At 40.4% G+C, this 72,089-nt stretch overlaps 1 pseudogene; it reads left to right on the forward strand.

Moving 5' to 3' along the window:
• The first annotated feature begins 3,028 nt into the window (after positions 1–3,028).
• Positions 3,029–34,844, forward strand: LOC128573099 (cell cycle checkpoint protein RAD17-like; annotated as a pseudogene).
• The last annotated feature ends 37,245 nt before the right edge of the window (positions 34,845–72,089 follow it).

Here is a 72,089-nt window from a genome sequence, read left to right on the forward strand (position 1 = left end):
CAGTCAAAAAACATTCTGCACAGGAACATAACCAGAAATACTCAAGAACCTTTTCCACACTGTGTCATGACAGCCAAAGCCATCATCAAGGGCAGGGAAATAAACCGTGCCCCTTGCAGGGAGGACCCTTAAAGCCACATGTTAAAAGGCACAAATACAGAAAGACAAAGAATGAAACCCATCATTACAATCTTGTCTATCTTGTGCTATTATGGAGATATTTAATAATATTTGTAAGTGTGTCTGCTCTGCCAGCCCAAACTCTTCTGAGTGTGGGCTGTCCATTTGTCCATACTCTCCCATCAGTTTTCTTAATAACAAAGCTACTGTTGTGACTGCAAGGTGATTTGTGTCTTAGTTTAAATTGGTTCCAAAGATAAAAGGAGAATAAAAAGGTGCTATTTTTTGTTCTTCTTGCTATAAAAGTAGATACTCTGTCATCCACCTTAGTGATCCCTGTGGAGCTAAAACGGTGTCAGACACACAGTGGATGCTCAAAAAATGTTGTTCAGTGAATGAGAACAGGAATTATTTAACATCAAAATCTAGTCTACTCTTTGATCTTAGATCTCCTGGTTTCCTTTAGAGAAAAGTAGAGTTGCTCTTAGAGTCACTAGTCAACATTTTTCTTCTCAGATTTGTTCAATTTCTCAAATGTTAATGGTCCGTGCAACTCTTTCATCTTCCCATTGGACACTCCGCAGAGTGGTGACCACAAAGACTTTGTCAAGTGCTTTGCCATCCTTTGTAATGACAAGGTCTGTATGGATTTAAAATACCACCATCTGTGCTCAGGTTGGGGATTTCACAAAGATAACCAGGACCCATTTCAGTGAAATACTACATCTTTATTACTCTAACTGTTGTCACTTGTGGCTTAATGGAAGTTTCCTGAATGCTACACCTCCCTCAAAAAAAATAAAAAAAAAAAGAAAGAAAGAAAAAGATATTGCACCCTTATGATTTCTCCAGCTCTCCATAGAATTTCAGGTTATTCTCAATCAAGAAAATGATAGCCTCAAAACAATCCAATGATTCTCAAGCCTTTACCAGCGTTTTTCTATTGTATCTACAACATAGTACGTTGAAGAAGGCCCTTTGTGGTAAAGATCAAGGCTGACTTGACATAAAATAGAAAGCTGGGAAAGCCACGCGGTGTTTAGATTAGACAGAGTTGTAAAGAGGAAGCTGTTGAAGGATTTGTAGTCAGGAAAAAGAGGATAAGTAGAAGGGGAGATTGTCACATAAGCATGATACCCATGTGTTCCCTACCAAAGTGTAGATTCAGATTGAGCCTTACTGAGAAATTCTACATGAAGAGATTGTAGGTTCTGTGCAGCCCATTCACTGCCACTGACTCACTGTAAGGATTAGTCTGTCCAAAGCATGGACATTTGAATTAAAAAAAAGTATTAACATTTAGGGAAATGTCAAAAACTGTTTCTTCTTTATTAAACCAAGTAAGCCTAATAAATATTCATGTAAAAACTCAGGAATCAATCAGTTAATACATATTGAGTAAGAATTCTATTGGCTATCCTGATGAATGACACACAGTTATCTTCCCTCAAATTGCACAGTCTGGTGGGGAAATAAAAATGTGCTATCAAGCAAGTTCATGACTGTATGCAACCTTACCTAAAACATCCAGATAATAGATTGCAGGTATCCTTTTCCTGGGTTATCTGCAAAGGATTCTTATTTTTCAATATAACATTGTCAGAGCCATTTAAAAGTATTTCTTTCAAAGTATGTCAAGTAGTAACCACCAAAACTCTCGTGGTTACTGGGCTAAAAGTAATCAGTCATAGGCACATAGAATGTTTGACCTGAAAGGAACTTCGAAGATACTCTCACCCAAATTCTTCATCTTTTCCAATTAAGAAACAAAGATTGGTCATAACGGAATGAGAGGAAGAGAGGGAGGGAGGGAGAGAGGAAGGACTTTGAGAAATGAGATCACACACCAACATATGAAACTAAAACTATGATCTTCTGTTCACAGGACCAAGGGAATTTACAACCTGCTACAAATCAACTGATAGACAAACAAGTTTGTTTTCTTTATAAATTCTTAATATACCCTTCTATGAAGACATCTGTAATCTCTATTTTATAGATAAGAAAACAGATTCAGAAAGGTTAGTTCACTTTCCCAAGGTCACACAGCTGGTGAGTGGCACAGTCAGGACTGGAACCCAAGGCTTACCAACCGCACCCCAGGCTACCCCACTCTTCCGGATGCAGTAAGTTAACCCCATGGTGTGCAGTTTTACCTTGAGGCAGGACACCAATATAAATCTCTGTCTTCTCCCTGGAGTCTGAAAAGGCAAACAATTCTCAAAATTTAAATTGAAACATAAAAGCTTCTTTTCATACCCATGGGACTAAGAAGCCAGATTTCTTTTTAGGTGTCTTATTTGATCTTCTAAAAAAGTCCGTTCCTTCAGGCCATTAAAATAAGTGCTGTCTGCAGGGCAGGAGCGCTCGAGGGCTCCAGCAGCAGTCTGATCAAGTGGAGGGTCTTTGTAAACACTGCTCTTCAATTTGTTTCACAGGGACTATAAAAGGGAGGCTTTGATCACCATGCTTCTGTGATAAAACAATGGAGAAACACAGGTGTTACCTGCACTGGCCAGTGGAAATGGCCAGAGTGTAGACCTGGAGGGGCCATCACATCAGCTGTTTGCTTGTGGGCTGCGGTTCCTGTGAGGGGCTCACACAATGAGCCTACCAGCTGCAAAGGGGACCCCTAAGTTCTCTGCAAAGTCTGACAGTGGTTTGCTCAAGCAGGTGGATCTGGGAGTCAGAGTAACTCTGATTCAAGTACGAACTCTTTTTTTCTTCACAGGTAGCTTTGTGGTCAGTAATATAACTTGACGCTAAAATTCTACATCTGTTAAAGTGAAATAAGGACATCTACTTTCTAAGGTTGTTGTAAGAGGCACCTGAGGGAAGGGAGCTCAGTAGGAGGAGGCCCTGGCTGAGCTAGCTTGCTTCTCTTCCCCTCACCCTAATGAATAATATCATGGGGTTTCGGAATAATTTCCTATTGGAGTTCACAAAGTCTTCTCCTGTGCATTATGATACCAAGGAGTCATGCTTCTACGCTGACCTTGTAAGGGGCCAGGGAAGCAGCAGCAGCATCCGCATTTGTCAGACGGTGAGGGGACCCCAAATGGTGAGCAGAGGTGAGGCCCGGAGTCACAGAGCAGCAAGTGACACAGCCAGGATTTCACCCACCTATTTTCTTTCCTAATGTAGTGCTCGTTCCTCTGACGTGTGCCAATGTGATACACACACTGGTTAGCACAGATCAATATGACATTTTACTGTCAGTAAATTAAATCAAGACTCGGTCCGTTTAGACTGCTGATCTAAAGAGGCAACATTTCCCCTTCAGGCTATTACAGTGTCATAGCAAAGTGAGTAGCTATGTAGCTGTCTCTTTTATGACTAATCATGAGCTTCAAGAATAAAATACCTTCCTGTAAAACCTTTCTGGTTACTGACCAGAAAGACTTTCTCACAGACCCACCTGGCAGTTTTTCAATTTGTTGCCATTGATGTACTGTTAAATAAGACACTTGATTTCCTGCTGCGTCTTATGTTACCTGTCCAAGGTGGGAGACTTCAAGGTGACTTGTAGAGGATCTTGCATGTGGAGACAAGACCTTTTATTCCAGCCCTAACTTTGTCTCTAACCAGAATTCTAGCCTTGGATTCTCAACTATCCTTTCCAGACCTGATAAAATGCCTGTAATCCCAGCACTCTGGGAGGCTGAGGCAGGTGGATCACCTGAGCTCAGGAGTTCAAGACCAGCCAGAGCCAGATCCAGGCCCCCATCTCTAAAAATATCTGGGCATTGTGGTGGGCTCCTGTGTCCCAGCTACTTGGGAGGCTGAAGCAAGAGAATCACTTAAGGCCAAGAGTTTGAAGTCGCTGTGAGCTATGACTCCATGACACTCTACTGAGGGTGACAAAGGGAGACTCTGTCTAAAAAAAAAAAAAAAAAAAAGTCACTTGAAAGGTAATGACCCCGTATGTCAAACTCTGCTAGAACACAGTAATACCGACACTCAGACTTTCTCTCCCCACATTTAAAAAGCTTGTATTTCACTTTCATTTTCAGGTCCGTGTGGTGGGGAAAGACCCTGACCTGTGAGCTGTGATCCCACGGCACTCTACCCAGGGTGACAGAGTGAGACTCTGTCTCAAAAAAATAAATAAATAAATAAACAAAAAGTCACATGGAGCCACTCTCATCAGGAAACTTTGTGAAAATTTGAACCATACCAGAAGAGATTTATATATCCCAGATTTTTTTAAGCCTGAAATTTTGCTTTAAATTGGCATATTTCCATTCTGGGCATTGTCAGCTAAATCTGTTTTTCCCCGACAATAATTTGGCAGAATGTGTCTGGGCCACGCTTAGAGCCCCACTGTCAGACCCTCACGGAGCCCCTCTGTCTGGCCTGCCCTTCTCATGGCCATGTTAAGGACCATGACAAGATACCAGATGTTTGCAATTACAGCCAAAGCTCAATTACCCTGGCCAGTGCCTTGATCTCCTGACTCACAGTGAGCCCGGGCAGCCCCCTTTAGTTTTGCCTTGCTGTGTGTTGGCAGGACGTGCACACAGCCCACCCTCGTTAGAAGCCGATGGTTTCTCCAGTGCATGCACAGAGACCTGAAAAGCTTCCAGCCCTCTTCACTCTGACAAACAGCCTCGTGTGCCAGGCTGACAGGGATGCGCTGCTGGTTTGTCAGGAAAAGACCTGAACACCAAACCAGCCGTCAGCTGTGCTGGATGAAAGTGGATCGACACCCACAGGGCAGAAATGGAATTTTTTTTAAATCTAAAGAAATATCCCAAGATATATTCTAGAGACTTTGCGCTTCTTGAGCTCTGCCTCCAAAATGGGCTTAAAGAGTCCTGCGTTGCTTTCTCAGCCTTAGCACATGCCTGGTCCTCCTGCAGGGTTGCTGCCACTCTGTGAATGATGCAGAGATTAAGCCTCATGGAAGTGAGACCCAGCAGATGCGGGTTCGGCCCTTCTGCACTGGATCACGACAGACCCCCCTGGACTGAGGCTGTGAGCTCCCATGCTCCTCTGTCCCTCTTTCCACCCCACAGTAGGTTCACTCCCAGGCGAATCTGAAGTCAGGGATGCCAACGGTAAGGAGCATCCCCAGAAGGGAATGTGAGGCAGGGTAGGAGTGCCTGGTAAGGACTCCAGACGTGCAAACAGCTGGGAGCCAGGAGGGCACATGTTCAATGACCTTCCAGAAGGAGCTGCCACCCTGATTGCAGAAAAGCACAAAGTTATAGAATGCTTTAAGGATGGAGTTTGTAGACTACTTCACTCTCTCGGCACACACAACAGAAAGTCCCCAAATTCCAGACTGTCAGACAGCATAGCCTAACTCTTCCCCACGTGACACAGCAGAGTGGTCAAGGCTCACACAGCCACACTGTGTGTGATGGACCAACCGACCAGACAATTCATTCCACTGTCTCATCTGACAGCCCAAGCAATTGGAAATTATCTCATCAAATTTGCAAATTAATACAACTCATGCATATTCGGCTGTCCTGTTAACAGTCAAAGGTGTAATCATGAAATACACACTGCAGAGAGGATCTGTAACGTCAAGATCACAATTGACAAATGTGTTAAGTACGACATTGAATTTGCATTGTCTTTAAAATCCTTTCTAAAAACTCATGTATTTGTAGGAGAAAAGAAGCAATCATTTCAATACCTGTGTGTGAAATTGCATATCGTACTGTTTAGAAAGCACGGTGGGAAGTGTAGAAACATCAAGGGTTTTCACAGGGTGTGATAATTTATACACCTTACTCACTTACTTGCAGCACTGCAATGGCTCCCCATTGTCTAAGGACAAAACACTTCTTCAAGTCTCTTCCCAGTGTGGCACCCTTGGCTCTTCTAACTTCATCTCTTACAACTCCCGCTACGCTGCAGAGGCAGCACCACCACTGACTCACAGGACCGCCTTCCCCCTCCTCTCAGGCTGTCATCCAGTCTCGCGCACCTCTCCAGCTGGGCCAAGCCACTTTTTTCTTTTCTTTTTTTTTTTTTTTAAGACAGAGTCCCAGTCTGTCACCTTAGATAGAGCACCATAGCACCATAGCTCACAGCAATCTCAAACCCTTGGGATCAGCCCATCCTCTTGCTTCAGCATCCTGAATAGCTGGGACTACTAGTGCCTGCCACAATACCCGGCTAGTTTTTATACTTTTAGTAGAAATGGGGTCATACTCTTGCTCAGGCTGGTCTCAAACTCCTGAGCTCAAGCAATCCACCTGCCTCGGCCTCCCAGAGTGCTGGGATTACAGGGGTGAGCCACAGCATCACCCACTCTTCACTCCCCAAATGAGCCCTATCACTTCATCCTTGGATCAGCAATTTTAACCTTTCTCAAGCTGAGAAACATATTTAGAAGGTAAATGCTGGGTTATATTCAGAGAGATAATAGTTGAATAGATCTGGAATGGGACAAAGAATCTGATTTAGAAGCATGCCAGTAGATTCTGACAGAGGTGGTCCAAAATTCACACTTTTTTTTTTCCAGTTTTTCGCCAGGGCTGGGTTTGAACCCACCACCTCCAGTATATGGGGCCAGCGCCCTACTCCTTTGAGCCACAGGCGGCACCCCAAAATTCACATTTTAAAAAACACTGGCTTAGACAATGAGCTCACGATCTTTCCTCTCTCTGAAATGCCATTCTTTCTCTTGTCGCCCACAAAATTCCTATTTTTTACTCAAGGCTGTTCAAATTTAATCTTCTTCCCTTCTAGTCAGAACAAATTGCTTCCATCCCTGTGCTCCTGGCACACCCCACTTTTACCAAATTCATCCTAATCCATTTCATTTATTAGGTAAGTGTCTATATTCTCAGATAGATTGGAAATTACTTGTGGATTGCAACTATGTGCCACTCGTGCTTAAAAAATGTTTGATTAATAAATGAACAAATGGTCTTTGATGATAAAGTTTGCTCTGCCCTGCATCGTGTTCACTTTCATTTCTAACTGTCTAAACTCTAAAGATTCTCAATTTCCAAGTCAATATTACCTCTTTCATAAATCCTTCTCGGAGAAGCATAGGAATATATATCGTCTCCTCTGTGTGAGAACGGGACTTGTTTTATACTCTCCAAGCATTTATCTTGTTGTCTTGCTTTGCAGTTACCTGTGCACATTCTTCATTTCCCCGTCTCGTTCATCTTTGTGCTCCCAGAGAACATGGCAGAGCTCCTTGCTCGTAAGAGGTCACCAAAAAGTATTTGAGAATTGGATCGGACATGGTTAACTTGGCTGATAAAAGTGTGACCCCCAAGGACAGTTGAAAGATGCCATTTCCTTTCCTAGTCAGAGTAGAACAAAAATCACAATATGAAAATCATAAAGACACCAAGAACAATGCTTTGCTCTGTGGACATATCCTAAGTAAGAACTGTGAAGTTTGCAACCGATGGGCAAGTAACAACTTCACCTTTCTCAATGCAGTTGTTTGCAGCTCTGAAAAACAAAATGTTCACTGTGCAGGTCTCTGGTTAGCGAGGCTATTTATACCACTTATTATTCCTTCTGTAATTACTACTGTTGTAATGATTTTTTATTCCATGAATAAACTTAGATAAGGATATAATGTATAAGCTGCTTCCATCCTACATAGAAGTTCTGATCTGCTTATTCTAAAGTAGTGTATGAATATTTCCTCTTTCTTAATATTTAAGATGCCAATTGCCAGAAAGAACAAGAGGACAGAGTTATTCATTCCTTCATTAATGTATTTATTTGATAAAATTATGTACAATTACATGCAAGGACCATGTCTTTTTGCTACTTCCTCTTTGTAGGCTGAGACTGGCAGTTTCTGCCTACTGCATTCCACCTACACAGTGGTTCTCAACCTGTGGGTCATGACCCATTTGTAACAATGAAAATACATCCTGCGTATCAGATATTTACATTATGATTCATAACTAGCAAAATTACAGTTATGAAGTAGCAACAAAAATCATTTTATAGTGGGGGTCACCACAACGTGAGGAACTGTATTAAAGGGTCGTGGCATTAGAAACATTGAGAACCACTGACCTAGAACTTATTGACTTGAATGAAGGAACGAACAGATGACTGAACAATGAAAAGGAAGGTTTCATCCTTTCCCTAACCAAAGGAATGTACTGGCAGAGTCTTCCCAGGTTGTTAGAATAAACTAAAATTGAGTGAGTTACTATCAATCATGTCAGCAAGGTAAACCATATTCCTTAAAATTCTAACTAGATCTTTATTCCCATCACTGCACCTTAGTTTGTAAGGAGAAGAAATAGACTTTGTTGGTCAAGGAGCCCCTGTTCTATACAAAGGATACAGTTAATGTTACAACCTTACCTCCATGCATGAGCTTAAATAGGAAAAACCATTCTTACATTTCCTGTACCTTCAACAACTGAGAGATTTTCAAATAAAGAGGCAGTAGGTAAATAGATTTCTAAAACAGTGCCTGAAATACAGTCAGTTGGCACTAAAGTGTAGTCAAACCTTCAGTAGAAAGAAGGCATAAATACTAAAATAATCACCAAAAAGTCACTTACTGTCAAAATAGTATTGGGGGGACTATACTGAATGCTGGACGGGTAGGAGTCCATCACTATGGCTGTCCCTGGATTCAGTAGCGAAAGCAGCCGCTCCATTGTGCAGTGTTCAGTGATGACTGCGGATTGCTGGGTAAAGACTTCATGCAGCTCTCTAAACGAATGAGCTCCAAAGAGTGAAACTGTGTTAACTACGGGCAGCATGGCCACTGCAGCTAAGCAGAGGGCTGTGTCTCCACAGGAAGCCTAGGTACTGATTGAGAAGACTTCCTGTTCCCCCATGGTATGTCAGCCAGTCTCACTGGCAGAAAGAGAGACTGCCCCAGCTGCAGGCCTATAGTCACAGCCGTGACAAAGCACACTCCAGGAACCAGATAAACCAGGACTGCTGCGCTATTTTCTTTTGGGCTTTTATTCTAAGGCATTGACTGTAGGAAATTAAACATGCAGGTGAGCATTTACAAGAACTGTCCAGAGCCCTTTTAAATTCTATGAAAAGAGGCTGCATTATCATCCTATTCCTGAAAGCACAGGCAATGGTCAGGAATTAAATGATGGTGCCAAATACAAGCTGTAACCAAAAGACACAAAACTTTCTAAAATAATGTGGAAAACCTCATGACATTACAGAGTTTTCCTGAGTCCCCTGCATGGCAGCAGGATTGAAGAGATTGTGCTAGTAAAAATGTCAGCTGTAGAGTTTGTCTTGTACCTCATTACCTGGAAAATCCGGTGGGGTTTTACACTCTTCTGAATTACTATTTCCAGCCACACACCCAGACCTTGAACATCACTATTGCATTAATAAAAGCCATTTGGGGAAACAGGAAAAACAAAATATGAAGTTATAATGAGCATGATACGCTTTGGAGTCCCAAAGAAGAAAGACATGTGGGAAACTATGTGTGTGCATCCAGTATGTTTTTTTAAACATAAAAAAGTTATGTTTAAAACTGAAGATGAACTATGTATTTACATTAAACTGGGATCCTATTCCCAGAGACAGCAATAATAGTTTTACTTATCAGGGTATTTCATTATCACCTAATCTTTCCAAAGTATTTTAAAAATACCTTAAGAAATACATGAAAATTCTAAAAATGCAAAGTCACTCCTGAATAAATATTGGAATTAAATAGAAAGCAAAACTCTGCAGAGCTAACTAATGAAGAAATATAAGGTACTTGGACCAAGAAAGGAGCATGAACAAAAAGCAAGGTCAAAGGGACAAGTTTAGCATGTTTTTTAAACTAGCTGAGTGCCAAGAAAGTCTTCTGGAGCAAACCACTGACTAAAGAAATGTAAGTTTGGATTTCAGATGTATTTCAGTTTAAATTCCACCTTCAGCCCTCTGAACTTTGCAAGTTTTAGTCTCTTTATGCCTCACTTTCCACATCTGTATGCAGGGCTATAGTGAAAATATTTCTATGTTTCAGCTGAGTTACAGATTTTTGAGCAAATTTTGTTAAACTGGAACTCAATTAGAAGCAAATACAGGAAAGTAATTTATGATAGATTAGACAAAGAGAACTTCAGAGAGATTTACCTCTCCAGAGGTTATATGTTTACATTTCAAGAGATGCAAAGAGCTAGAACGAGAAAGACACCCCTGGTTGTAAACATGGAAACAATAGTTAAATTTTGCTAATAGAGATTTATATTAGGGGCCAAGATAGTGAACTAGAAGCAGCCTATACACAACAATATCACTGGGAGGGCTGGACATAATGAGTGGATTTCCACTTTCATATTGATCATCTAAGAGAGAACATCATGAATCAGAAGAGAGGTAACAGGAGGTTCTAAGAGAGGGAAGAGAGGTAATGTGCTTTGCAGGTTTGAGGGACATGGGGATAATGACTTCATCATCTTGATACCAAAGCCAGGAAAGGGCATAACAAAAAAAAGAAAACTACAGACCACTACTTCTTATGAACATAGATGAAAAAAATTATCAGTGAAATACTAGAAAACCAAACTCAACAGCATAGCAAAAAGAAAATTCACCATAATCAATGGGTTTCATTCCAGGGATGCAAGGATGATTCAACATATGTAAGTCAATAAATATGACTCACCACGTAAACAGAAGCAAAAACAAAGGACATATAATCATCTTAATAGACACAGAAAGCATTTAGGAAAATCTAGCATCCTTTCATGATAAAAAAAAAAAAAAAAAGCAACAAATCAGGCATAGAAAGGACATACCTCAAAATTATAAAATTCTTATATGACAAGCCCATAGTCAACATCATACTGAATGGGGGAAAATTGAAAACTGGAACAAGACAAAGGTTCCCACTGTTACTACTTCTATTCAACATAGTACTGAAAGTTCTAGCCAAAGTAATCAAACAAGAGAAAGAAATGAAGGACATCCAAAAAGTGAAAGAGAAAGCCAAACAATCTCAGTTGGCTCATTGTATAATCTTATATCTAGAAAATCCTAGAAGCCCAGTCAAAAGGCTCCTGGAATTGATAGGTAAATTCAACAAAGTCTCAGGTTACAAAATAAATGCTCATTAATAAGTAACATTTCTGTATAACAGTCAAGCCAAGAGGCAAATCAAAGACCCAATGCCATTTACAATAGCTCCAAAAAAAAAAAAAAAAATTCTTATGGATACACTTAACCAAGGAGGTGAAAGACCTCTGTAAGAACAACGAAACACTGATGAAAGAAATTGTAAATGATACAAACTAAAAAACAAACAAACAAACAAAAAAAACTCATGGATTTGTAGAATCAACATCATTAAATGTCCAAACTTCCAAAAATGATTCATAGATTCAATGTAATTTTCATCAAAATACCAACATCTTATTTTAAAGATCTAGGAAATATAACCCCAAGATTCATTTAGAGCTTTAAAAAAGAGCCTGAATAGCTTTTTTTACATATAAAGGACAAATCTGGAGACATCACAATGCCTAACTTCAAAATATGTCATGGTACAGGTAAAGATATTCAAAGGAAGAAAATAGAGAATGCAGAGAAAAAATTATATAACTACAACCAACTATCTTTCACAAAGCAGACAAAAACATACATTGGGGAAAGGACACTTTATTCAACAAATGATGCTAGAGAAATTAGCCATATGCAGAAGAATGAAACAGAACCCCTATCTCTCACCATATACAAAAATTAATTCAAGATGTACTAAAGACTTAAATTCAAGATGTAAAACCATAATAATTCTAAGAGAAAACTCTTCTAGATTCTTGGCTAGGCAATGAATTTATAACTAAGACCCCACAGGCAAATACAACAAAAATAAATAAATGGGACTTAATTAAATTAAGAAGTTTCTATACAGCAAAGGAAATAATCAACAGAGCAAACACACAATGCACAGAAAGGGAGGAAATATTCACAAAACATACATTTGACAAAGGACGAATATCCAAAATATACAAAGAACTCAAACAAAACAGCAAATAAAAACAACCCCATCGGAAAGTGACATCAAAAGACCTGAACAAATCTTTTTCAAAAAAAGATAGACAAATAGCCAACAAATAAATTTCCAAAAAAAAATGTTCAACATCACTAATCATTAGGGAAATGCAAATTAAAACCACAATGAGATATTCCCTTATGCCTATTAGAATGGCCATTATTAAAAAATTAAAAAAAAAAAAGTGTATATGGAGAGGAGGGAATTGTATGTATTGTTGGTACAACTGTAAACTGGTACAACTCCTATGGAAAATAGCTTAGAGAATCCACAAAGCGCTAAAAGTGGACCTACCATTTGATTTAGAATTCCCATTACTGGGCAATGTATATTCACACACATAGACACTATGGAGTTCTATGAAAGTCTATTTGGTCATGCCATAAAAGGAATGAAATAATGTTTTTCACAGCAACATGGGTGAAACTAGAGGTCACTATCCTATGTGAAGGATCTCAGGAATGGAAAAACAAATGCTACATGCTTTCACCAGTAAGTAGGAACTAAACAATGGGTACATGCAGGCACAGAGATGTAAAGGCCATTGGTAACTAAGACGGAAGGGGAGGAAGAAGGGATAAAAACTACCCACTGGGCACAGTGAACACTGTCCTGGTGATGGGCACATTAAATACCCTGACTTCAACATTATTCAGTGTATCTATGTAATAAAAACATTCATACTCTCTTAATATTTTCACATTTAAAAAAATTAAAAAGAAAAGATTAAAGTAGGGAGGGGAAAGTAACTTTTTGGAACAAAAAATTATAGAGAAAGATATTTACATTTCAAAAGATTAGAGCAAGAAGCCGTAATGATTCTCAAAAATCAAAGAGGTTTTGTTGTCTCTTTTCAGTATGGAGAGAGCACCTGGATTCATTTTTTTCAGGATTCCTTTCATATAATACAGATCCTGTACGTGTAAGCTTGCTACCCAACTCTTATCATGTCCCTTTGGAAATAAGAGTTGGGGCACAGGGGAATCACGGGGTGGTTATTTGTCATAAAGAATAATCAATCTTCTCTGCACCAGAAAACTTGTGTGTGCATCCAGTATTTGTATTAATAAAGATAAATATTAAAAACTTACTACTTTCATGTTGGAGTTGGTGGCTATTAGGTAAGCAAAAGGAATAGACTAAAACAATTCATGCGGTACTGCATTAGTGTTGTAGACAGCAGTGAGAACTCAAGGTTAATGTAACACAGATATAGATGGATACTTATAGACATATTATTAGATACATGTATGTATACTAGTTAGTATACACACAAATGTTTTTTTGCTTTGTTATCTGAGAGGACCTAAAGCAAAAAACAGCCCAGTAACAATGAGCATGCCTAACAACCAGGTCTTGTTTTCTAATATCATTCTCCATTAAATAGGACCAGGGCTCCTTGGAGAAAGGATTGATTTTACAACTGAGGCAGAAAATTCATAAGATAAGCCTGGAGCATTTCATAGCAATAAAAATTCCTCCAACAAAAAACTCTTAGACCAGATGGTTTCACACCTGAATTTTGACCTACAAAGAAAAATTGATACCTGTTCTGCAGAAATTATTTCATAACTTCAAGAAGGAAGGAATCCCCCCTGCCCCAGTATATGTTACAAGGCCAATATCTCTTTGATACCAAAGCCAGGAAAGGACTCAACAATAATAGAAAACTATAGACCAATATGCCTAATGAATATAGATTCAAAAATTCTGAATGAAATCCTAGCAAACCAAATACAGTTGCACATCAAAAAGAAATTCACCATGACCAAGTGGGCTTCATCCAAGAGATGTAAGAATGGTTCAAACTATACAAATCTATAAATGTAATTCACCACATGAATAGAAATAAAAACAAAGACCATATTATCTTCTCTACAAATGCAAAAAAAGCATTTGACAAAATTCAGGACCTTTTTCTGATAAGAAAGCTTAACAAAATAAGCACAGATAAGACTTACCTCAAAATTATAAAAGCCATATATGGCAAACCCACAGCTAACATCATACTAAACAAGGAAAAACTGAAAACATTCTCACTTAGAACTGGAGCCAGATAACATTTCCCACTATTACCACTTCTATTCAACATGGTGCTAGAAGTTCTAGCCACAGCAATCAAATAAGAAAAAGAAATTAAGGGTATTCAAATGGAGAAAGGGTATTCAAGGGTATTCAATGGAGAAAGAAAAGGACTAATTATTACTCTTTGCTAATGATATGATCTTATACCTAAAAAATCCCAAATTCTGCCAAGGGACTCCTGGAATTGATAAACAAATTCTGCAAAGCCTCAGATTACAAAATCAATATACACAAACCGGTAGTATTTGTATACCCCAACAGCAGTCAAGCTAAGAATCAAATCCAAGTTTCAATACCCTTCATAATAGCAACAAAGAAAATAAAATGCCTAGGAATATATTTAACCAAGAAGATGAAAGACCTCTATAAGGAGAACCACAAATACTGAGGAAGGGCCTAAAACAAAAAAATTGCAGAGGTTGTAAAGAGATGGAAAAACATATCATGCTCACAAATTGGCATAATCAACATTGTTTAAATGTCTATACTATCCAAAGTGATTTAGAGATTCAATGTAATCCTCCATTAAAATACCAACATCATTTGTTTTTTGAAGATCTAGAAAAAATACCTTTACCCTTCATATGAAATGAGGAAGAAAAAAAAAAACCTTAAGCAAAAAGAACAAATCAAGAGGCACCATTTCACCAGGCTTCAAGCTATACTAAAAGGTAATAGTAACCAAAATAGCATGATACTGGCACAGGAACAGACATATAGACCAATGGGATCAGAATAGGAAAATCAGATATAAAACCATTTTCATATTGTCATCTGATCTTTGATAAAGCAAACAAAATCATACACCACAGAGAAAAACTCAAGTAAATCAGCAAGAAAAACTCAACCAACCTCATTACAAAGTGGGCAGAAGACATGAAACTTTCCAAATGAAGGTACACTCGTGGCCAATAAACAATGAAAAAATATTCAATGTCTATAATCATCAGGGAAATGCGATCTAAATCCACTGAGAATGCTCCTGTTAAGAATCCCAAAATGACAAGTGCTGGAGAGGATGAAGAGATAAAGAAACTATTATACACTGTTGGTGGGACTGCAAACTAGTACCTCTATAGAAAGTAATATGAAGATAACCTCAAAGAACTAAAAAGAGACCTACCATTTCACCCAGAGACCTACTACTTGGTATTTACCCAAACAGGGAAAAAAAAGACATTTAATCAAAAAGGCACTTGAACTAGAATGTTTATTGCAGCACAATTCACAATTGCAAAGATGTGGAAACAATCCAAGTGCCCACCAATACATGCGTAGATTAACAAAATGTGCTGTATGTATGCCATGGAGTACTACTGAGTCATAAAAAATTAATGGTGATCTAGTAATTTTTGTAATAACCTAGATGGAACTGGAAACCACTCTTCTAAGTGAAGTATCACAAGAATGGAAAAACAAACACCATATGTGCTTATACTCAAATAGAACTTTTCAATCAACACGTATGTGAACTATATGGAAGTGAAACCCAATGGATATCAAGCAGAAGGGGGGGTGGTCTGGGTAAATTCACACTCGACAATTACAATGCACAAAAAATATTTATACCCCTGTAATATTCTGAAATAATTGTTTTTAAATAATTAATACTGACTCTACTTACATTATTCAAAAATTCAAGGAAAAGGGATTACTTTCAAACGTATTCTACAAGACCTATATTACCTTGACACCAAAACCAGACAAAGACACAATAACAACCAAAAAAAGAAAACTATTGGCCAATATCTAAGATGAACATATAGAGGCGGAGCATGATGGCAGCCGGGAAAGACATTTAGCCCAGCTCTCCCAGAACTACAGGTGAGAGTGAGTGGGCCAGATCATTCCCAATATGGAATATTGGTGTGGAATGGCAGTTCGGGAAGTGCAGCGAGGTGGCAGATTACAGGACTTGGAGTGTAATCCTGCACTGCAAGACTGCCAGGAAGGTTTTTGCACCCAGCAGCAGCAACGGCACCCAGGTCCCTCACGGAGGATTACAATTCCAACTTCATGGGGAAACTAGGTATAGTGTGGAAAGACTGGTGAAGTATGGACTCCTGAGTGGAATTTGGCAGAGAGGCGCCACTGTGGTTAGGCATGGGAGAGACACTCAGACGGGAAAGATCCCAGATTGGAAGCCACCAATGTTTTAAAATTTGGGAGGTGGCAGTCGCAGCAGGCACATTTCCACATGGGCCAGGAGCTGTGATTTGAGTCTCACCTGCAGGCAGTCATCCTGCACTCAGAGCAGGCCCAGTATATCCCACACTTCACAGGAACTGTTGCAAGGAGAATTTGTGAGACCTGCCTGTGAAGATTTTTTGAGATTGGTGGAATAAACGGTTCGGAAGGTTCTAGGCACTAGGTAGGTAACCAGGCAACCACCAAGAACAGTCTAAGCTGGGAAACAGGTATAAGCCTAGGAACTACTCACAGCGCCACCTGGTGTCCAGAAAGTATATTGCAAAATAAATATATTCCTACTAAAGTTGATCCCTATGGCATACATATAGTCATATGTTTTTATATATACATATAAATAATTGTTTTATTGTTGGTGCCTTTCTTTCTTTGCTCATTCTTTTTGATTTTTTTGCATTTTTTCCTTTTTCATTTCTTGAAGTAGTTATTGTTAATTTTTTTAATTATTATTAATATTATCATTTTTTTATCTTCTTCCCTTCCTCTTATGGTTGCTGAGAGTACTTACATCAGGCTATTTGAGTTTTTTGTTTGTTGGTTTGTTTGTTGTAGATTGTCTGTCTGTTTGTGTGTCTGGTTGCTTTTTTGTTTGTTTGTTCATTTTGTTCCAATGTGTCTTATGGTTTTGCTAAATCATCAGGTTGGCTATTTTCCCTAACTCCAATTTTTATGTTCAATAAGAGCAAAGAGGTGTAGGGGATGCTGGATGACTAAAGCCAGCATTCAACAGAAGCTCCCATCCAGAAGGAGAGATAATGGCCAGAAAGAAGTCAACAAAGCTAAAGGTGGGAGCCCAGCTGATTGCACATCTCTGCTGAGGCAAGCTGTGACAAGGAATAAAATTTCAGGTACAGAACCCATCCCAAAGAGGACATGTGTCCGTCCCCTCCCCCAAGAGAGTTGCTTGCTTGCTGTGGGATCTCTACTAGTGAGCAGTGAACTAAGGTTCTCTTCTCTCACCCCAGGGGAGCAAGTTGCTGGAAGCTGGGACTCCTTCTCCAGAGAGTTCCTGCTGTGATCCCAGGCATTCTCTTGTCTGGCAGAAAGGTTGAACAAATATTTTCCCTGCCACTTTGAACTTCCAGTCCACCCTTCCCCCCACCTGGCAGTCTAGAAGCCCGACCCCTGAAGAGATCAGAGTGTCCAAAGTTCTTTGTTAGTACTGGGCATTGCATGGACTGCAGTAGTGCAGCTACGCTGTAACTGTGAATCTGGTAACAGTGCAGAAAGGCACAGGAGGGAAGGTGTCTGGTCTGGCTCTGAGAAAGTGCAACTCAGCAGTGGATGGAGACTTAGGTCTCCATTCAACGGGAGACTCAGGAACCACAGTGGCACAGGAACCCAAGTAGAGACACCTACCACCCAGCATCAGCATTAATAGATGATCCTGCCAGTATCAAATTTCAGAGAGACACCTCCCTAATTATGTGGACTGCCAGAGGGAGCTGGAACTCGCATTGCAGGGATACCAGAGGAGCAGAGTGGCTGGGGCAGAGGAACATTTTCTGAGGATAAAAAACATTTGCTGCTTTTTTAACCTCTGGTTTGGAACAAGCTCAGGTGGAAGACCCCCCATTTTCCATTGAGCACCTGAAATAGACCTCAGCTCCCCCAGCCAGCTGGTGGCAGAGTGTGATCACCTGGCTGAGGCATTGACTTCCCTCTGACTCTGGCAGGCCGAAATCCTTGGTTCATTTGCTCATTGGAGGAAACTGGGCCACAGCCCAGTGGGACTACCAGTGCCTGGGTGTGATGGAGGTGCAAAGTGGGGAAGGAGGCACCAGCCCCCCCCCAGACTATTTTGCTGGGTGGGCCATTCTGACTCCACAAAGCACCTGAGTGAGTTACACTTGAGCTGCCAGTGGACTCCCGCTGTCTAGTTGCTGGAGACCTTTTGAACTCTCCCACTTGATTTGTGTTTGTGTTGACCAGAACAATTGGTTTGGAACTCTTGACCTGGGCCAATACCCCAGGAACCACCAAGATTGTATCCTGGTTGTGTTGTTGTGGGAGGGTGGGATTCCCCTCTTCCAGCTGTTGCCTTTGGGGAGCAGGGTGTCATAATTGCTTATATATCTCCACAGCTGAGATTTCAACCCAAAGCCACTGATTCGCTAGGATGGGACATAGACTAGCTGAATACAGGACAGAGGCATCTAGCCCCATCACATCAAGCAGGGCCCCAGAGTTTCAAGTTGTAGTACTGAATGGGACTTTGTAAAGCTCTAGGGGAAAAGCCACAATCACCAGTCCCAGTTCTTTGGTAGGAGTCCTCAATTCAATTTCACCTCACCAGCTTCTCTAGCCAAACAGCAAACAATAATCATGGGGCAGAATCAGCAGAAAAACTCTGGCAATGTGAATAATCAGAGTAGATCAATTCCCCCAAGGAATGGCAAAGGAGACACAACAGAAGATCCCATTCATAAACAAATGGCTGAGATGTCAGAAATCAAATTCAGAATTTGGATTACAAATAAGAATAACAGAATGGACCTAAGGTTGGTATTAGAAATTCAGAAAGTAATTCAAAAGTTGTCTCGAGAATTCAATAAATTCAAAGACAAAATCACCAAAGATAGTGACACATTGAGACAAGAGCTTGCAGCCCTCAAAGATCTGAGAAATACAGTAGAATCCCTCAATAACAGAATGGAGCAGGCAGAAGACAGCATCTCTGACATTGAAGACTAAGCTTGTGAATGCTCCCAAACATTCGAAGTGGAAGAGCAGTGGAGAACAAAAATAAATCATTCCCTGAGAGAATTGTGGGACCACTCCAAAAAAGCAAACAGTTGCCTCATAGGAATTCCTGAAGGAGAAGAGGATGATCTGAAAGGCACAGATATTCTACTCCAAGAAATAATTGAGGAGAACTTCCCAGGCATGGTAAGAGATACTGAAATTCAGATAGCAGACAATTTCAGAACCCCAGCATGACTCAATCCAAAAAAATCATCTCCTAGACCAGGGGTCCTCAAACTGGGGCCCACAGGCCACATGAGGAGGTGTGATTGTATTTATTCCCATTTTGTTTTTTTACTTCAAAATAAGATATGTGCAGTGTGCATAGGAATTTGTTCATAGTTTTTATATTTAACTATAGTCCAGCCCTCCAATGGTATGAGAACTGGCCGCCTGTTTAAAAAGTTTGAGAACCCCTGTCCTAGACACATTGTAATTAACTTCACCAAAGTTAATGTCAAGGAGAAAATCCTGCAAGCAGCCAGACATAAGGAAATCATAACCTACAAGGGGAAGAATATTAGAATGACTGTAGATCTCTCTGCTGAAAGTTTTCAAGCTAGAAGAGGATGGTCATCAACCTTCAATCTCCAAAAACAAAACAACTTTCAGCCCAGGATCCTGTATCCAGCTAAATTGAGTCTCATTTCTGACAGGGAAGTTAAATACTTCAATGGCATACACAGGTTGAAGAAATTTGCCATAACTAAACAAGCTATTCAGAATATCCTCAGACCCATCTTCCATAATGACCAGCACAATGCTCTACCACCAAAGTAAACTGACTCTGAAATTCTTCATCAAAACCCAATTTCCACAGTTGCAAAAGGATTAAAAATGTCCACTGGACTTTCAAAAAACTCTCAATCAATACTCTCTTATCAATACTCTCAATTAATGTGAATGGTTTAAATTGTCCTGTTCAGAAACACAGGTTGCCTGACTGTATACAAAAACTCAGGCCAGATATCTGCAGCATACAAGAATCTCATCTTACCTTAAAGGATAAATATAGATTCAGGGTGAGGGGATGGGTATCTATGATCCAGGCAAACTGAAATCAGAGAAAAAGCAGGAATTGTAATTTTATTTGCAGATACATTAGACTTAAAGCCAACAAAAGTAAGGAACAACAAGGATGGTCACTTTATATTTCTTAAGAGAAACACTCAACATGATGATACTTTAATTATTAACATTTAGCACCCAACCAGAATGCTCCTCAATTTATAAGGGAGTCCCTAACAGACATGAACAATTTAATACCTTCCAGCACCATAATAGTTGGAGATTTCAATACCCCTTTGGCAGTGTTGGATATATCCTCCATTAAGAAACTAAGCAAATAAATTTTGGGGTAGTCTTCTCTTCACTGTGGCATGTCTAGTGGCACCCAGAAACCAGGAATACAGAGCAATCTGGATCTCATCTAGAATCTGCACACATGACCTGGCCTCCACCTGCAATTCAGAAGATAAGGCCGGACTTTGAGACAATCTTACCTGAAAAGAAATCACAGACTAGGAAAAAGAGAAGAAGACATGGCTGGTTCTCAGATACATATATCAAAGGACTTGCTGCCTCTAAGCCAGACCTGATCACATGTCTGGAACAAAGGAAAGAGCCCTGGAATGTGAAGAGAGAAGAGGCAACAGCTAAACAGCCAGTACAACTAGGAAGTCGGACAGTGGAATGAATTCTGAGAGAAAGAGGATTTAAAATTAGCTATCCTGAGGGAGACAAGATGGCTGACTGAAGCCAGCTTTCCACAAAGGCTCCTGTCCAGAAGGAGAGTTAAGGGACAAAAATTTAGTAAGCAACCTGGTGGATTTGAGCTGCACCAAGAGAGAAGGTTGAAGAACACGCATCAAACCTGCTGAGGTGAGCTGCAACCACAAGGACACAAACAAAAGGTACAAGAATCCATCACCAAGCAGACAGGATTCCCCCCTTCCCCATGAGACTGGGTCAAGAGCCCCACAAACAAACGGGCAAAATCAAAGGCCCTCCCACTTAAGTCCATGGGAGAGAACTTCTAAAAACTGGACCTACCTCCCCTACTAGGGTGCCATGGCGTTCTCCTCCCAGGCATAAAACTGCATAAAACTGTAAATATCCTTTTCCTGCAACTCTGAACACCCAGCACTCCCCTCCACTCACACTGAGGTCTAGAGGCCTGTCCTCCAGAAGTTCGGATAATTGGGTGATTTCTCAAGGGGTGTGGACAGTGCCCAAGCTGCAGCTGGTCAGCGCTGACTCTGGGGCACGGGAGCGAGGAGAGAACAGTTGGCTGAGGGGGAGCCATTCCAGGGTGGCGCTTCCCTGAGGTGTGGTGCAGCAGCCCTCCTTGGGCAGCAATACAGCCAGGCATAAAACTGTGTGAAACTATGTATCCTCCCCGCTTGCAATGCTCAGCTCCCAGCACTCCCCTCCACTCTCACTCTGGGGTCTGGGGGCCTGTCCCCCAAGGAGTCTGGAATTTTGGGTCATCTCTCGAGGGGTGTGGACAGAGCATAAACTGCGGCTGGTCAGTGCTGACTCTGGGGCACGGGAGAGAGGAGAGAAGGGTCAGCTGGGGGCGAGCCACACCAAAGCTGCAGTTCCTGGAGGCAGATCAACAGCCGTTCTTTTTTAATAGCAAAACGCCTCACTCCTGGATATTCTGAAGCCACACACCCTGTCACCCTGGGCAACCAGAGGAGGCCACCCAGGAGTAAAGGATTTATCTGAGGTGACTCACAAACCTGGGAAGTTTCCAGGGCGGGGCCAACTCAGAGAGGTAACCAAATATGAACTTCCATCAGCAAAGACAGGACGTTGGAATTCAGAACAGCTTCTCTTCTGCAGGTGAATTTAGCAGGAACAGAGACACAATCCCGCAAAGTTGTTCTGTTCTGTTCTGTCAGTTACATCAATCAGAGGCAGAGCTTGGCCTGAGTGAACATACCCAACCTTCATTAAGTGCCCAAGGATGTCAGACCTCACCTATCCTGCTGGATAGTGGCAGAGTGCAGAGGCCTGGCAGATTTCCTCGTGATTCAGGCAGGTGCAAACCCCTGGAGTATCTGTTCACTACAGGCAACTGGGTCAGCCATGTGCAGGGATATCAGTGACTGGGTCCGACAGAGGGGCAAGGTGGGGAAGGAGGCATCAACCTTCCCAGACCGATCTATTTGCGGGGTGGCTCCTCCTGACTCCAGGCAGCACTGGAGCAAGCCAAATCAGAGTAGTCACCAGACCCCTGTGATCCAGTTCCCAGAAACCTCTTGAACTCTCCCACCCAAGACAGGTGCCAAATGAGACAATTGATTTGGACCTTTTGAACAGAACCAATAGCCTGAGGACTTTTCAGGTGGTGCCATGGGTGTGCAGTTGTAGGAAGGTTTGATTTTCCTTTTACAATTGTTGCCAGTGGTGGTCAGGGGGAATTAATTGCTGGTTTTTCTCCACAGCTAAGACTTCAACCCAGAGCAAATGTTTCACTAAGGTTGAACAGAAACCAGCTGAAAACAAGACAGAACCACTAAGCCCCCCCACACCACACAGGGCCCCAGTTTCTCAGGCCACAACAAAGCCCCTCAACAAAACCCCAGGGGAAAAATCAAAGGGAATAAAACAAACATGGGGTGGAATCAGTGGGAAAACTCTGGTAACATGAATAACCAGAATAGATCAACCCCCCAAAGGAAAGATATGGCAGATGTAACTGAAGATCCAATTCATAAACAACAGGCTGAGATGTCAGAAATCGAATTCAGAATTTGGATTGCAGACAAGATTAATAAAGTGGAATTAGGAATTCGAGGAGAAATTCAAATGTTGTCTCAAGAATGTAACGAATTTAAAGCCAAAACCACCAAAGACTTAGACACACTGAAGCAAGAATTTGCAGCCTTCAAACATATGAAAAATACAGTAGAATCCCTCAGCAACAGAATGGAGCAAGCAGAAGAAAGGATTTCTGACATTGAAGATAAAGTCTTTGAATGCTCCCAAACTCTCAGAGGAAGAAAAATGGAGAGCAAAAATGGATCATTCTCTCCGAGATCTCTGAAATAATTTCAAGAAGTTCAATATCCGAATCATTGGAATTCCTGAAACTGATGAAATGGCCTCTCTGGGCACAGAGGCCCTTATGCATGAAATTATGAAAGAGAATTTTCCAGACATGCCTAGAGATTCTGAAATTCAGATAGCAGACAGCTTCAGAACCCCAGCACGACTCAACCCCAATAAGACATCCCCCAGGTATATCATAATTAACTTCACTAAGGTTAATATGAAGGAGAAAATTCTCAAAGCTTCCAGGCGAAAGAAAGCCATTACTTACAAAGGGAAGAATATTAGAATGACTGCAGATCTCTCTGCTGAAACTTTTCAAGCCAGAAGAGGATGGTCATCGACTTTTAATCTCCTAAAGCAAAATAACTTTCAACCCAGGATCTTGTATCCAGCTAAACTGAGTTTCATTTATGATGGAGAAACTAAATAATTTAATGACACTCATATGTTGAAGAAATTTGCCATAACCAAACCAGCTCTTCAGGATATTCTCAGACCTATCCTCCATAATGACCAACCCAATCCTATACCACAAAAGTAAACCAACTCAGAAACTTTGGATGAAACTCCAATTTCCACACTGGTGACAGGATTAAAAATGTGCACTGGACTTTTGAAAAACACAATACCCAGAATTTTACGAGACTTATCAATATTCTCCATTAATGTGAACGGCTTAAACAGTCCTCTAAAGAGGCATAGTTTAGCAGATTGGATACAAAAACTCAGGCCAGATATTTGTTGCATACAAGAGTCACATCATAACTTAAAAGACAAATACAGACTCAGGGTGAAAGGATGGTCATCCATATTTCAGGCAAATGGTAATCAGAAAAAAGCATGTGTTGCAATTTTATTTGCAGATACAATAGGCTTTAAACCAACAAAAGGAAGGACAGATTGGTCACTTCATGTTTGTTAAGCGTAACACTCAATATGATGAGATTTCAATTATTAATATCTATGCACCCAACAAGAATGCACCTCAATTTATAAGAGAAACTCTAACTGACATGAGCAACTTGATTTCCTCCAGCTCCATAATAGTCGGAGATTTCAACACTCCTTTGGCAGTGTTGGATCAATCCTCCAACAAGAAGCTGCGCAAAGAAATTTTAGATTTACACGTAACCATCCAACATTTGGATTTAGCAGACATCTACAGAACATTTCATCCTAACAAAACTGAATACACATACTTCTCATCAGCCCACGGAACTTACTCCAAAATCGATCACATCTTAGTTCACAAGTCTAACCTCAGTAAATTTAAAGGAATAGAAATTATTCCTTGCATCTTCTCGGACAACCATGGACTAAAACTTGAGCTATGTAACAAGAGGAATCTGCGTACTCATACAAAAACATCAAAGTTAAATAACCTTATGCTGAATGATAGCTAGGTCAGAGATGAGATTAAGACACGGTTGCCCTCTGTCACCTTTACTATTCAACATAGTGCTGGAAGTTCTAGCCAATACAATTTGGCAAGACAAGGAAATAAAGGGAATCCAAATGGGAGCAGAGGAGGTCAAACTCTCCCTCTTTGCTGACAACATGACCTTATACTTAGAGAACCCCAAAGACTCAACCACAAGTCTCCTAGAAGTCATCAAAAATTACAATAATGCTTCAGGATATAAAATCAATGTCCACAAGTCAGTAGCCTTTGTATACACCAATAATAGTCAAGATGAGAAGCTAATTAAGGACACAACTCCCTTCACCATAGTTTCAAAGAAAATGAAATACCTAGGAATATACCTAACGAAGGCTGTGAAGGACCTCTATAAAGAAAACTATGAAATCCTGAGAAAGGAAATAGCAGAGGATATTAACAAATGGAAGAACATACCATGCTCATGGACGGGAAGAATCAACATTGTAAAATGTCTATACTTCCCAAAGCAATCTACCTATTCAATGCCATTCCTATCAAAATACCAACATCGTACTTTCAAGATTTGGAAAAAATGATTCTGCGTTTTGTATAGAACCAGAAAAAACCTTGTATAGCTAAGGCAGTTCTTAGTAATAAAAATAAAGCTGGGGGCATCAGCATACCAGATTTTAGTCTGTACTACAAAGCCATTGTGGTCAAGACAGCATGGTACTGGCACAAAAACAGAAACATAGACACTTGGAATTGAATTGAAAACCAAGAAATGAAACTAACATCTTACAACTACCTAATCTTCGATAAACCAAACAAGAACATACCCTGGGTGAAAGACTCCCTATTCAATAAATGGTGTTGGGAGAACTGGATATCTACATGTAAAAGACTGAAACTGGACACACACCTTTCCCCACTCACAAAAATCGATTCAAGATGGATAAAGGACTTAAATTTAAGGCATGAAACAATAAAAATCCTCAAAGAAAGCATAGGAAAAACACTGGAAGATATTGGCCTGGGAAAAGACTTCATGAAGAAGACTGCCACGGCAATTGCAACAACAACAAAAATAAACAAATGGGACTTCATTAAACTGAAAAGCTTCTGTACAGCTAAGGAGACAATAACCAAAGCAAAGAGACAACCTTCACAATGGGAAAGGATATTTGCATATTTTCAATCAGACAAAAGCTTGATAACTAGGATCTATAGAGAACTCAAATTAATCCACATGAAAAAAGCCAACAATCCCATATATCAATGGGCAAGAGACATGAATAGAACTTTCTCTAAAGATGACAGACAAATGGCTAACAAACACATGAAAAAATGTTCATCATCTCTATATATTAGAGAAATGCAAATCAAAACAACCCCGAGATATCATCTAACCCCAGTGAGAATGGCCCACATCACAAAATCTCAAAACTGCAGATGCTGGCGTGGATGTGGAGAGAAGGGAACACTTTTACACTGCTGGTGGGACTGCAAACTAATACAACCTTTCTGGAAGGAAGTATGGAGAAATCTCAAAGCACTCAAGCTAGACCTCCCATTTGATCCTGCAATCCCATTACTGGGCATCTACCCAGAAGGAAAAAAATCCTTTTATCATAAGGACACTGTACTAGACTGTTTATTGCAGATCAATTTACAATCACCAAAATGTGGAAACAGCCTAAATGCCCACCAACCCAGAAATGGATTAACAAGCTGTGGTATATGTACACCATGGAATACTATTCAGCCATTAAAAAAAATGGAGACTTTACATCCTTCGTATTAACCTGGATGGCAGTGGAAGACATATTCTTAGTAAAGCATCACAAGAATGGAGAAGCATGAATCCTATGTACACAATTTTGATATGAGGACAATTAATGACAATTAAGGTTATGAGGGGGGGAAAGTAGAAAGAGGGATGGAGGGAGTTGGGTGGGGCCTTGGTGTGTGTCATACTTTATGGGGCAAGACATGATTGCAAGAGGGACTTTACCTAACTATTGCAATCAGTGTCACCTGGCTTATTGTACCCTCAATGAATCCCCAACAATAAAAAAAATAAATAAATACTAAAGGAGATTGCAGGGAAAACCCTTGAAGAAATTGGTCTGGGTGAGTATTTTATGAGGAGGACCCCCCGGGCAATTGAAGCAGCTTCAAAAATACACTACTAGGACTTGATCAAAATAAAAACTTCTGCACAGCCAAGAACACAGTAAGTAAAGCAAGCAAACAGCCCTCAGAATGGGAGAAGATATTTGCAGGTTATGTCTCCACAAAGGTTTAATAACCAGAATCCACAGAAAACTCAAACGCATTAGCAAGAATAGAACAAGGGATCCCATCGCAGGCTGGGAAAGGGATTTGAAGAGAAACTTCTCTGAAGAAGACAGGCACATGGCCTTCAGACATATGAAAAAATGCTCATCATCTTTAATCATCAGAGAAATGCAAATCAAAACTACTTTGAATTATCATCTAACTCCAGTGAGACTAGCCTATCTCACAAAATCCCAAGACCAGAGATGTTGGTGTGGATGTGGAGAAAAGGGAACACTTTTGCACTGCTGGTGGGAATGCAAATTAATACATTCCTTTTGGAAAGATATATGGAGAACACTTAGAGGTCTAAAAATAGAGCTGCCATTCAATCCTGTAATTCCTCTACTTGGCATATACCCAGAAGACCAAAAATCACATCATAACAAAGATATTTGTACCAGAATGTTTATTGCAGCCCTATTCATAATTGCTAAGTCATGGAAAAAGCCCAAGTGCCCATCGATCCACGAATGGATTAATAAATTGTGGTATATGTACACCATGGAATATTATGCATTCTTAAAGAAAAATGGAGAGTTTACCTCTTTCATGCTTACATGGATGGAGCTGGAACATATTCTTCTTAGTAAAGTATCTCAAGAATGGAAGAAAAAGTACCCAATGCACTCAGCCCTACTATGAAACTAATTTAGGGCTTTCACATGAAAGCTATAACCCAGTTACAACCTAAGAATAGGGGGAAGGGGAAAAGGGAGAGGAGGGAGGGGGTAGGTGGGCAGAGGGAGGGACATTGCTGGGATTACACCTGCAGTGCATTTTACAAGGGTATATGTGAAACTTAGTAAATATGGAATTTAAATGTCTTAGCACAATAACTAAGAAAATGCCAGGAAGGCTATGTTAACCAGTGTGATGAAAATGTGGCAAACGGTCTATGAAGCTAGTGTATGATGCCCCATGATCATATCAATGTACACAGCTATGATTTAATTAAAAAATAATAATAATAAAATAAATTTAAAAAAAGAAATTTTGGACTTAAACGTCACCATACAACAATTGAATTTAGCATACATCTACAGAACATTGTTAAAATGTCCATATACCAAAGCAATATACAAATTTAATGCAATCCCTATCAAAGCACCACTGTTATATTTTAAAGATCTGGAAAAAATAGTACTTCATTTTATATGGAACCAGAAAAAACCTTGAGTAGCTAAGACATTACTCAGAAATAAAAACAAATCAGGAGGAATTACACTACCAGACTTCAATCTGTACTATAAATCTGTAGTGATGAAAACAGCATGGTACTGGTACAAAACCAGAGAGGTAGATGTATGGAACAGAATTGAGAACCAAGAGATGATCCCAGACACTTATCGTCATTTGATCTTTGATAGGCCTATCAAAAATATAAATTGGGGGAAAGATTCCTTATTTAACAAATGGTGCTGGGAAAACTGGCAGGTGACTTGTAGAAGACTGAAACTGGACCCACACCTTTCACCATTAACAAAAATTGACTCCCACTGGATAAAATATTTAAACTGAAGACATGAAACTATAAAGATTCTTGGAGTGAGAAAGAACAAATTGGCCTGGGAGAATACTTTATGAGGAGGACCACACCCCCCAGGCAATTGAAGCAACACCAAAAATACTTTATGGGATCTGATCAAACTAAAAAGCTTCTGTACAGGCAAGAACACACTAAGTAAAGCAAATAGACAGCCCTCAGAATAGGAGAGGATATTTTCAGGTTATGTTGCTGGCAAAGGTTTGATAGTCAGAATCCACAGAGAACTCAAACTTATTAATAAGAAAAAAACAAATAAACCCATTTCATTGTGGGCAAGAGACTTGAACAGAAGCTTCTCTGAAGAAGATAGGCACACAGCCTATAGACACATGAAAAAATGCTCATCATTTTTAATCATCAGAGAAATGCAAATCAAAACCACTTTATCATCTAACTCCAGTAAAAGAGGCTCACATAACAAAATCCCAAAACTATAGATGTTGGCATGGATGTGAAGAAAAGGGAAGACTTCTGCACTGCTGGTGGGAATGCAAGCTAATACGTCCCTTTTGGAAAGACGTATGGAAAATACTCAGGGATCTAAAGGTAGACCTGCCATTCAACCCTGCAATTCCCCTACTAGGTGTATATCCAAAAGTCCAAAAATCACTTTATAACAAAGATATTTGCACCAGATTGTTCATTGCAGCTCAGTTCATAATAGCCAAGTCATTGAAGAAGTCCAAGTGCTCATCAACCCATGAATGGATTAATAAATTGTGGCATATGAATATTATGCAGCCTTTAAAAAAATGGAGACTTTACCTCTTTTATGTTTATATGGATGGAGCTGGAACATATCCTACCTAGTAAAGTATCTCAAAAATGTAGGAAAAAGTATCCAATGTACTCAGTACTATTACAATCACTCACACTTTCATATGAAGAATAGATCACAACTATGGGCCAGGATGAAGGTGGGGGGGGTGGGAGGAAAGGGGTGAGGTCAGATGGAGGGATGGTGAATGGTGGGATCACACCTATGGTGCATATTGCAAGGGTACATGTAGGATCTATTAAGTATAGAGTATAAATGTCTTAACACAATAATTAAGTAAATGAGGTGAGGGATATATTAACCAGTATGGTGTAAGCATTCCAAATTGTTTATGAAATCAGCACACTGTATCCCTTAAATACATTAATGAATACATGATCTACCTCTTTATGATTTGATAAAAAAAAAAAAAAGAAGAAGAAGGGCAGCGCCTGTGGCTCAGTGAGTAGGGTGCCGGCCCCATATACCAAGGGTGGTGGGTTCAAACCCAGCCCCGGCCAAAATGCAACAAAAAAATAGTCAGGCATTGTGGCGGGTGTTTGTAGTCCCAGCTGCTCAGGAGGCTGAGGCAAGAGAATCACATAAGCCCAAGAGCTGGAAGTTGCTGTGAGTCCTGTGACATCATGGCACTCTACTGAGGGCAGTAAAGTGAAACTCTGTCTCTACAAAAAAAAAAAAAAAGAAGAAGACAATAAAAAAGATGAACATACATACAAAAATCCTCAACAAAATACTAGCAAACCAAATTCAGCAACACAGTCAAAACATTATTCATCATGATCAAATGGCATCCTCCCAGGGAAGCAAGGATGGTCCAACATGCAGAAATTGATCAGTATGACTCATCATATCAACAGAGTGAAGAACAAAAATTACATGATCATTTCAATTAATGTTGTAAATGATAAAATTCATATTATCATTTCATGATAAAAACTTTCAAACTAGGTGTACAAGGAACTTAACCTCAACACAATAAAAGCCATATATGAACTTAACCTCAACATGATAAAAGCCACTGCTAGTACCACAATGAATTGGGAAACATTGAAAGCCTTTTCTCTAAAATCTGGAACAAAACAATGATGCCCATTTTTATTACTGTTAATTCTCATAGTACTAGATGTTATAGCTACAGCAATCAGACAAGAGAAAGAAATAAAGGGTATTCTACTTTGAAAGGAAGAAGTCAAATTATGTTTGTTTGCTAATGATATGATCTTGTATCTACAGAAACCTAAAGATTTCACCAAAACTGTGTATTAGAACTGATAAATTCAGTAAAGTTGCTAGATACAAAATTAATATATGAAAATCAGTATCATTTCTATATGCCAACAATAAACAATCTGAAAAAGAAGGCAAGAAAGTAACCACATTACAAGAGCTAAAAATAAAATAAAATACCTAGAAAAAACATAATCAAAAAAGTTAAATATTTCCATAATAAAAATTGTAAAACATGGATGAAATAAATTGAAGAAGAGTCCAAAAAATGGGAATATATTCCATGTTCATAGAAGAATCAATACTGGTTAAAATAGCCAGACTACCTAAAGCAATCATTAGATTCAATGTAGTCCCCAACATAATACCAATGATATTCTTCACAGAAATAGAAAAAAAAAATCCTAAAATGTATATAAAATCAAAAAAAGATCCAGAATAGATAAGCCTTCCTGAGCAAAATGAACAAAACTGGAGGAATTACTTTCATTACCTGACCTCAAATTATACTACAGAGCTGTGGTAACCAAAATAGCGTGGTACAGGCCTAAAATCAGACACATAGACCAAAGTACCAGAATAGAGAACCAGAAGTAAATCCACATATCTACCGCTATGTTTGACAAAATTGTGAAGAATATAGAGTCCTTCAATAAATGGTGCTGTGAAAACTGGTTATCCAAGTTCAGAAAAATGAAACTAGACCCATATCTCTTGCCACATACAAAAATAAAATCAACATAGATTAAAGATTTAAATCCAAGATCCAAAACTATGCAACTACTAAAAGAAAATATTGGGGAAATGTTTTAGGACTTTGGTCTTGGCAACTACTCCTTGAGTAATGCCCACAATGCACAGGCAACTAAAGCAAAATTGGACCAATGAGACCACATCAAGCTAAAAAGCTTCCACACGGCAAAGAAAACTATCAACAAAGGAAGGAGACAACCCACAGAATGAGAGAAATTTTTGCAAACTACCCATCTGACAAAGGACTAATAACCAGTATTTAAAAGAAGCTCCAACAACTCAATAGGAAAACATCAAATATTCAGATTTTAAAATGGGTAAAAGATCTGAACAGACATTTCTCAAAATAAGACATACAAAGGGACAAAGGGTATATGAAAAAATGCTCAAATTTATTAGTCATCAGAGAAATTTAAATCAAAACTACAATGAGAGGCTCAGCATTGAGCCTAAGTAGGAACAGGTGGCTGCCCTTCCACCTGAGCCTGGCCTCTCTTCTCCACTCACAAGATGATGCAACTTTAGGAAAGTAAGGCAGGTGAAGCTGCGCCTGTGTTATCTGTATGTCTTAGAGCGGTGGTTCTCTTCCTTCCTAATGCCTCAATGTATTTTCATTGTTAAAAAGGGGCTGCAACCCACAGGTTGAGAACTGCTGTCCTAGAGAAACCAGTCTGTTTCCGGCTTCATGCCTTCCTGTGTTCTCATAGCTCTTCCCCCTGACCCGTCCATCCCCCTGACCCATCCATCCCATCTGGGAATGAAAAGGATAAGGGTGCAGAGCCCTGGCCTGGAGCTGGACTACTGGAGCTCTGCCTGGCTACCCACTGATTATAGGAGTACTTTAGATAATTGTCTGAGCCTAGCACTTTCTGTGCAGTGTGTGGGGTGGGGTGGGTGTGCTAGAAATAGCCTGGAATCTGTCTTTGATCTCTGACGTCTCATTTTAGGAATTTGACAACATCAGGGACGGTTACCAGCTTTACAGCAGAGGTGAATTATATTTTTAACCACTACAGGTTGTATACTATGGATGGGAACTATCAAAGTTTATGATATCAAAAACTTTTCTTAGACCAAAAGGTATCTTCCACAAAAGTAACAGGCTGGGTAGACCCATCATCTGATGATTTTTCAGCGACTACAGGCATCTCCGCTATTACTGCCACATCATTAGCTGTGAATAATTCAAGTCACAAAAGAAAAAGTGTGTCTTTCACATTAGAAAGTAGCAGATTTCCAGCAGGAAAAAAAGGAAAGCTATCTTCTGTAGAACAGATTTACAGTTTAGAAAATTCAAAAGAATATCTGTCTGAAAATGAACCAAGAGTGGATAAATATAAACCAGAAACTCAGCATGAACTTTCTATGCATAAAAAGAAAATTGAAGAAGTTGAAACCTGGTTCAAGTCTTTTTTTTTTTTTTTATTAAATCATAGCTGTGTACATTAGTATGATCATGGGGCACCACACACTTGGTTCAAGTCTTAAAAAGGCAACCAAAACAGGGTGAATCTATTTTATTAACAACTGGTCCTCATGGGCGTGGAAAGACAACTATTATGAAAATACTATCAAAGGAGCACGGTATTCAGGTACATGAGAGGATGAATCCAGTTTTACCAGACTTCAAAAAAAATGATTTCAAGGAGATGTTTAATCCTGAATCAAGTTTCCATATATTTATCTATGAGTCTCAGCAGTTTTCAAAGAGTTTCTACTAAGAGCAACAAAGTATGATAAGCTACAAATGCCTGCAGATGATCTAAGAACTAATAAGAAGATAATTCTGGTTAAAGATTGACCTAATCATTTTTATCAATATTCTTACATTTTTACATGAAGCTCTAAGGAAGTATGTGCAGATTGGCCAACATTCTTCTATATTCATAATCTCTGACAGCATCACTGGAGATAATAATCAAAGATTATTGTTTCCCACAGAAATTCAAAAGACTGCTCTATCTCAAATACTAGCTTCAACCCTGTGGCACCAACAATTATGATGAAATTTCCTAATTTAATAGTGACCATAGAAGCTAATAAGAATGGAGGAAAAATCACCAGACCGGACAAAACTTCTCTAGAGTTGGTCCATCAAGGATGTTCTGGTGATATCAGAAGTGCAATAAATGGCCTCCAGTTTTCTTCTTCAAAAGGATTTTTGAAGCTAAGGGGAATAAGGAACTTTTCACATGAAATTCTCTAATCTTAATGTTGAAAAACACGTTAAATTACATTTTAATGTCGTTAAAAATGACCATTATTTCTCATGCCTGAAATAATCTTGAAATACTATTTCTCATGTCCAAAATATGTTCTTGGATTTAACTTTTTAAATGCCTTGCTGTTTTTCTAACCATTTATTTTGATTTAATTTATGTGATGCTATTTTCATCATATAATTTGATGATGTTAAATATGGAATAATTATTGGGAAACATGTATTTGTCCTATACTCTAGGAAATTTTACACAAACTTCTAGGGCGATAGAACCTATCTTGATTCAGTCATATTCGTTCTGCAATATTTCTAAAGAAAATAATTCATTTAACTCAAGCTAGAAAAAAAATTACACTGACTTTTGAGCTCTTGAAAATCAAGAAATCCAAACTATCAGTGGTGGCAAAGATGTTTCTCTGTTTCATGTTGTATAATTTCATGGTTGGGGTTCACCACAACATGAGGAACTATATTAAAGGGTCGCAGCATTAGGAAGGTTGAGAACCACTGTCTATATTGTAAAAGAGCATCTTTAACAGAATTAGACTCACCTCAGCTCCCATCTTGTTTACTTGACTATACTTTTTCAACCTGAGGAAGTAATAGAAACGTCACACATGCCAGAAGAGTTATTTAATTCACATCTTCACCACAACTACATAGATTTCTTCATGGCCATAGATGATCTTGTGAGAGCCAGTGAATTTCTGAGTTTTGCAGATATGATATCCTCAGTGGTGTCTGCAAAACACGCTCTTTACTCAGGGAACACGGCACGTCTATAGCTACAAGAGGTGTGGTATATTCCAACAAAGCCCAAGGATTTACCAGTTGCCAAGTTAGAGGATCAACTTTTTTTTTTTTTTTCAGTTTTTGGCCAGGTCTGGGTTTGTACCTGCCACCTCTGGCATATGGGGCCGGCGCCTTACTCCTTTGAGTCACAGACCCCGCGCTGGAAGATCAACTTTTTGATCCTTGCACAAAGACCAGTGGTTTCTAATATATGATAATATTGGGAAAATGCTTGCAACAAAACTCTTTTTTTTCTGACTTCTGTCTGCCAGCATTATGCCTTCAAACTCAGCTCTTTCCAAACCTTTCTATGCTTACCCTTCCCATGAGAAACCAAGCTCAGATCTCTTTTATCCAAGATATTGGAAGGCTTCCTCTGGAGTGCCACTTTGGGAGATTGCTAATGAAGACTTGCCTCACCACGACAGGGGAGACGGAGCCCAGCTTGAGAGAGGACAGCCTGCAGAGGGGAATCTGGGTGACCCCATGCAAATCTCTGAACCCAAATCTTGTTCCCTTTCTTTAAGTCAGAACAGTGGGAGCAAACAACCTGCCAGCCAGCCTCAGCCCTTTCCATCCCAAAGAGACGAGAAGAAGATGACGTAATCACACCAGGCTATGTGAGTGATAGGGTGTACCCAGCCTGTTAATCAGCTTCCTGCTCCAGAGATTCATGAGAGTTTTATTCAGTGGCATTTGAGCAGTATTAATATATTTTTCTGAGTTGTGAACAATTTGTTAATTCTTAACTCTTTTAGAATTTCCTCACAAGAAGCTGACTCTTCTCTCGTCTTGAAGTAAATAGAAGATCAAGCCTTCAAATAATCTATAGTATTTATTTCATGAGTGGTTTAAGGAGGGTGGTGAGAGTATATGTAGTGTGTTTAAAAATTATACCAAATATCAGAAAACTTGAAGAAGTAATCCAGGATACAAAAAATTCATGGGGAGGTGAATTATAAAATAGTTCAGGATGCAATTAAGAGCGTAAATAAACTTTGTGCCTTATTTACCGTTTACCATCTCTAGCTTCTCAGATACTATTTTTATATGTTGTGCAGTGAAATACCTTAGATACTTTTTTGGAAAGTAGCGATATAATTTATATCAAAATTAAAATGTTGAATTGCAAAAGAAACTATAATGAGGTATCATATTACCCTGGTTAAATTGTTTTTTATCAAAAAGACAGGCAATAATGAATGCTGGCAATAATGAATGCTGGCAATAATGTGGAGAAAGGCGAACCCTCGTACATTGTGGTTGTGAATGTAAATTAGAGCAACCGCTTTGGAGAACAGCAAGGAGACTCCTCAAAAAAGTGAAAATACAACTACCACATGAGCCAAATTCCACTTCCAGATATATATCCAAAGGAGGACAGTTCAGTACATTGAAAATATATCTGCAGTCCTGTGTTTATTGCAGCACTGTTCATAACAGCCAAGATTTGGAATCGACCCTAAAGGTCTATCAATAGATGAATAGATAAGTAAATTGTGGCAAAAAAAAATGGTGGCATCCTGCTATTTACAACAACATGATGTACGTGGAGAACATTAATGTTATGTGAAATAAGTCAAGTACAAAAAGACAAATCTCACATGTTTTCATTCAGACACGGAAGCTAAATATTACAGACCATTGATCTCCTGGAGACAGAAAGTAGAACAATGATTAAGAGGCTGGAGAAGATAGTGAGGAGGGGGGAATAAATTGAGGATGGTTAATGATTGCAAAAATATATATAAATAGAATAAAAATATTTGATAACACAATAAAGTGAGGGTAAACAACAGTAAATTAGGGCATACTTTAAAATAAATAAACAGTGGAATTGAAATGTACCTGCCACAAATAAATGATAAATGCCAGATACGATGGTGCCTCAGTTACTCTGAATGATTAATTCCAATTGTATGCCTATATCAAAACATCACATGTATCCTATAAAGATGTACAACTGTTATGTGCCCATAATAATTAAAAAGAAAAAAGAAAAAACATGTTTTTAGAAATCCAAGTGATTGTCAATAGTCCATTTCCTCTGATGGATAAAAAGTGTTTTCATTGTATGGTTGTACTATAGTTAATCTAGTCATTTTAAGTTGTCCTCTCCTTTTTGGTAATTATGAGTAGAGAAGATGCAGGCATTAAATACACAGGCTTTTGTTTTTCTTTTTAGAGATGGAGTCTCATTATGTCACCCTGGGTAGAGTTCTGTGGCATCACAGCTCACAGCAACCTCCAACTCTTGGGCTCAAGCAATTCTCTTGCCTCAGCCTCCCAGGTAGCTGGGAATACAGGCGCTTGCCACAATGCCTGGCTATTTTTTTGCTGCAGTTGTCATTGTTGTTTAGCAGGCTTGAGTTGGGTTCGAACCCGCCAGCTTCTGTGTATGTGGCCGGTGTCCTATCTACTGAGCTACGGGTGCCACCAATACACAGGTTTTGCGTGAACATAAATTATAGTTGAGTAAATAGAAGTAGCATGGCTGAGTCATATGGTAAAAACAGTTTTTAATTTATAAGAAAATGTCACCTTGTTTTCCAGTGTGTTTCCAGGCATCCTCAGCAACAGTAGTTATTTCTATGTTAGCTATTGTGATAGTTTGTATAATGGCATCTCATGATGACAATGGCTAGTGATGGTGAGCATCTTTTTATTTGTTTATTTGTCACTCGTATATTCTCCTTGTTTAAACATTTGTTCACATATTTTGCCCACTTTTTGATCATGTTGCTTTCTTATTGATGAGTTTTGAGAGTCCTTTTATTCTCTGAATAGAAGTCCTTTGTCTGTTATGTGCTTTGCAAATATTTTTCAGTCTATAGGTTATCTTTTTTTTTTTTAGGTTATCTTTTTATTCTCTTAACAGTACCTTTCAGAGATGCCTTGATTTTGATGAAGGCCAATTTATCCATTTCTTTTTATTTCTGTCTTTTGCTGTTGGTGTCATATCTAAGAACTCTTTCTTAAGATTTTCTCCTTAACTTTTGTCGAAAATGTTTATAGTCTTACATTTCAGAGTTACATCCATAATTTATTTTTAATTAATTTGTATAAGGTATGAAGTTCAACCCAAGGTGCAAATTTTTACATATTAATGTCCAATTGTACAACACAATTTTTTGAAAAGTTATCCTTTATATTGGAAAGCCTTTGTATAATTGTCAAAAATAAATTTCTCTTATGTGTGGATCTAATTCTAGACTCTTTATTCTTTTTTTATTGATCCATGTGTCCATCCTGTTGTCAGGGCCACATTGTCTTGGTTACTGTTACTTTATGTTTTAAAATTGGGTAGTTTTAGCTATTCTAATTCCTTTTTTTGCATTATTTTAAAAATTTCTTCAGTATTCTCTTTTATTTTGTTTTTAACTGTATCTCTTAGTATAATTTTTATTGGTTTCTATAGTGATACAAAATGCATACAACTTTGCAGTGTTAGGATCAATATTTTACCACTTTGGGAGGAACACAGAACTTTACCACCATGTAGGTCCCCTCCCCCCCATTTATATTGCAGTTGTCTTACAAATTACATCTACATACAATGAAAAGCCTACCAGAAAATGAGATTTTTTTCCTTCAATAATCAAAATCTATTTTAAAGTACCGAAATAAGAGAATAGCTGATGATATTTACCCCGAGTATCTACATTTCTGGTGCTCTTCTTCACTGCAGGAGTTCCAAGTTGTCTTCTTCTGCCCTTTCCCTTTTGTCTGAAGAACTTAATAATCATTTTAGAGCAGGTCTATTGCAACAGGATCTATTAATTGTGCTGTATGTGAGAATGACATTTTTCATATTCATTCCTGAAGGATAATTTTGCTGGATATAGAACTATGAATTGACGGTTCTTTTTTTGGCACTTGAAAAATGCTGTGCTATTTCTGGCTGTTAACGTTTCTGATGTAGAATTTGTATTCCTTTGAACTGTGTTTCTACGAGCAATTAATCATTTTTCTTTGATTATTCTCAAGATGTTTTTCCCCTGTGTTTATTTTTTAACAGTTTGATTATGATGAGTCTAAACAAAGATTTTGGGGGTATATCTCAAAATGAGGTCTCTGAGTTGTATGAACCTGTTGGTTTCTGTTGTTTGTCCAAGTTAGGAATTAGAAATCTTGGGGGGGGGGACAAGATGGCGGACTGAAGCCAGCTTTCCACAGAGGCTCCCGTCCAGAAGGAGAATTAAGGGACAAAAATTTAGCAAGAAACCTGGTGGATTTGAGCTGCACAAGGAGAGAAGGTTGAAGAACGCACATCAACCCCGCTGAGGTGAGCTGTGACCACAAGGACACAAACAAAAGGTACAAAATCCATCACCAAGCAGATGGGAGTTCCCCTCTCCCCCATGAGACTGGCTCAAGAGCCCCACAAACAAACAAACAAACGGGCAGAAATCAAAGGCCCTCCCACTACACTCCACGGGAGAGACCTTCTAAAAACTGGACCTACCTCCCCTACTAGGGTGCCATGGCGTCCTCCGCCAGGCATAAAACTGTATAAAACTGTAAATATCCTTTACCTGCAACCCTGAACTCCCAGCAACCCCTCCACTCACACTGAGGTCTAGAGGCCTGTCCCCCAGGAGTTCGGATTCTTGGGTGATTTCTCGAGGGATGTGGACAGTGCCCGAGCTGTGGCTGGTCAGCGCTGACTCTAGGGCACGGGAGCAAGGAGAGGGCAGTCAGCTGAGGGGGAGCCATGCCAGGGTCGCACTTCCCCGAAGCATGTTGCAACAGCCGTCCTTGGGCAGCAATACGGCCAGGCACAAAATTGAGTGAAACTGTGTATCTTCCCCACTCGCAACGCTGAGCTCCCAGCGCTCCCCTCCACTCTCGCTCAGGGGTCTGGGGGCCTGTCTGGGTGTGCAGTTGTAGGAAGGTTTGATTTTCCTTTTCCAATTGGTGCCAGAGGTGGGCAGGGTGACTTAATTGCTGGTTCTTCTCCACAGCTGAGACTTCTACCCAGAGAAAATGTTTCACTAGGGTTCAACAGAAACCAGCCGAAAACAAGACAGAACCACTTAGCCCTACCACACCAGACAGGGCCCCAGTTTCTCAGTCCACAAAACTGCACGGGCCCTTGAAAAAAACCCAGGGGAAATACCAAAGTGAGTAAAACAACCATGGGGCAGAATCAGTGGAAAAACTCTGGTAACATGAATAACCAGACTAGATCAGCGCCCCCCTAAGGAAAGATATGACAGATGTAATTGAAGATCCCATTCATAAACAACTAGCTGAGATGTCAGAAATCAAATTCAGAATTTGGATGGCAGACAAGATTAATAAAGTGGACTTAGGAATTCAAGGAGAAATTAAAAGTTGTCTCAAGAATTTAACAAATTTAAAGACAAAACCACCAAAGATTTAGACACACTGAAGCAAGAATTTGCAGCCCTCAAAGATACGAAAAATACAGTAGAATCCCTCAGCAACAGAATGGAGCAAGCAGAAGAAAGGATTTCTGACATCGAAGATAAAGCCTTTGAACACTCTCAAACTCTCAAAGAGGAAGAGAAATGGAGAGCAAAAATGGATCATTCTCTCAGAGAGCTCTGGGATAATTCGAAGAAGGCTAATATATGAATAATTGGAATTCCTGAAACCTATGAAGTGACCTTGATGGCACAGAGGCACTTCTGCATGAAATTATGAAAGAGAATTTTCCAGACATGCCTAGAGATTCTGAAATTCAGATAGCAGACAGCTTCAGAACCCCAGCATGACTCAACCCCAATAAGACATCCCCCAGGCATATCATAATTAACTTCACTAAAGTTAATATGAAGGAGAAAATTCTCAAAGCTGCCAGGTGAAAGAAGGCCATTATGTACAAAGGGAAGAATATTAGAATGACTGCAGATCTCTCTGATGAAACTTTTCAAGCTAGAAGAGGGTGGTCATCGACTTTTAATCTCCTAAAGCAAAATAACTTTCAACCCAGGATCTTGTATCCAGCTAAACTGAGTTTCATTTATGATGGAGAAACTAAATACTTTAATGACATTCATATGTTGAAGAAATTTGCCATAACCAAACCAGCTCTTCAGGATATTCTCAGACTTATCCTCCATAATGACCAACCCAATCCGATACCACAAAAGTAAACTCACTCAGAAACGTTGGGTCAAACTCCAACTTCCACACTGGCGAAAGGATTAAAAATGTCCACTAGGCCTCTGAAAAACTCAATACCCAAAATTTCACCAGACTTATCAATATTCTCCACCAATGTGAATGGCCTAAACTGTCCTCTAAAGAGGCATAGGTTGGCTGACTGGATACAAAAACTCAGGCCAGATATTAGTTGCATACAAGAGTCACATCTTAACTTAAAAGACAAATACAGACTCAGGGTGAAAGGATGGTCATCCATATTTCAGGCAAATGATAATCAGAAAAAAGCGGGTGTTGCAAATTTATTTGCAGATACAATAGGCTTTAAACCAACAAAAGTAAGGAAGGACAGATTGGTCACTTCATATTTGTTAAGGGTAATACTCAATATGATGAGATTTCAATTATTAATATCTATGCACCCAACAAGAATGCACCTCAATTTATAAGAGAAACTCTAACTGACATGAGCAACTTGATTTCTTCCAGCTCCATAATAGTCAGAGATTTCAACACTCCTTTGGCAGTGTTGGATTAGTCCTCCAACAAGAAGCTGAGTAAAGAAATTTTAGATTTAAATCTAACCATCCAGCATTTAGATTTAGCAGACATCTACAGAACATTTCATCCCAACAAAACTGAATACACATACTTCTCATCAGCCCACGGAATGTACTCCAAAATTGATCACATCTTAGGTCACAAGTCTAACCTTAGTAAATTTAAAGGAATAGAAATTATTCCTTGCATCTTCTTAGACCACCATAGAATAAAACTTGAGCTGAGTAACAACAGGAATCTGCGTACTCATACAAAAACATGGAAGTTAAATAACCTTATGCTGAATGATAGCTGGGTCAGACATGAGATTAAGAAAGAAATTGCCAATTTTTTGGAACAAAACGACAATGAAGACACAAACTATCAGACCGCAAAGGCAGTTCTAAGAGGGAAATTTATAGCACTCCAAGCCTTCCTCAAGAGAACAGAAAGAGAGGAAGTTAACAACTTAATGGGACATCTCAAGCAACTGGAAAAGGAAGAACATTCCAACCCCAAACCCAGTAGAAGAAAAGAAATAACCAAAATTAGAGCAGAATTAAATGAAATTGAAAACAAAAGAATAACACAACAGATCAATAAATCAAAAAGCTAGTTTTTCGAAAAGGTTAATAAAATAGATTAACCTTTGGCCAACCCAATCAGGAAAAAAAGAGTAAAATCTCTAATATCATCAAACAGAAACAACGAAGACAAAATAACAACAGACTCCTCAGAAATCCAAAAAATCCTTAACGAATATTACAAGAAACTGTATTCTCAGAAATATGAAAATCTGAAGGAAATCGACTGATACTTGGAAGCACGTCACCTTCCAAGACTTAGCCAGAATCAAGTGGAAATGCTGAACAGGCCCATATCAAGTTCGGAAATAGCATCAACCATACAAAACCTCCCTAAAAAGAAAAGGCCAGGACCAGATGGTTTCACGTCAGAATTCTACCAAACCTTTAAAGCGGAATTAGTACCTATATTTCTCAACCTGTTCCAAAAAGTAGAAAAAGAAGGAAGACTACCCAACACGTTCTATGAAGCAAACATCACCCTGATCCCCAAACCAGGAAAAGACCCAACAAGAAAAGAAAATTATAGACCAATATCACTAATGAATATAGATGCAAAAATATTCAACAAGATCCTAACAAACAGAATCCAGCAACACATCAAACAAATTATACATCATGACCAAGTCGGTTTTATCCCAGGGTCTCAAGGCTGGTTCAATATATGTAAATCTATAAATGTAATACAGCACATAAACAAATTAAAAAATAAAGAACACATGATTCTCTCAATCGATGCAGAAAAAGCTTTTGATAATATCCAGCATCCCTTCATGATCAGAACACTTAAGAAAATTGGGACAGAAGGGACATTTCTTAAACTGATAGAGGCCATCTACAGCAAACACACAGCCAATATCATATTGAATGGAGTTAAATTGGAGTCATTTCCACTCAGATCAGGAACTAGACATGGCTGCCCATTGTCTCCATTGCTTTTAACATTGTAATGGAAGTATTAGCCCCTGCAGTTAGGGAAGAAAAGGCAATCAAGGGTATCCATGAGATTGGTCAGAAGAGATCAAACTTTCGCTCTTCGCAGATATGATTGTATATGTGGAAAACACTAGGGACTCTACTACAAAACTCTTAGAAGTGATCGAGGAATACAGCAGCGTCTCAGGTTACAAAATCAACATTCATAAATTGGTAGCCTTTATATATACCAATAATAGTCAAGCTGAAAAAACAGTTAAGGACTCTATCCCATTCACAGTAGTGCCAAAGAAGATGAAATATTTGGGAATTTATCTAACAAAGAACGTGAAAGATCTCTATAAAGAGAACTATGAAACTCTAAGAAAAGAAATAGCTGAAAATGTCAACAAATGGAAAACATACCATGCTCATGGCTGGGAAGAATCAACATCGTTAAAATGTCCATACTACCCAAAGCAATATATAATTTCAACACAATCCCTATTATAGCTTCACGTCATACTTTAAATATCTTGAAACAACAATACTTCGTTTTATATGGAATCAGAAAAAAACTCAAATAGCCAAGACATTACTCAGAAATAAAAACAAAGCAGGAGGAATCATGCTACCAGACCTCAGACTATACTACAAATCAATAGTGATCAAAACAGCATGGTATTGGCACAAAGACAGAGAAGTAGATGTCTGGAACAGAATAGAGAACCAAGAGATGAATCCAGCTACTTACCGTTATTTAATCTTTGACAAGCCAATTAAAAACATTCAGTGGGGAAAAGGTTCCCTATTTAACAAATGGTGCTGGGTGAACTGGCTGGCAACCTGCAGAAGACTGAAACTGGACCCACACCTTTCACCATTAACTAAGATAGACTCTCACTGTATTAAAGATTTAAACTTAAGACATGAAACTATAAAAATTCTAGAGGCGAGTGCAGGGAAAACCCTTGAAGAAATCGGTCTGGGCAAGTATTTTATGAGGAGGACACTCCGGGCAATTGAAGCAGCTTCAAAAATACACTACTGGGGCTTGATCAAACTAAAAACCTTCTGCACAGCCAAGAACACAGTAAGTAAAGCAAGCAAACAGCCCTCAGAATGGGAGAAGTTATTTGCAGGTTATGTCTCCAACAAAGGTTTAATAACCAGAATCCACAGAGAACTCAAACGCATTAGCAAGAAAAGCACAAGGGATCCCATCGCAGGCTGGGCAAGGGATTTGAAGAGAAACTTCTCTGAAGAAGACAGGCACATGGCCTTCAGACATATGAAAAAATGCTCATCATCTTTAATCATCAGAGAAATACAAATTGAAACTACTTTGAGATATTATCTAACTCCAGTGAGACTAGCCTATATCACAAAATCTCAAAACCAGAGATGTTGTCGTGGATGTGGAGAAAAGGGAACACTTTTGCACTGCTGGTGGGAATGCAAATTAATACATTCCTTTTGGAAAGATGTTTGGAGAACACTTAGAGATCTAAAAATAGAGCTGCCATTCAATCCTGCAATTCCTCTACTGGGCATATACCCAGAAGACCAAAAATCACATCATAACAAAGATATTTGTACCAGAATGTTTATTGCAGCCCTATTCATAATTGCTAAGTCATGGAAAAAGCCCAAGTGCCCATCGATCCATGAATAAATTAATAAATTGTGGTATATGTACACCATGGAATACTATGCAGCCTTAAAGAAAAATGGAGACCTTACCTCTTTCTTGTTTACATGGATGGAGCTGGAACATATTCTTCTAGTAAAGTATCTCAAGAATGGAAGAAAAAGCACCCAATGTACTCAGCCCTACCCTGAAACTAATTTAGGGCTTTCACATGAAAGCTATAACCCAGTTACAACCTAAGAATAGGGTGAAGGGGAAAGGGAGGGTAGGGAGGGTGATTGGTGGAATTACACCTGCAGTGCATCTTACAAGGGTATATGTGAAACTTAGTAAATGTGGAATGTAAATGTCTTAGCACAATAACTAAGAAAATGCCAGGAAAAAAAAAAAAGGAATTAGAAATCTTTTCATCATTGTTTCTTCAAATATTTTTCTGCAGTCTCTTTCTCCTTTTCTTTTGGAATTCTCATATCATAAGCATTAGACCTAAGGGTCTAGTCATGTTTTCAACTTTTATTCTTGTTTTGTGAGAATTAGATAATCACTATTGATCTGTATTCAAGTTCACTACTCTTTCACCTAGCATCTACTTTTGTTACTGAGCTTATTTATTCAGTTTTTCAGCCCTAAAGTTTTCAACTGGTTCTTATTTTATCTCCCATTTCTTTGCTGAGACTTTCTATTCTTATATTCATTTCAAGAGTGGTCACTCTTCATTGTTGGAGCACTTTTTAAAATAGCTTCTTTATTGCCTTCCTCGAATCATTCCAGCATCTTGCCATCTTGAAGTTTACCTCTGTTGGATAGTTTTGCCATGTAAGTTATCTAATTGCTCACATGCTGTATGATTTTGGATCATGTTCTGAACAATCTGTATACTATTCTTTGTGTTTCTGGGTCTTGCTTAAATCCTGCAGAGAATATGAATATTTTTATCTTGGCAGACAATTAACTTCTGGGACCAGGCTTGAAGTCATGACCACTTTTCCACTGGTCATGACTGCAGTGCCATTTAAGATCTCCAAACCTTGTCTGCGCCGTAGGTGAGCCGTCCAGGAGTCTTGGACCTTGGACACTGGTATATCCCATGCTTCAGTTCTCCAAGTCCACGTATGCTTTTTGGGATTAGTACCACACCTACTAAGCTCATAGGTGAATCCAGGAGCTCGTTTACAACTTTAAGAGTCACTTTCCTGAATGTATTCCTTACAAGGATCTCCTGAGTACTTTCTTATTCCCTGTACTGCTACTTTTCCATTATCTAGACACAATATTGGGGCTTAATTTACTCTACTCCTCCTTATACCCCCGCCCCACAGCTGGGGTCAAGCTCTAGAAGTGCAGAAAGGGAAAAAAACATGGAAGTTGATCCTCACTCTGATCATCAAGGCTCCTCTGATTAGAAGGGCGGGCTTCCTACCCTTACTACTTCAGTTCCTGGAGGCTCACTGCAGACTTTGCTGATGCCACTCTCACAGGATTGCTTGAGGACTGAGAAGCAAGGAATGAAGAAAAGAAAAATAAATAAGCAAGTGAAAAGGGTAGGGGGGGTTCTTTCTTTTTTCTTTTCTTTCTTTTTTTTCTACACTCCTTCTTAGCTTTAGAGAAAACTCTACTAGTCCTTGAGTCCAGTGGTACTAGAGGACTTCTCCACTCTGGTGTTCTTACCAATCTTAATCTTTCCCAATGCTATTTATTTTATTTATTTATTTATTTTTTTTTTTTTTTTTTTTTTTGCACAGTTTTTGGCCAGGGCTGGGTTTGAACCCGCCACCTCTGGCATATGGGGCCGGTGCCCTACTCCATTGAGCCACAGGCACCACCCTCAATGCTATTTACTTTTTACAGCCCTGGCATAGCTGTTTCATGAATCCTACCCAGGCTTTTTACCTGCATTTAGTGAGAGAGACAGAGTACAGCGTGTTTATTCCAGCTTATCTAGAACCAGGCAGAATACCCTCAAAAATCATTTTTAACTTAAAGGCTGCCAGGCCTGGTGGCTGTTGCCTATAATCCTCGCACTTTGGGAAGCTGAGGTGAGTGGATGACTTGAGTTCAGGAGTTTGATAATAGCCTGAGCAAGAGCAAGACCCCATCTCTACTAAAAATAAAAAGATTAGCTGGGTGTTGTGGCGAGCACCTGTAGTCCCAGTTACTTGGGAGGCTGAGGCAAGAGGATCTCTTGAGCCCAAGAGGTTGAGGTTGCTGTGAGCTATGATAACACCAGGGCACTCTACCCAGGGTGACAGAGTGAGACTCTATCTCAAAACAAACAAACAAAATGAAACTTAAAGGCTCATCTAGTCTTCAAACTTGAGGAATACACTTATTCTATAAGCCTAAATACAGCTGGACCTCTGAAAGTCTGATGTTAATTTCTGAAAGTTGAGCCCCTTGAGAACTGCTTTGATACCACCCTATAGTTATTAATACTCCCTTGGTTCTTATATCAAAGGTCAATGCCAGAAGCAAGCATATGATATTTGTAACTGCAATCGTTCTTTTAAAAATTAGGCCATTGCACATTATATTACCCAGTGACCCTTTACAAAGTTCCATATATAGTTTCCTTTCTTAAAAATAACTAATACAGGGACATGGGTCTCCCCCCTCTGCCAGAGGCCCTGGTGCCTTTCATTCCTTCTGCACTCCTTTCTGTCTAATAAATCCTATCTTATCACTGGAAAAAAAAATCTGGTGCTAGTAAAAAGAATTGTTTCCTTTAAGAAAAAAAATGCTTACGGATTTCTAATAGCATGAAAACAATCAGCAATTATACGTCATCTTTTCTTGTCTACCAGGAAGCACAGAGACACATCAGAAGCCTTACCGTAGCTGGCGTAGATATATTATTCTATTTCCTTTCCCCGCTGCTAATTGTCTTTCTCCCTTCTACTTTTTGCTATTTCATTGCGTGAGCATTTGTTGTGAGTCTGAACAAATTCTTTGCAGGATGAAACTGAGAGTGAATTTTGAAAATAAACAAAAACAGATAAATGAACACAATAAGTAACTAAAGCCTTAACTGGTATCTCTCTAGGATTTTGTTCCCTTCCAATAGAAGCTAACTTTTATTTTTCTGCAATTTTTTTCACAAGCAGCAAGCTATCCAGGGTCTTGCCTGATTATTTCATATCCTAAAGCATTCTCGTCCTGCATTTACATTGACATCTGCAAATACTAACGGAGTTTCTCGCCTGGATGGGGATCATTAGATCAAAGAACTGGAGCAAAATGGGCAATGAAAGATAGAATTTGTGCACGGCCATAACAATAGGCAGTGATGTTAATGAGCATGGCAATTTTTATTGAATTTATGCAGCCCATTGCAGCATCTGGAAACTCTTTGCTCGATTTTGGGTTGTAATCAGTTCAAAACTTTAAATACACTCCTCAAGGTTTATTCTCCTATTGATTAGAATTAAAAACAGTTGCCCACATGAAAGCCTGGGGCACTGAAAGGAAGCTAGGGACCCTGAAGTATTTTACTCAGTGATGAAAATAAAAAGCAATTACAGGGAAACTCACTTCCTGGGAGAGGGTAAGAGCAAAGCCTCCCACTTGCCCACTGGCAGCACAATCGCCTGAAATTAGAAGAGGTGACTTTTCTGAGAAATTGGGTTAATGTCAGCACCAGATTGAAATGGATATAATTCTATTTATTGCCTCCACCGTGACCCTCACTCCAGAGAGGGTTCCCCTGTCCAGGGCTAGAGCCCTGACGCAGCGTCTCTGCCACCTCATGAACATCCCTCCTCTCGGTGGGGAAAAGATTCCCCCCACACACACACATACACACCCATGACTATTGGTAACTTCATTTTCTAGATGAGAAGACTAAGGCTCAAGAGGTTTAGACAGGTATTTGCCCCAAGCTAACAAATGATGGATCCGGATTGTCAGCCTGGAAGGGTGGTCCCGCACCAAGCTGCCTCCTTGACTGTGGGCTCTGCCTGGGGCTCTCCCAAACGCTCCTGCCGTGGTGCTGGGAAGACACAGGGGGCTTGCTCTCCCTCTTGGGAGCGTGGCTGACTGACAGCCCCCGTGTGTCACACCCTCAGCTCCAGGGCAGCTTTCACACACCACCCTCCAGGCTACTCCCAGCCCACGAATGAGCAGAGCGGGGCATGAAGCAGGCAGTTCCTGCCAAGAGGGAATTCTTCTAGTGGCCGCCTTTGGTACAGGGTCCCCCCCACGGGCCTATGGCTTTGCCTAGTCCTCTGGCTCTCACAGGTACAGACCTCACTGCAGACTGAGGAGCCTCTCTGTCTGCCTTGAGCCCACACCTTTTCTTTCACAGCATTTTACTGGCTAGCCTCTTGCAAGTCTAATCCCACCCCGGTGTTTACTCCTCAGAGGGCCTGAACAAACGCACATTCACCGGCATAGTGAGGTCTGGATAGATGCAGACCTTCACGGTCAAGCTGCAGCCCAGATAAGTCCATCTGTAGATCTATGTACAATTTCCAGTGTGCTCACTGTACTGTCCAGAAAACCAACATCAGAAGAATCGCAAGATGGCATGCTCCCCCTGGGAAACAGAATGTGAATGCAATGGAAGGCACACAGGACTTTCCTTAGGTGAGTGGGACCTAGAAGGGATAAAAACAGTGCGTTTCGTTCAAGTCAGTCCAGTTCAGGAATTTAAAACCAGAATAAGCTGCTTAAGATGCTGTTCCCCTTCAGAGTATCACTCTCATTCCAAAAATTCTGTAAAAGATCCTGGGATTTCTTCCCCACGCTTCTGAGAAAGAAGAGCCTTGACACATAAATCTGCACTAGGCGACTTGGGAGCACAGACACTCCCTCACTTGGGAGCACAGACACTCCCTCACTCCTCCCTCCGCAGCTGCAGTTTCTCTGTTAGTGTCAATACCTAAATTACATGTTCTCACATCTTCAAGGACCAAATGTGTCATAAATCGGGGAAAGGACAGGGCAGCGAGTCACAGTACTCTGTCTATTGATAATTACCAAGGAGTTTATTATTTTTACCCCACTTACCATGACTTATTACAAGATGGATATAAGTAACATTTCAGGTATGAGAATGAAATCTTGATACAACATTACAGTGGAATGTCCATGCTATATCACAATGTTAATGTATCACCTATTATGTACACTTAACACAGATGAGCCACTGACTAGAATGTAGATGTTTTTCCTTTTTCTTTTTTTAGACAAATCAAATATATATATATGGTCAGATTATTATGTACCTCACTTATTGCCACTTCTGTAGGGTCTCCACCTCTATAGAAAAAGTTCCTCTACTTTTCCCCCCAGATGTAGTCATTCCACAAAAGGCTGTCATTTGAGTTCAGATGATCAGAAGGTGTTAGAGAGGGCGGCAAGGGTTGGGGAAAGGATTTCCTTCTCTTAAAACCAGCTTGACACCTTGAACGCTGGTAATTAGCACATACTGTATTTGGGGCCACAGAGACCAAGTCTGGGAACAACAAGCTAGACAGGAAACCCTGGACAAAGAAGGGACAGGCAGAAGATAAGCACCTCACCCAAAGAATTCGAACTTGTGTGCAGTGCCCACCAGATGCCCTGCTCCAAGTCACACAGTGAGTAAAAAGAATTTGAAGTACTTGGGCTCTTAATTCTGAACTCCACTGTTTTTATTTGGTGACGATAGCTTAAATCCTACATGTCAAAGGCAATGCAATTAAATTACTAATTCGAATTTGAAATATAAACAATTGGTTGGAATTTATTGGGCATGTTATGCTAAAAATAAAATTTGAGGGTAAATATTATAGTAGACCAAAATAATTCCATCGCATAAAAGATGAAAATACGGTATTATAAAATGCAGAGTGGAACTATTGTCCTCTTAATATTTTAATGAACTGTATTTAGGTCAAAATCTTAAATGTTGGGATGGGGCCTATGGCTCAAGGAGTAGAGCACTGGCCCCATATACTGGAGGTGGCAGGTTCAAACCCAGCCCCGGCCAAAAACTACAAAAAAAAATCTTAAATGTCGACAATCATTCCTTTGCAATAGTATCTTTGGATTATCTTTTTAAAATAATAATATTTTTAAAGGAAAAAAATTGTTGAAATGAATTCCCAAGGATTGAGGTAGAACAAATGCTTACATTCACCTTGGCATTTTCCATTTAGTGCCTTGAGCTTTAAATGGCAAAACATTATTTATATTATAATAACAGCACTGAGCTACAGAAACATTAACGTATGGATATTGGCTTACTGTAAGGGAACTTAATATATAAAGATGTTATAAAGAACTGAGACTGTTTATTGGTACTGCCAAAGAATTTTTTACCTTTAGAAATTATTTCCTAGAGAGTATTTTAGATTATATTATGTAACCTTTTAAATTGCAAGCACTAAATGAGTGAATGGTGATCTTGCAGCTCCTGTTGCCTAGAAGACATTTAATAGTGTTGGTTAAGGAGAGTCACAGGGCAGCTCAGGTGTGGATTCCTTTGTAGTAAGGTTCCTAGGCAGAAAAGCCTTAATCTACCAAATGGTCATGGAAATCTTCCCATAAACCTAGTACACAGGGTAAGTGGATTCATAAGAAAGAAAAAATAATATATTACTATGTAGCTGTTAAAAAATCAGATTGTAGAAGAATAATAAATAACACAAAATCTTTTACTACTAGTGAGTGAAAAAACAGATCACAAAAGAATAGTTAGACAGCCACACTGACAGAACTTCCCTCTCCATCCACAATCCCGTGTCACCTCCCCCTGCACCCCCAAAATGGCTATGGGGAATTGTGCAGGGCTCTGGAACGTCCACCTGAGAGGGACATATGTCACTGCCACTCACATTTCACTGGGAAAGGGCATCAGTGACCAAAACCCTTCAGGGAGGGCAGGCACATGCTGTCCTACCCCAGGGCCAGAACTGGCTAAAAGTCCTAGGGGGATACTGAGGCACAGGAATAATATTTACTTTTGTAAAACATATTTCCAGGCTTTGCAAATTTCCTAAAGTAGCTAGTTTTATCATAATGCCTATCAAAAAAACTCACAATATTACTCCTAAAAAGAAAATAACCCATTATGATAACATGTTAAAAAAATTATCTTCCAAATAGAGAAGATAATATCTCCAGAGGAGAATACAAATTCTAACAGTTGTAAAATAAACTCAGAGAGAAAAAAGATTTAATGTTCTGCCAGTGAGCCTAGACTGAGAATCCCAGTACAAAAACACGAGCAAGAGCTCAGATTTAGCGACGCGGCCACAGATTCGAGAGCATCACTCAGTGAGGAGACACGAGAGCCTGACTTGGAAACTCACCTACAGCCACAACTGTCCCCAGAAATTCCTCCTTTTGGTGGTGCAGAGCCTGTGTGCGGTGACGTTATCGTTCTTAGCTAATCCTTTAACTGTTCATTAATCCACCAAACACTCACTGTGCACCTAACCGAGGCTGGGACCGTCACAATCTCCGACAGGGTGATGAGCCTAACAGACGCAGTTGTGCTCGGGAGTCCTACGTCTCGGGCAGCTGAGCAGGGGACCACAGAGGTTCGGGCCACGTCCCCTTGCCACTAAGCGTACACTTTTATGCAGGGCAAGGGGACAGACGGTGGGGGACGGGCCAGCTGCTTGAGCGAGTGGTCAGGCGTGGCCTTTACGATGGAGGGGCACTGAAGCAGAAACCTGCAGGGCTCTGATGACACAGCCATGCAGGTGTCGCGGGAGCAAGCCTTCCGGGCTGAGAAGGGCTGCAGCAACCGAGGTGCGGCAGAAGGTGCGCGGTGCTGAGCAGCGAGGGCCTGGGCGCTGGGGCTGCAGCGAGAAGCCGGGGTGCGGGGAGCTGCCGGGGTGCAGCGAGAGGCCGGGGTGCAGTGAGGGGCCAGGGTGCAGCGAGAAGCTGGGGTACAGCCAGCGGCCGGGGTACAGCGAGAAGCCAGGGTGCAGAGAGGGGCCGGGGTGCAGTGAGACACCGGGGTGCAGAGAGGGGCCGGGGTACAGCGAGTGGCCGGGGTGCAGGGAGCAGCAGGGTGCAGAGAGGGGCCAGGGTACAGCGAGAAGCCGGGATGCGGGGAGCTGCAGGGTGCAGCGAGAGGCTGGGGTGCAGTGAGGGGCGGGGGGCAGCGAGGGGTCGGGGTGCAGTGAGCAGCAGGGTGCAGAGAGGGGCCGGAGTACAGCGAGAAGCCGGGGTGCGGGGAGCTGCAGGGTGCAGCGAGAGGCTGGGGTGCAGTGAGGGGTGGGGGGCAGCGAGGGGTCGGGGTGCAGTGAGGGGCCAGGGTGCAGTGAGGGGCCGAGGGCAGCGAGCCAGGGAGAACTGCGAGGAACCGGGTCTGGGAGGGGCAGGACATGAGGTGCCTTTAGGGGGTGGCAGGTAAAGGCTTTGAATTTTATTCTTTGTCTAAACAAGGCCATTGGCAAGCTTTGAGCAGAAAAGAGGCATCGTCTTGTTTCCATGTCAAACTGATGATTCTATGTGAAGAACAGACTCTCCGGAGCAGGGGCGCTGACCTCGAGTCAGAGGCAGCGTCCAACTAAGACGGCCGTAAGCACAGCAGAACCCTGGAGGTGGCGGGAAGATGAAGGATGTTGTGAGTACAACCAACAGCAGGTGCCATGGGTTGGACTGGGGGTGTGCGGGAGGAGTGAAGGAAAATGCTGATATCATCTTAGGAAGCGCAGAACCCCCATGTGCATTACTGTGCAAGATCACCCAGAATGGTCGGATTCTAATGAGGACTGTATCCTGCTTCCTGCAGAATCATTTAATGTGTCAAAATGAATTCTAATGTAATTGTTTTTTAAAAAACCTAATGTGAATACAGCTTTTTGTATGTACTAAATTTAAGTAAAATGTGCCTGTTAAGTAATTAGTAGAATCTGAAAAGAATCCCTTCTGATACATCTCTGGATTGAACAGGTAGGTCCACAGGGGCGATGTCAATCAAACAAGGGCAGAGTTGAGTCCATCAGAGCAGTAAAGCCCTCCGTCCAAAGAAGCCTTGAATTGTTACAGTTTCCTCCCAGCATTTTATTTAATACAAAAAGTAGGATCAATTTTTTTTCTCAAGAAATCATTATATTCTCCGATAGTATAATCTGAGCTGTCCAACACTGCTATGACTAAAGACTGAAAGGAAATATTAAAATAAATATTAAAATTCAAAAATGTTAAATGCCTTATGAAGAAAAGTAAAAAGTGAGCAGTCTCAAATTTTGGGAAGTGCAGACTTGAATGTGCATCTTGGGAAGACCAAATATCAAAAGTGAAATCTATAAGTACTATGAGAAATTTCAACAGCAAGAAAGACCTACAGAAAAAACAATCACATAAACAAGGGAACTATGAAAGAGAACGCAGAAACGATGTTACGTTGATAAATCATCACCAGAAAACTCCAGAGACTGAAGAGAGGGTGTCACTAGGAGCTGCTACACATGGAATTGTTTCACCAGAAATGGCAGCTGGATAGATGGTTACAGATTTTCTCGGCCTTATTTTCTTCATCACTTTACTTCAGCTTAGGAATCTTCTCTCGTTCCTTCTTTACCAGTTACTTTTTAAAAATTAAAGTCTTACTTCCTATACAATGCCTTTCTAAACTTTCAAGGAAGGCATTTTCAAATCAACTAAGAAAATAAAACCTTTCAATAGGCTGAAAGTAACATTTTTAAACAAAAGTTGGAGTAAGCATTTTATATAAGGCAAGACCAATTCTTTAAAAAAAAAAAAAAATTCCAAAATGACCAAGTACTGAACTGTATAAATCCTTCCCCACTCTAATTTCTCTGGCTTGATTGTACTCTCCTCTGGGGCACAGCCAAAAATGCTTTTTTTCTCTGTATAAAAATAGGCCTATAGAAAGTCAAGAAAAAAGCACTTTTTAATGTAATAACTGAATTTAGTGGGAAAGAAGGTATTGGATAATACACTCATGGAGGCATCTTTAGGTCAATTGTTAGTGTATTTTAAAGTAAGTGACTTCTCATTCATTAATAGACAATGGCCTCCAATCTCTCAATTCACCTTCCTAGGTAGTGGGAGTACCCAGACTCATTCTAATTTCTGCTTGGGTAGGAGGAGGGAGAAAGGGACTGATTATTAGAATCTCCAGGAGGTGTGATTTGAATCCTCCTCCATAGGCAAACCAAATGCCAAGACCCCTTCTTTTTATCCATTCACCCCCTCCTTGAGAACCACTTGTTTACACATTATTTTTTCTAATAAAAAATAAATTCTATCCACTTTTCTTAAGCATGCTACACTAGAGAAGGAAAATATTATTTTTAGTAAAGTACAACTACATAAGATCTCACCTACCGTGTAACATCAGTAGGCTAAGCTGGATCAGATGAGATATTTTCCTAGCATTACAAATCGGCTCTCCCCCAAGGCCACCAGAAGGCCTGCTGAGTAAAGCTCACTACCTCTATTAGACTACTCTGGTCACTCACCTTCACGGTGTCCTCATCGAGTCTCAGGACGAGGTGGCCTAGGGTGGACGTTTATAGATCTTAGGGTATGGGTTTTAACTAATTAAAGGCAAGTTTTCAAGACACAAAACAGAGATTATGGACGATTTGTGGCCTAACGGTTTCAGATCAGTAGGCACATGAACCAGGCATCCTAAAGAGAATCTTGACAAGTACACCAAAGCTGGATCAGCAAGCTGCCTGCTTGGTGTGCCGTCTACTGCCCAGATACGAGAGTTGTTTACCCAGATGAGCAAATTGTTTCCCTGAACAAAATATTTTTCAGAACTCTCCTGAAGTAAACAGTGAGGTTTACTGTCTTATCTTTCTGAGTAAGAATTTCCTGGAACAGTCAAGTCTTGCTGACACAGGTGGCTGTGGTGATCATTCCGAGACTTGTTATGTAGACACAGGTGGTCTCATTCTCACTAAAAAAAGGTCAGCAGTTGAATATAATAAGTTCAATTAATAATAAATAAGGAGGTTAATAGGGTTAAAAGCAAACAAAAAGATTAGAGTTGTGAACAAAAAAAAAGTGCATCACAATATCAGTCTTTGGGAAGACAGGAATAAATAAAGAAGCAAAATGAGAAGTCATATTTAAATATTATGAGTCATCAGAGACCAGGGGAATTGAGAAGTGTCCAAACTCTGTTTGTACTTGCTGTTAACTGCTGCTAACTCAATGACTACTAAAGAGGACAGACAGGCTGCAAAGGTCAACTACACCCCTAGCCAAGGTAGGACCAAGACTAGAAATTAGAATCTCCTAAGTGCTAGGGAGGTGGTTAAAAAGATTACAAATTTCATTCTTAGGGAGGGGAGGGTGCAGGAGAGGAGGACTACGAAAGGACTGAAAAGGAAGGTGAGCTTTTTCTTATTAACTGTTTCAGGCCTTGACGTACTCAAGAATGTGCCTCTGCAAACCAACAGTAACTCCTGAAGAGTGTTATCACCCATGACAAGAACTTCATGGCATGAAGAGAAATTGGATAAAATATTCAAGTTGTAATCCTGTCTCTCCCTGTGAGGCTCAACCATGCGTTATTCCATACGTGGAGAGTTACCATAAATCAAAGAACTCTGCTAAAGAATCTTGTTGGTTTTCTGCTCATGTTTATGTCTTTCCTCTTCCATCCAGTCTCCCACTCGACACACACACACACACACACAGTTTTTATTGAGGACATACTAATACAGAAATCACTTATAAACTTTCAAGTACTTGAGAATGATGTGGCAGCACAACTACCTATTTCTAAAAATTCCCACCCAAATCATAAGATAAATGAAGAAGAAAAAGGTAAATTGTACACAACACTACAGTCTCAGCATCATTTTAAGATAGAAAATGCCAAAATTGCTAAATAGCTGTAAGCAAAAACAGAAAAATCACTAAATCCCAGCACAAACCTCCCAATTTGCTCCCCTACTCCTACTCCACCACAAACCTTTGTGGTTAGCAAAGGCAAACAAAAAAATGGCAGGTGTGAGGGTCAACGTCATGTATCACCTTGACTGGGCTAGTAGATGCCCAGATAGCTGATAGCACAGTTCTGGATAACTGTGAGGGTGTTTCCAGAAGAGCTTAGCATTGGAATCAGTAGACGGAGTAAACAACATCTGCCTTTACCAGTCCCTGTGAGCATCATCCAATCAGCCGAGAGCCTGGAGGGAGTGGAAAGGTGGCAGGAAGGTGAACTCACTCTCTTTTCCTGAGCCAGGACATTCATCTTCTCTTGGGAGCTCTGTCTCCTGCTCTCAGACATTGGAGATCTTCAAATTCAGGGATATACACAGGCATCCCACTGCAGTTCTCAGGCCTTAGTACACAATGGCAGTTACACCATCACCTCCCCTGGTTCTCAGGCCTGTGGGCAGAGATTGAATTACATCCCTGTCTTTCCTGTTCTCCAACTTGAAGGGAATAGACTATGGGACTTCTCATCCTTCACAGTCCTCTTGGTCCTGCTTCTCTGGAGTGCACTGTGCCCTGATGAATGCCAGTCGGGAAGAGGCAGAAGAAGGTTAACAAAGGGACTAAGGATGATTTGGAACAAATCCATACAGCATTTCTGTAAATACCAAAACAGTATTTTGGAAGATTAAAGCAATTTCAAAGTATGTGTGATTTAAAGATGTGGGTGCCACCACTTAAAGGGGCAAGCATTGTTTAAAGAATACAGGGCTACTCTTCAAAATATGTAACTTAAATTGTGGTATATGTACACCATGGAATATTACGCAGCTTTAAAGAAAGATGGAGACTTTACCTCTTTCATGTTTACATGGATGGAGCTGGAACATATTCTTCTTAGTAAAGTATCTCAAGAATGGAAGAAAGGTATCCAATGTACTCAGCCCTACTATGAAACTAATTTATGGCTTTCATAGGCAAGCTATAACCCAGTCATAACCTAAGAATATGGGGAAGGGGGAGATGAAGGGGAGGGAATGGGGAGGTTGGACAGAGGGAGGTTGATAGGTGGGATTATACCTGCAGTGCATCTTACAAGGGTACCTGTGAAACTTAGTGAACGCAGAATATGATTGTCTTAACACAATAACTAAGAAAATGCCAGGAATGCTATGTTAACCAGTGTGATAAAAATGTGTCGAACTGTTTATAAAACATGGTGCCCCATGATCGCATTAATGTACACAGCTATGATCTAATACTAATAAAAAATAATAATAATAATAAATACATAACTTAGGGGATAGAAAAAAATCATAAAAAAGCAAGAAGCACCCTTTGGTAACTGGCTAATGAGATGGTTTATTTTATATGTCAATTTGGCTGGGCCACAATGCCTAGATAGTTAGTCTCTATCTAGATGTTTCTGTGAAGATGTCTTTTGGATGAAATTAACATTTAAATCAGTGGACTTTAAGTAAAGCAGATCACTCTCCATAGTGAGGGTGGAACTCAGCCAGTTAGTTGAAGGCCTTAATAGAACAAAGAATAGCCCTCCTTGAACAGAAAGAAATTTTGCGAGCAGACTGCTGTTGAGCTTGAAGTCCAGCCTGTTCATCAGATTTCAGGCTCACCAAGCCTCCACAATTGCATGACCCACGTCCTTAAGATCTATCTATCATCTCTCTCTGTCTCGCTCTCTCTGTTCATCTACCTAGCTACATATTGCTGGTCTGTTTCTCTGGACAATCCTGTCTCATATAGATAGCAAAGAAAAGACAGGAAAAAAGGTAGAAATTTTAGGGTCTTGCAAGCAAAATGAACCCACAGATGTGAGGACTCACATACCTTTCTCCACCATTGAAATAAGCAAAGAAATACACAGAGAACCCTACTAACATATCTAGACTGTACTATCCCGAGAGAAAAGGGTGCAATTAAACTAAAAAATATTCCTTAAAAAATCCATTACCATAAAAATTAACAAGGGGGAAATAAAAAGCACATCAAGCTATTGCAGAAGACAATCCTTTTTTAATTCACATACATCAATGTTGTGGTGAAGGATGACACGAGGGAACAGGAGCTTTGCCGCGGATGCAAGCTTGCTCCTGCAAGGTTTTGGAAAACAAGAGGCAGGCTACATCTCAGATTGGCATGTAGCAAATGGGCTTTATTTGGGACCACCTTATATAGTCAAGCAGTCATGTACACTCCATAATCTATAATCAAAGAATTTTCCTTCTTAACAATTCTTAGCTAATTTTTTTTTTTTTAATCACCCTCCATAGAGTGCCGTGGTGTCACACAGCTCACAGCAACCTCCAACTCCTGGGCTTAGGCAATTCTCTTGCCTCAGCCTCCTGAGTAGCTGGGACTACAGGCGCCTGCCACAACACCCAGCTATTTTTTTTTTTGCAGTTTGGCAGGGGTCGGGTTTGCTCCCTGTATATGGGGCTGGCACCCTGCCCACTGAGTCACAGGTGCCGCCCAAGGAGGGCATTTTTCTTTTTCTTTTTCTTTTTCTTTTTTTTTTTAGAGACAGAGTCTCACTTTATCACCCTTGGTAGAGCGCTATGACATCACAGCTCACAGCAACCTCCAACTCCTGGGTTTAGGCAATTCTCTTGCCTCAGCCGACCCTGTAGCTGGGACTACAGGGGCCTGGCACAACGCCTGGCTATTTCTTTTGTTGTTGTTGCAGTTTGGCCAGGGCTGGGTTTGAACCCACCACCATCAGTATACAGGGCTGGTGCTCTGCTCACTGAGCCACAGGCGCCACCCCAATTCTTAGCTAATTTTAACTTTGCTTGAGGACATCAATTCTAAAAATCAACAATATCTATTCAAAACATTCCATCTTACATTATTTACAGACATGCTTCAACTATCTGTAAAAATCAGAAACTTGGGGGGATAATACTCAGGATTTCCATGTATCTACTGAGATTTAAGAGACAAGCTTTATGATTCTGTTTACCCACAGAGCTTGAAGCTATACAGCTGTTAAGACAATGTTTCTCTCACATCGTCAACCTCTGGGTTATATCTCCAGCAGGCAGGCTCTTAACCTGTGACCTAATCTGGGCTTAACAATCGCATCATAAAGTCACTGTGAATGGAATTTTATTTTCCTACTTTGCAGGCCCTGTCTGCTGACCAAGGCAGCTAGCTTTCAGCTACTGTGTTAGCAAAAATCACGTCAACTCGCCTTTCCCTGCCTCAATGGCACACATGTGGGAATTTATCCCACACATCAACAACCCCAAAATAACCATGAAGAAAGAAGAAAAAAACTGTAGGCCAAAAACTAAAAAGAATTAAACACGATCAAACATTTGGGAATATGAAAACCCACCTTAAATCAGAAATTCAAAACTGATGAAGAAAGAAACCAAAAAGAAAATTTTAAATCAGGCAAAATGAAAAGAGAATGTATTGAACTCAGGAAAGAACTAAGAAGAAGTCAAAAATATTTCAGATAATAAAGACTAAATGACAAGATGTGCGAGGTAGAATAGACCAAAATGAGATTTTTCATGAAAGACACCAAAGAAAGGCAGGAAATAACATGTTAACAGCCACACGAGCCTGGAGGTGCCCAGGCTCATCTGATCTCAGCAGCCAAGCAGAGTCAAGCCTGGTCAGTCCTTGTGTAAGAAGAACTAATCACAAGTTTAAAAATAACATCAAGGGACAAGTAAAAAGAGGCAAAGGGAAAGTAGAAAGAGAGGACAGGCCAAGAACAAGGCACGTTCATATTATTAGAGTCTCTGAAGAAGAAAAATAGAAGAACGAAGAAAGCTACTATTTTAAACTATAATCCAAAAAACCTTTCCCAAAATAGAAGAAGGCCCAAATCTCCAAAATCCAATGTCCCATAAGATAGTTCAGAGCATTGCTAGGAGGGAAAATTCTGTAACTTCTTTTTGTGAAGCAGGCGTAATACTGTTATCAAAAACAAAGTATTAAAAAAAAAAAAACTAAAAACAAGTATCAATGCAAAAATACCATATAAAACACCCACAAAACAACTTTAACACCATATTAAAAATACACCATGACCAAGGAGGATTTATGTCACAAATATTATATTGGTCCACTAAGGGATATACAGTATTCTTTAAGGAAATCCATTAATAATCATATACCATATTAATAAATCTGGGGAGGAGATGATATGATTATCTCCATAGATGCATAAAAGTCTACCACAAAATTCTCAAGACTTACTCACGATAAAAACACTCAAGAAAGTAGGAATGGAGATATACCTTCTTATCACAGTAAAAAAGGTCCATGTGCCTTAGGGTGGTGGTGCCATGGTACCAAGGAGCACAGCTGACGCCCGGTTTTGATACTTAAATACCATTCTACAGGTGGGCAAAAAAGTGAGGCAGAATTTTACCACATTCACAAAGAACCTCTCTCAATGTATTTATAGGTGATAGAACAGTAACTTTATAGTGAAGAGAACCCACAAATACCACCTTAATCATGTAATCAAGGTTAACATTTCCCATAATAGCATATTGGGCATCAGATATCTCCTGATATTCACTGAAATGAGAAAAATATCATTTCTGTAGTATTCTTGCCCAAAAGACATAATCTCAAGTTGAAGGAGAAAAAATACCAGGCTGTGATAGTCAATTTGATGTGTCACCTTGAGTAGGCGAGGGAATGCCCAGGTATGTGGACAGATGTGGTTCTGGCTGTTTCCGTGAGGGTGTTTCTGATGAGATGAACATTTTAATAGTTAGCTGAGATTGCCCTCTGTGGTGTGGGTGGCCGCCATCCTGTCAGCGGAAGGTCTGAATAAAACCCTGGCCAACTCTCCCCCAGGGAGGGACAGTTGTCATGCCTGGCTCTGCACTGCACTGCCGGCTCTTTCTGATTCCACAGCAGCTTCTAGCCTTCAGATTCAATCTGAGAAATCAGTTCCACAGATGGTAGACCTGGCAGCCTCCAGAATCATGTAAACCCATTCTTATAATGAATCTCTTTGTGTGCATGTACGTCTGTACGTGTGTGTGTGCATGTGTTTATGTGTGCATGTGTGTGTAGGTGTGCAGGTGTGTGCACATGTGTGTGCATGTGAATGTGCATTTGTGTGTGTGCGCATGAGTGTGGTCAGCTCTGTCTCTCTGGAGAGCCCTGACTAATGCCCGAGCAGACTCAAGACACATTCTGCAGAATAACTTCCCAGTACTCTGCAAAGTCTCAGGGTCAGGAAGGACAAGGGTAAAGGAGGGGCCTCCGCAGACTGAATGAGATTGATAAAACACGCAGCTCAGAGCAATATAGTATCCTAGACTGGATCCTAGAACAAGAAGTGGCTACTGGGGGGAACTGATGAAATTCAGATGCCTACAATAAGTTAATAATAATACCCCAGTGTTAAGTTCCTGATTCTAATGATGTGGTTATCAAAACACATGTGGTTATATAAAAATTAGGGAAAGCTCAGTGAAGGATATGCAACAATTTGTTTTGCAACTTTTCTGTAAGTCCAGAAACATCTCAAAATAAAAAGTTTAAAATTTACTTGAATATTTTACACTTATCATTTGGTAATGGATAAGGCTCTTACTGGCAGCCATCTGTTCTCTAGATACATTTAACTAATCTGGCCTCTGCAGATACATTTTAATTGATTGAGGAGGTGTGATTTGGGAGCAGAGTGCCCTCTCCCTGGGTCATCTTGATTTTGGAGAGCCCTTTGGCAAACCAACACTACTGTATAGAAGAATACAAGTGCTATCTCGAAGTAGGCAGGGGGTACTGAATAAAGCACATATGACAGGGTAGCAGAGCAACAGTAGAAGAAGGAAAGGCAGAAAAGGCTTCCCAAAAGCAGAAAAAGAGACTGGGCATGAAGGCTGACGCCTGTAATCCCAGCACTTTGGGAGGCAGAGGCAGGAGGATTGTTGAGACCAGAAGTTTGAGATCAGCGTGGGTTAACAGAGCAGGACTCCATTTCCCCATTTCCACACACAAGAATTTGTAGCTCCAGCTGAGGAGAGAGGATCGCTTGAGCTGAAGGAGCTGGGGGCTGCAGTGAGCTCTGATCAGGTCACTGCACTCCAGCCTGGGCAACAGAGTGACAATGACACTGTCTCAAAACAAAAAAGAAGAAAAAGAGATTAAGTATTAAAAAGCCTAGTTTAGAATGCAGAATGGTCGCGCTGGACACTCCTAACCAAGCATCATAAATACAAATCCTGCAGGTGCCAGGCCAAAAATCTAAATGTAGTCCTGGTAGGTGACAGCAGGAAGGAGGCCTGTTTAAAGGTATTCAAGTATTTACGCCTTAAGCTGGGAAGTCATATGAATTCACTCCCTAACTCACTCGATTTCAATCTGTGGTAGAAGGTAAACAGGATTCTGAAGTATCTGTCTCGCCCAGCATTAGATGAAAAAGTAGATCGGGATTTAAGGCAGAAACTCAGTTGAGAACTAAAGAACGTGTTTTGGAAATAAGACCTAGAATATTTTGAAATATGACTTTTCCATTAAATTGAAATTCTAAGAGAAGGAAAGAATGCAGAAAGTAACCACAAAGCAACATCTCACCTCAAGCTCAGCCCATCATTCTCTGCGCTGTGTTGTCCACAAGCACATCCTGAGACTCCATCCACCCCACAGATACCCTGGAATGGTTTTGGACCCACAGAGGAGAATTACACTCAACAGCAAACAAACTTCCAAAAGCCAGAGTACTCATTTCAGTGATTATGTGAATACCCAAGTTGAAAATAGAGTAACAGAGAGAAAAGGTAACAGAAAAATGAGGTCAAATTTGGTTTTCAAAAGATACAAATACGTACGTTGAAAATAAGGTCATTGTCATAAACACGGTAAAATGCACATGTAAAACGCAGTTTAGATAAATATTCATAACAAAGGGGAGCTGCTGCATCCTATCCGTACAACAAATAAAATTTGATAAGTATCTACAAAATATTCAAGATTTGTTCCAGAGAATAAAGCATTAAAGTTTCTTTTGTTAGTTGGGTTTTAACTAAACGTGTGATTTGGGGATTGCTTTCTCTTCAGCCAAGCTCTGTAATCGCTCTCTCAGGTATGACTCCTATAGCAATGGCCAAGAGAAGAAGCCCCGAGAACTCATAATTTTTCATAATGAAGGAAGTTTGCAGAGAGAAACAAAATTATTCTTTTATATTAAAATACCACAAAAGGTTTTATGAAGTCAAATACCAAAGGGCATAAGAACTCAGAAATAGAACCATATGTCACTGTGAAACTCAAAAGCTTATTTCAACTGTTGACATCTAACAACATCCCAAAAAATTAAATAAAGGGAAAAAAGGTAAGTTTACATATGGTATAAATCCCTGAATATTTTTTTGCAAAGGTTTTCCATTCTCCCTTTGTAATAAGGATTTGTATACTATACTTTCATCATCTTTAGAGTTAAATCATGAAAACAAGAGTCCATATCTCTAAAAAAAAAAAAAAAATTTCCTAACCACCTCATTCTGCTGTAACTTTTGTTTGTTTTCCATGAAGTATCATTTGAGAAAAATTAAACATCTTCACAGAGGGGAAAGTCAGGCTTTTTATAATAACAGCCTATTATAAGAGATGCTCGTATCTTATTAGAGCTGGCACAATTACAGCCTGCCTCATAATGACTGTTCCCAGGTATCAAAATTATAGGCATCTTTTAAAACAAGGCAGAATTCTGACCATCTCAGCTGTGTCTATTCTCCATCTTTCAAGCTTGATCGCTATTCCTTTCATAAGGATAATGAGTGCCACGCTGGATCATACAAGCTGGCTACATCTGTTCTGCCTTGTTTTCTAGATATTACGTTCATTGTACTTCGCAGCGTGAACCCCCAATCAAGATCCTGCATATTGCTTCATGACAAATGTCACAGACGAAAAATGGTCCAGTGCCAAAGTCATTATCACAGCTCCAGCCCATCTTCTTGAACAATGCCTCGCATTGCTCACATTTTTCCTTAGACAAAGGTACCATGGAAACTGCCTTTTCAAACTAAGAAACTGTCCCATATTTGCATGAATATGTCAACTATGAATTGGCTTCTACGCCTTTCCGTGCACCTCACTATCCGGACTCATTCTGTCACTCTACTTGTCATCCTCCAAGCTCCCCATCTCATGGTAATGTTTCAGCCTTTGGGATAAGAAAGCTCAGGAGAGAGGAATGCGAGATGAGAACACAAGCCTGCCCCTGAACTGTTTGATGACAGCACAGCCGGAGAAGAGATGGCTGAAGCAGTCTGAAACCTCAACTAATGAAAATGCCCAGGATATGATGCATTCTAGAATCACAGACTTAGAAATTGTTCAGGTCCCTCAGAGTTCGTCTAATCAAACCCCACATATTATGCATAAGCTCATCGAGGCCCCAGCATGTTAGCTGCCCACGTAACCTCTGGCAACCCAGCAGACTTGAGACCAGGGCTCCTGGCTGTCTGCCACGCCCTCTGCAGTGCCGCTCATGCTGGTTACTTACCCTGAATGGAGGCCTCAGTCAAATCCAAGAACCAGACTTTTCTCTGTTACTCTAGATTTTCATAAACCTTATTTCTAACGCACTTCTCAAAATATGAATTCGGTTTTTATCCTCGTACATTATATGCGTTAACAATGATGGCTGATCCCCCTAAATTTAGCATTTTGCAGCTGAGTGATCCAAGTAGAATGAAACAACTGGCTGACCAGTGCAGTGGCCCACACCTGTAATCTTGGCACTCTGGAAGGCCAAGGCGGGAGAATCACTTGAAGTCAGGTGTTCAAAACCAGCCTGAACAAGAGTGAGACCCCTTGTCTCCATAAAAAAAATAGTAAAGTTAGCTGGGTTTGGTGGTACATGCCTATAGTCACTACTACATGGGAGGCTAAGGCAGGAGGACTGTTTGAAACCAAGATTTTGAGGTTGCATTGATTTATGATGCTGCCACTGTGCTCTAGCCAGAGCAGCAAAGACTCTGTCTCAAAATAAAATAAAATGAAGTATAAAACTTATAGGTAACTAGATAAAATACACGTTGACTTGAATCAAATTGCCACTTTAAATGCATGCTAATTATTTTCTTGTAGTTTTTCTTCTTTCTCTTATGGTTAAGAACAAAAATAATTTGAATTAGCTAATTGGTTTCACATAATTAAAGTTTTTCTGCACTTACCTTGGGGATTTAAAAAATAGGACAGATCCTGATATAATATAAACAATAGCCCAATTTCCCAACTCTAATTTTTCCATATATTATAACAGAATTCATGTTCAGTTTAACTCAGGAAGTATTTTTCAGTTCTTTGGATACGTACTTTGAGAGCGGGAGAAGAGAAAGATCAAAGTCGTCCAAGACACGGGTGTTCTCCTCTGTATTTCCCACCAACACAGAATCTCTAAACTTTACTGTTTTGTTTTTTTTTAGTTATCATTCTGAAATTGTAAAATAGTGTCATCATCCTGACAAAGACCTATGTTTTGCAACTCCGACCCTTTCCCACTTCCTAACAAAACCAGCCTCTTTCATTTTGGGTTAATTTCTTCCTGCTGAAGCACTATCTGAAGTAGTTCTTTCAATGGACCATGACAGCAAATGGACTTCTCAGTCTCCCTAGGTCTGCAAATGCCTCTTCTCCCTCTTGTGAATGATGGTGAAGTTAGGGATGGAGTCCCAGACCAACGTGCATGTACCCTCCCATATGTGATGATGTCATTCCACTGTCCCCTGGCATCTTTTATTATATTGTAGCTGATTAGTTTTCTTTTACTGAGGTAATCTGTTTTTCACTGACAGCTGTTAAGATTTTCAATTGATACTCATCTGTAGTTTCATTATGATGCCCATAGATTTGGCTAAATTATTAATATTGCTCAGATTTTGAAATGCACTTTTATCTGAGGATGTAGGCCTTTTTTGAATACTGATAAATTCTCAGCTGTTTTCTTTCCACGCTTTTTTTTTTCTTTTTTTTTTTTTTGCCATTCCCTCTAGTCTCTTATTCTAGAAACCCTATTGGAATGTGAGGAAGCCTCTCGGTCACACATCCCTGTCCCTTCACCTGCTCTTTCAATTCTGTAAGTTTTTCTGTATAACTGAACTAGGTTTGGGTACACCCCTCAATACTTGGTTTTCTTTCATATCTGCGTGGTATTCATTCATTTCTGTCCAATTATGTTCATTATTCTTCTTATTTTTTAGATGTTATGTTTTCTTTAATATTAATGGAGTTCCTAAATAAACTCAATTTTGTCTTCAGATAATACCATTATTTTTTAATAGGTGAAGTGAATTAATCTTCAAATAGAAGATTTTCTCGGCTATTTTAACATTCATCTTCTGTGAGTGCATTAGACTTTCAGCTGGGAGACTCATCTGGAATGTGAGAGTTTTCCTCACATTCTACATACTCTGCCTAGAAGTCTGGTGTCATTCTACTGGCTCTTCAGGGACCCATCCAAAGGACTTAACCTATCAGGATACCAGGGCCACCACTGACAGGGTCACTGAGTGAGCGGGTGGCTTATTTCAAATCCCGGTTATGAGGCCATGTCAGGGATATCCTGTTCCTATAAGCTCACAAGTTTACAGCCTTTGCCCACATTTATATCCCAAGAGAACTGAGCACGTAGCTAACTAGGTGCCAGCCCTGGAGCCCAGAGCTATTCTCTACTCAATATTCTTCATTTCCATTCAATCTGGAGGCCCAGAGTGGTTTGGTTTCAACAATAGCTATTACAAGAAGTATTTCCACCTACAAGATATCTCCACTTTTCCTTCCAGGCACTTGGCAGGATTTTACTTCTCAACCTTAGACATGGCCCTGTGATTTTCTTTGGTGAATGAAATATAAGCAGATGTGGTACATGTCTGCCCCGGGCGGGAGCTGGTGTGCGGTTCCTCACTCCCTCGGTCCCTCCACCACAGCAACTAGCAATACCCCAGTGGTCCTCATGGACCTCAATAATAGGTGGGAATAGAGTGGGAACAAGAAATAAATTTTCTGTTTTAAACCGCTGACATTTTGGTGGTGTTTGCTAATGCAGCCACCACCCAAACAGAGGTATTTTGGTCTTTTTACTTGTTTCCTTTTTAAACTTTTATATTCTGTTACTGTGTGTCTGCAGTAGAGAGAAACTTCAAAGCAAGAATTTACAATGCAATCTTGTTCTAAATCCAATCTGTATCTAAAAGGAACTTCAAATATTGTGATATAAACAAAATAAATATGCATGAAACACTAAGCAAATGATGCCCGTGTGTGTCAGTGTCCGGATGTGTGTCAATGTCCAGGTGCATGTCAGTGTCCAGGTGTGTGTGTCAGTGTCCAGATGTGTGTCAGTGTTCAGGTGTGTCAGGCGTATGTCAGTATCCCAGGTGTGTGGCAGTGTCCAGGTGTGTCTGGGTGTGTGTCAGTGTCCAGGTGTGTGGCAGTATCCAGGTGTGTCGGGTGTGTGTCAGTGTCCAGCTGTGTGTCAGTGTCCAGGTGCGTGTCAGTGTCCAGGTGTGTCCAGGTGTGTGTCAGTGTCCAGGTGTGTGGCAGTGTCCAGGTGTGTCTGGGTGTGTGTCAGTGTCCAGGTGTGCGTCAGTGTCCAGGTGTGTCGGGTGTATGTCAGTGTCCAGGTGCGTGTCAGTGTCCAGGTGCGTGTCAGTGTCCAGGTGTGTGGCAGTGTCCAGGTGTGTAGGGTGTGTGTCAGAGTCCAGGTGCGTGTAGTGTCCAGGTGCATGTCAGTGTTCAGGTGTGTCGGGTGCGTGTCAGTATCCAGGTGTGTGTCAGTCCAGGTGTGTGTCAGTGTCCAGGTGTGTTGGGTGTGTGTCAGTGTCCAGCTGTGTGGCAGTGTCCAGGTGTGTCAGGTGTGTGGCAGTTTCCAGGTGTGTCTCAGTGTCCAGGTGTTTCGGGTGTATGTCAGTGTGTAGGTATGTGTCAGTGTCCAGGTGTGTGTCAGTGTCCAGGTGTGTCGGGTGTCAGTCTCCAGGTATGTGTCAGTGTCCAGGTGTGTGTCTGTGTCCAGGTGTGTCGGGTGTGTGTCAGTGTCCAGGTGTGTGTCAGTGTCCAGGTGTGTCAGGTGTGTGTCAGTGTCCAGGTGTGTCTCAGTGTCCAGGTGTGTCTCAGTGTCCAGGTGTGTTGGGTGTGTGGCAGTGTCCAGGTGTGTCTCAGTGTCCAGGTGTGTGTCAGTGTCCGGGTGTATGTCAGTGTCCAGGTATGTCTCAGTGTCCAGGTGTGTTGGGTGTGTGTCTGTGTCCAGGTGTGTGTCACTGTCCAGGTGTGTCTCAGTGTCTGGGTGCGTGTCAGGTGTCCGGATACATGTCAGTGTCCAGGTGTGTCTCAGTGCCCAAGTGTGTGTCAGTGTCCGGGTGCGTGTCAGTGTCCAGGTGTGTCTCAGTGTCCAGGGGTGTGTCAGGTGTCCGGGTGCATGTCAGTGTCCAGGTGTGTCTCAGTGTTCAAGGGTGTGTCAGTGTCTGGGTGTGTGTCAGTGTCCGGGTGTGTGTGTCAGCGTCCATGTGTGTGTGTCAGTATCATAATGTGTGTCAGGTGTCATAGTGTGAGTCAGGTGTCCAGGTGTGTGTCAGTGTCCGGGTGTGTGTTGGTGTCTGGGTGTGTGTCGGTGTCCGGGTGCATGTCAGTGTCCTGGTGTGTGTCAGGTGTCCGGATACATGTCAGTGTCGGAATGTGTGTCCGTGTCCAGGTGTTTGTCAGGGACTGTGTGTCAGTGTCCGGGTGTGTGTCAGTGTCCTGGTGTGTGTCAGCATCCAAGGGTGTGTCAGGTGTCTGGGTGCATGTCAGTGTCAGAGTGTGCATCAATGTCCAGGTGCATGTCAGTGTCTGAGTGTGTGTCAGTGTCTGGTGTGTGTCAGTGTCCAGATGCGTGTCAGTGTCCCAGTGTGTGTCAGCTGTGTGTGTCAGCTGTGAGTGTGTGTCAGTGTCCGGGTGTGTGTCAGTGTCAGAGTGTGCGTCAATGTCCAGGTACGTGTCAGTGTCTGAGTGTGTGTCAGCTGTGAGTGTGTGTCAGTGTTCGGGTGTGTGGTTTCTGAATAAGCACCATCAGCTGCAAAACTGAACATACTCTTCTCCCTCACTTACTTCCATCATTCTAAATATATTTCTTATACATGGAGAAAGCCTTTCAATGCCTTTTCGTCTCTGTAAAACCTCATTATTAATGAATTTATCACTTTTTTATTACTCAAGAAATCCCACTGTATGTTTTCACAGAGCCTCTGGTTGGGAATTTCAGTGCATAAAGCTGCAAATAGGCCAATTTCCCGCTTTTCTGTTCCTTGTTCTTTGTCCCTTTGTGTCCCCGTCTCCTTCCTGTGTTCCTTACTGTGTCTATTGCATGTCCTTTCTTCTTGCTTCAGAATCTCTTTGCCTTGTGGCTTTCAACTTGGTCAGTTCCCACTTACTAAAAATACTTTCTCAGCTCAGAATCTGCTGTCAATCATATAGGTCATATTCTCAACAAGTGTATGTCACCTGCTCCACGTACAGGGGTTAATTTAGTTTAATCGTTCACTTATTCTTTCGTTCAACAAATATTATTGAGCATCTGCTAGAACAAGCATTAGAGACCAAATATGAAAACAATATAGTTTTCTGATCTTAAAGAGTTAAAAATTTGGGCTCAGCGCCCATACTCAGTGGTTAGGGCGCCAGCCACATGCACCAGGGCTGGTGGGTTCAAACCAGCCTGGGCCTGCTAAACAACAATGACAACAACAACAACAAAAATAGCTGGGAATTGTGGTGGGTGCCTATGGCCCCAGCTACTTGGGAGGCTGAGGCAAGAGAATCGCTTAAGCCCAGGAGTTTGAGGTTGCTGTGAGCTGTGACCCCACAGTACTCTACCTATCTACCAAGGGCAATGTAGCGATACTCCGTATCAAAAAAAAAAAAAAAAAGAAGAAGAATTACAAATCTGGAAAGGTTAAGTAATGAGATAAATAGTAGTAAAAACATTTCCTACAGATACAAGAGAAATTGAAGTTGTTCATTTGGGCAGCTTTAATTATAGAGTAAATGGCTTTGTCTTCTGTTTAAAGACTGCCTGCCACACCATAGGAGTCAACAAGAAAGATACTTTAGAACTCAGAATCAGACAACCTTCCTACTGACAAAAACTATGGTTGGCTGACAGTGATGTACTTTATTTCTTTGTAACAAGGGGCCTACCTGTAACTCTTCATCTTAAATTTATAATTGAACATAACTTTACTTCTTCGCCTAAGAGTGAAAATTGTGTTGAATTTTTCAGTACTTAACTGCCTATTAAATGTTTCCCTAAGTGAATTATTCCAGAAAGTAGTTTCAACTCCAAAATGAGCAACCCAGAAGTCGCTTCAATGTTACTGTTGATGACTCAAGGAAACCTGCTTTAGGGACACGGCCAGGGGCAGCCATCTGAGACATCCAGGTGGCCACTTCCCTCCCCCGACCCTGGATTAAGAAAAGTGCCTCACGAGCCGTCAGTGCACTGAAGTCTGCAGAGTTTCGTACGTATCATCTAACTTGTTTCCTCAGATCCACCTCGTGAAGGTTCAGAGTGGATCTGAATCTAGGTTCTGTGCAATCTCCTCTGTACCCGGGAATACACAAAAGAGGTCTGTTCCACTTCAAGGCCTGGTAAACAGCAGCATCTGCTCCACCCTAATTTCTTTCACATTCGTTGTTTTGATCTTCAGGAATGTATCCTTAAAATGCTGTTGGACATCAACTGGTTGTAACGCAAGAGCTCTATTTCCTTTTCTTTTAGCGTGGCACATATCAAATAATTTCTATATCCACAGGTCTAGAATAGAAAGGCTGCAGTTGACGGCAGAGTAGAGGGAAAGGGAAAATTCTTTATTTGGCCCCTGAAGATAATCCTGTCAGCCCGTGCACACAGGTGCATCTGAGTGTGAGCAGAGCCACGTAACTTCCCACAGAGACCTGGGATGGGCAAAGGCACCTTGTGGTTTAAAGCACACCCTAAATGATACTTTGTCCATCTGTCTTAATTAGTGTTATATTAAGTTTCTTAAATTTAATTTTCCCTAAAGAAAAATAGTATGTTTTTTTTTTTTCTATTTAAGCTCTAACTCTCACATTTCCACGCGTCCCCGTGTTTTCTTTGGCTCCTCTGGAATATGTGATAGTCTGACCCATCTCATCCTTTGACTGGGAGTATCCCATTTTCCATGGGAATGACTCAGAAGGATTTCTGAGGCAGGATGGCTTTTCTGAAATGTACATCAGAAAAGCCTTACCTTAACTTAATTATGCACTTTTAGAGCAGAAAAATACCCTACAAATCATCTGTGGAGACCAGTGTTTCCCCAAGTGTGGTGTGCATTCTGCTGGTGGTGCAAGTGGTGATCTAAATATGTGCAAATGACGATAACACAATCATGAAAACATGGTTCCTGGTGTGATTTTCTTAAGAGTATTAATTTAGTATTTATTTCCTCATTTGGAAGATTACATTTATTACAAGTGGTACTGTTTTTTTATCTGTTATTCTGAGCTTCCTTTTGAAATATATAAGTTTTATGAGTTAGTTAAGACAATGAAATATGGTAGGTAAAAAAAGTGGACAGTCAGTATTTAAATACGTGACAGCCTTGAAGGGGGTACAGAAATGGCCAGTGTCTGTGAAACAGTGGCCTTAGGCTGACTTCCTCACTTGATCCGTGAGAACCAGGAGGATGACAGGATTTGCCCCAAACCATCCCACCTACAAGCTGCGTCCAGACCACCTGTCCCAGCCCTATTCTTTGGTCTTATCTAGCCATGGCCTCCTTCATGCACCCATTCAACAAGTACATTCACTCCCAAGTGTACTGTAGGACACAGTGAACGAGAAATGTGGCAAAATTAAGTGAACATATCAAAGGTTTCTTCTTTTTCCAAAGTAGCTGTCATTCAGAGGAAAGGAGATTAAGCTGCTATCCCTCACTTGCCCAGAAATGATTATTATGCCATGTCTTGTGGGTGCACTGAGCCAGAACTGCAGAGATAATAGATTATTATAGGAAAATTTGGCTTTGACATTTGTATGATAAATTTGGAGTCAATTAGATGAAAAATACTCTATTAGATAAAGTGAGTGTACCAATTACTGGGAAGATGGCCTACCGCTAATAATATAATTGAAATTTGGACAGAGGAAGTCTCAACCCTCCAGAA

Source organism: Nycticebus coucang, chromosome 20 (assembly GCF_027406575.1).
Source record: "Nycticebus coucang isolate mNycCou1 chromosome 20, mNycCou1.pri, whole genome shotgun sequence".
Classification (NCBI taxonomy): Eukaryota; Metazoa; Chordata; class Mammalia; order Primates; family Lorisidae; genus Nycticebus; species Nycticebus coucang.